The sequence below is a fragment of the Eriocheir sinensis genome, chromosome 50, assembly GCF_024679095.1.
Source record: "Eriocheir sinensis breed Jianghai 21 chromosome 50, ASM2467909v1, whole genome shotgun sequence".
Lineage (NCBI taxonomy): Eukaryota > Metazoa > Arthropoda > Malacostraca > Decapoda > Varunidae > Eriocheir > Eriocheir sinensis.
This window is the reverse complement of record NC_066558.1, coordinates 7,470,979-7,541,583: the sequence shown is the minus strand read 5'-3', so window position 1 is coordinate 7,541,583 and position 70,605 is coordinate 7,470,979. Positions and strand designations below refer to the sequence as shown.

General features: G+C 42.9%; 3 protein-coding genes and 4 long non-coding RNA genes across 8 annotated transcripts; 3 read left to right on the top strand and 4 right to left on the bottom strand.

Annotated features, from left to right (window-relative positions):
- Positions 1-1,499: 1,499 nt before the first annotated feature.
- On the bottom strand, positions 1,500-6,048 carry LOC126982006 (glutamate receptor ionotropic, kainate 5-like). The gene is made up of 5 exons (XM_050833731.1): positions 5,959-6,048; positions 3,969-4,069; positions 3,513-3,600; positions 2,235-2,393; positions 1,500-2,132 (listed from the first exon to the last, which is right to left on the bottom strand). The coding sequence occupies exons 1-5, from the start codon at positions 6,004-6,006 to the stop codon at positions 2,040-2,042; spliced, it is 489 nt and encodes a 162-aa protein (XP_050689688.1). The 5' UTR covers positions 6,007-6,048; the 3' UTR covers positions 1,500-2,039.
- A 15,001-nt stretch (positions 6,049-21,049) lies between these two features.
- LOC126982365 (tetratricopeptide repeat protein 5-like) lies at positions 21,050-43,139 on the top strand. Its single transcript, XM_050834382.1, has 12 exons — positions 21,050-21,169; positions 24,586-24,733; positions 25,485-25,618; positions 26,142-26,274; positions 26,938-27,149; positions 29,909-30,001; positions 33,974-34,123; positions 34,273-34,326; positions 35,566-35,751; positions 36,171-36,287; positions 36,587-36,787; positions 37,951-43,139. Exons 3-12 carry the CDS (start codon positions 25,595-25,597, stop codon positions 38,068-38,070), a joined length of 1,290 nt encoding a protein of 429 aa, XP_050690339.1. The 5' UTR covers positions 21,050-21,169; positions 24,586-24,733; positions 25,485-25,594; the 3' UTR covers positions 38,071-43,139.
- LOC126982370 (uncharacterized) lies at positions 29,034-32,903 on the bottom strand. The gene is made up of 2 exons (XR_007735150.1): positions 32,684-32,903; positions 29,034-29,462 (listed from the first exon to the last, which is right to left on the bottom strand). It is a non-coding gene; the product is annotated as an uncharacterized LOC126982370 (long non-coding RNA).
- LOC126982367 (uncharacterized) lies at positions 36,841-37,599 on the top strand. Its single transcript, XR_007735148.1, has 2 exons — positions 36,841-36,907; positions 37,501-37,599. It is a non-coding gene; the product is annotated as an uncharacterized LOC126982367 (long non-coding RNA).
- A 1,695-nt stretch (positions 43,140-44,834) lies between the features above and the next one.
- Positions 44,835-46,957, bottom strand: LOC126982366 (uncharacterized). 2 transcript variants are annotated; one of them, XR_007735147.1, is made up of 2 exons: positions 46,829-46,957; positions 44,835-46,698 (listed from the first exon to the last, which is right to left on the bottom strand). It is a non-coding gene; the product is annotated as an uncharacterized LOC126982366 (long non-coding RNA). The 2 variants fall into 2 exon arrangements; XR_007735146.1 differs by having other exon boundaries at positions 46,764-46,890.
- A 3,710-nt stretch (positions 46,958-50,667) lies between these two features.
- Positions 50,668-57,033, top strand: LOC126982369 (uncharacterized). Its single transcript, XR_007735149.1, has 3 exons — positions 50,668-50,816; positions 50,916-55,489; positions 55,589-57,033. It is a non-coding gene; the product is annotated as an uncharacterized LOC126982369 (long non-coding RNA).
- A 3-nt stretch (positions 57,034-57,036) lies between these two features.
- On the bottom strand, positions 57,037-70,577 carry LOC126982362 (autophagy-related protein 13-like). The gene is made up of 10 exons (XM_050834373.1): positions 70,530-70,577; positions 68,977-69,056; positions 66,900-67,668; positions 66,214-66,432; positions 65,382-65,511; positions 64,069-64,261; positions 63,618-63,731; positions 62,259-62,460; positions 57,876-58,007; positions 57,037-57,315 (listed from the first exon to the last, which is right to left on the bottom strand). Exons 3-10 carry the CDS (start codon positions 67,050-67,052, stop codon positions 57,097-57,099), a joined length of 1,362 nt encoding a protein of 453 aa, XP_050690330.1. The 5' UTR covers positions 67,053-67,668; positions 68,977-69,056; positions 70,530-70,577; the 3' UTR covers positions 57,037-57,096.
- Between the last annotated feature and the right edge of the window lie 28 nt (positions 70,578-70,605).

Sequence of the window (70,605 nt, the reverse complement as noted above, 5' to 3'; positions counted from 1 at the left end):
CTTAGCCTGCTTGAGCGCTGTGGCGCTACTGCACACTGCATCTGGGTGCCCTCACATGTTGGGCTGCCCCATAATGAAAAGGCAGACATACTTGCTCGTGCTGCCTCTGATGATGGTAGGCGGTGGCTAAGTGGTTAGCGTGCTGGGCTCACATTCACCTCGCCATGGACAACGTTGGTTCGAATCCCCACGCTACTACCTGGGATTTCTCAGTCACCGCCGAGTGGCCTAAGACTACCCACATGCTGTCCAGAAGACCACCCCTCAACCGTCCAGTGAATCAAGAATGAGTTCCGGGGGGCAGCATGAGCCAAGCATAACTGGCGCCACTATAAAAGTTGCCTGCGCCATGACGGGCTTGGGCCGACCATCTGGCCCCTGAAGAAAGCCTACCGGCACTAAAAGGCGGAGATGTAAAAAAAAAAGTACACCCACGTGTTGAGTACACCTATAATTATGTTAAGAGTAGATTTAAATCTCTTGTTAGTGAGACTGTCACCAATCAGCTTGCCTTGAGATGTCAGGAAGGTAGTCCCTCCAGCATTCACTATGCCCAGCAGGTATCAAGTATCTGCACCCACACTTATGGTAGGCTTAGTGCATCCTATGATCTGGTGGTGATGCGGCTGGGGGTGGGCTACAGATATTACTGGGAGGTCGGTGGGGCTGACCCTGTACCTTGCAGCTTGTGTGCCAGGCCAGAGGGTCACACGCTCAAACACTATGTCCTGCAATGTCCTGCTATTAGTGCCTACCGCCCACAGGGCCACTGGGACCTGCCTGAGCTGGTGGGCTGGTTCATTAACAATAATGTTCTTTCAACTGTGCTCAGTGAGTATCCTGCATTTGCCCCTAAATTGTATTTCATATGTTCAGTCCCTTATGACTGTTCGCTTGACTAAATCAAGGCCTTTATTTTGTTAGCACTTGTCTCTTACCATTGTGTCTTTTTAGTTTCATGGTGCTACCTCCACATGTATTACTAGTTGTATAATCACATTATGTACTGCCTGGGGGTTGGGATGGCGTGTCCCTCCCTTCTCCTTTGTTGTTTACTTGCAACAATAAACTATCAATCAATCCTCGTAGCGGCGGGACATGGCGGAGACAACGGCTCTGCTTGGGCGCGGCTTCTGCTGCGCGCGTTTCATTAATTAAGTCAACAGGTAGTCTCCAGCCCATGTTGTAGTGTTATTACCTACACACAGTTTGCAGCAGTGCGCCTTTTCTTGGGTTCCTTTACTGTCTCCCGTTTTACTTTCAGCATTTCTCTTCGTAATGGCAGGAGCAGAGCACTCGCCGGACGCGTCCTTCCCTCGCCCCGAACACCGGCGGCGGACTCGCGCTTCGAAGTTTCATTATTTTTACTGATTGTAGTAATGGATTTGTTTCCTCCAGATAACGTTTCTTAGCGAGTCTGCTCGGCAACACTAAGCTGTGTGCGTCGCATCGCCAACGTATAGAGTCAACAAGTTAGAAGAAAAAAGAAAAAGAAAAAAAGAATGGTGCATGTAAATAAAGCCGCCTAATGCATACTGCAAGGTTGGAAGCAAGGAGACTACAGTACAGTCGCCTTGGTTGGAAGGTGCAGGTAGTTTATTATGGCAGGTTTCCAACAAGTGTAGATCTTTTGAAGCTTGTACTGTGGTACTCGCCAAGGAGATAAAGTCTCTATATAATATAGTCTCCTTGACACTCACTGTGGGCCAGCAGGGTTGACCAGGTCCACAGCGATGCCCGCCGTGCCGCGGCCAGCCACCCCGCCGCCTCGGCCTCGGCGGCGCCTGAACCGTCGGCTGCAGCGTCCCGGGGAACATCGGCAGCCAGTGGTGCGCCGCGGGTGGGGCTGTCAATAGAAATCAGTTACGATAAGGACCGGCAACAGTGTCCTCATGCCTACTGTTTCACAAGACTAGCTGATAGTTTTTTTGTTTCTCTTCGCCTGGCTTCCTGTTAAAGCTTTCTATTTTCCGGTGAGTTTTGTATGTTGTTTCGCTTGTACAACTTGGCTGGTGGCTGGATCAAACACCAGCCCGGCGTTACCTTGGCGGGGCGGGGCGGCCGACGCACCGCAGGACGATCACGCCCGCCGCGAACACGAAGAGGGCGGCGAGCAGCACCAGCAGCCACACCTGGCGGAGGAACCTGTCACTCAGCCGTGCCTGGAGGCAACTACCACCCCCGTGTGTTTCCTCGTTATTTCAGTGTGCATGGCCCGTGTCGGCGCCACTCACCCCGGCGGTGTAGGGCTTGATGAAGCCTGCCACGTCGGGCTCGACGCCTGGCCGGGCATACACGGCGGTCATCTCGTCCAGGATGATGTACGTACTGGGGTCCAGGGCAGCCACCCTCTCAGACGTCAGAGTTATGAACGAGGCGAGAAAGTCAAATTTCTGAAATGTATATATATATATATAATATATATATATATATATATATATATATATATATATATATATATATATATATATATATATATATATATATATATATATATATATATATATATATATATATATATATATATATATATATATATATATATATATATAAGAACGCAGGAGTCTACAAGAGGCCGGTAGGCCTGTACGAGGCAGCTCCTTTGACCCTAAGCTCCCGTGTACCTAACCCCACCTAATATCGCTGTCCATGAATTTATCTAGTCTATTTTTTAATGTGACAATTGTATTGGCACTCACCACATGACTGCTAAGCCTATTCCACTCATCCACCACCCTGTTAGTAAACCAATTTTTGCCTATGTTCCTGTTGAATCTGAATTTATCCAGTTTAAACCCATTACTTCGCGTCCTACCCGGTTCTCTTACCAACAAAACCTTATGAATGTCTCCCTTATTAAAGCCCTTCATCCATTTATAAACCTCGATCATGTCTCCACGCACCCTTCGCCTTTCTAGAGAATGCAAGTTTAACTGTTTGAGTCTTTCCTCGTATGGCAAGTTTCTCGACCCCTGAATCATCTTAGTCATCCTCCTCTTCACCGATTCTAACATTTTGATATCCATTCTATAGTAAGGTGACCAGAACTGAGCCGTATAGTCAAGGTGAGGTCTAACTAATGCTAAATATAGTTTGAGGAAGACTTCGGGGCTTCTGTTGCTTATATATATATATATATATATATATATATATATATATATATATATATATATATATATATATATATATATATATATATATATATATATATATATATATATATATATATATATATATATATATATATATATATATATATATATATATATATATATATATATTGCAAAGCCGTAAATATTTTTAGTTTTACTATCTGATAAATTTTCTCGCAAACACGAAAGCAGCTTCTGTTCCTCTGTTTGTCGTAATAAAGAGAAAACTCTAATTATGCTTTCTTCTCGCGAGTGCCCTTTCAGCAAGTCTTCGCTTCACCTCCATGCGTATATCTTCCCCCAAAGGCTGTTTTCACGTAGGGAACAAGAAAAGAGGAAACGGAACAAGACCATATTTACGTTTCTCTGCACCTGGCCGAGGGTGCCCGTCCAGGACCCGTTGGGCTGGGGGTAGCCGTAGGCCATCGACGCTCTGGTGTAGCTGAAGCTGCCAAGAAAAAATTATAAAAAGGTTGAACGGGAAGTGAGTGAATGTAAAAGTGATATAGCCCCCCCCCCCCCCCTCCACACACACACACACACAGAGGTGAGGTTTGAAGGCGGAAGATATAGATAGATAGATAGATGGATGGACTGTTAGATAGACTTCGCTGACTAGAAAGCATAATGAAAAGAGTTAATTAAATATATAAAGAAATAAAAAAAAGTCTATACTCAGTGTATAGGAACACGAGAGATAGAGAAGAAAAGCAGAATGAAAAAAAAAAAACTAGAAATGATGAACTAGAGAAGCGATAACACACACACACACACACACACACACACACACACACACACACACACACACACTCATACCATCGTCCAATGTGCTCGGATATTATTCCCAGGACAATCACCAAGGGCCCGCTGAATGTGTAGTTCCCAGGCGTCCCACGGATGGTCACGGCGTTGCCAAACTGGAGGAGGGCAATACAGAGGTCAGGGTGGTGGGGCAGCGCAGGAAGTGAAGTACAAGTTATTGAACACACGATTTATATATATGTATATATATATATATATATATATATATATATATATATATATATATATATATATATATATATATATATATATATATATTTATATATATATATATACACACACACACACACACACACACACACACACACACACAGGAAAAGAAGCAGCTCAAGGTCAACAACAAAAGAAAAGTGTTGAAAAAAAAGCCCGCAACTAAAAAAAAAAGATAAGAAAAAAAAGTGTTGAAAAAAGCCCGCAATTAAAAAAAAGATAAAACTAAAGAGTGGCCAAAATGAGAGCTCAATTTCGGGTGGAGGTGTGTGTTGATACTCTTCCGCACTTCCGCTACTGTACCCAAAACTATTAAAGCGCGCCTCAAAAAACTAGTCCGCAACTCAAAAATAAAACAAAATACTACAAGGCAATAATACATCAGAGCTTCATATATATATATATATATATATATATATATATATATATATATATATATATATTTATATATATATATATATATATATATATATATATATATATATATATATATATATATATATATATAAAGATATATATATATATATATTTATATATATATATATATATATATATATATATATATATATAAGAACATAAGAAAATAAGAACGCAGGAGTCTACAAGAGGCCGGTAGGCCTTTACGAGGCAGCTCCTTTGACCCTAAGCTCCCGTGTATCTAACCTCACCTAGTATCGCTGTCCATGAAATTATCTAGTCTATTTTTGAATGTGACAATTGTATTAGCACTCACCACGTGACTGCTAAGCCTATTCCACTCATCCACCACCCTGTTTGTAAACCAATTTTTGCCTGTGTCCCTGTTGAATCTGAATTATATATATATATATATATATATATATATATATATATATATATATATATATATATATATATATATATATATATATAAATATATATATATATATATATATATATATATATATATATATATATATATATATATATTCACCTTGAAATAATCATGAAATCAATTAAAACAAAAACTGTCTTCAGTCTTCACAGTTCACAAGTGACAAATCAGTTTAAATCACAAGTTCACTCTAGACTCTAAAGTCTAGAGTCTACTAGTCCTCCTTCTCCTCCTCTTCCTTCTCCTCCTCCTTGTGCTGCTGCTGCCCCTCCTTGTAGCCCAGGAGGTGCATGTTGTCCCTCACAAACACCAGCTGCTCAAAGTTAATGTTGCTGAGGCTGGACCTCTTCGCTATATATTGACGCTACTATCCCCAGACACACTCCTGCTCCTGTCGCTATCACCTCTTTTCACGTATCCGTCCATGTCTATTTGCAAACACTAAACAATCGCAGTGAATCACTAGAAGTCAAAAGATTCTGAAAAGAAAAAGAAACTTGACGCAGTGATCAGCTGGCAGCACACAGCCCGCCAAAACGCGCGAAAGTAATGCCGCGGACTGTTTGTCGTCTTCGTTTTTTTATCTTTGAAAGTCTCAGGTGCGGAAGTCTGGACCCAAAATTTCGCCTGTCCGCACCTGTTACTTCCGCACCTTTGAAAACTTTCCGCATTTCCGGGCTTCCGCACCTCGTTTGGCGGTCCGCAGGTGCGGAGGAGCGGCGGTCCGGACCGAGGTGCGGAAGTGCCCAGGTATGCCAATAACGAATGCAAAAACAAACAAACATCAATAAATAGGAATTTTAACGCTAACTTCAATTTTCTATCGTTATTTGTGTAGGTACGAGAGTTTGAGGCTTAAAAGTAATAAAGACGAAGTGGTGAATACGATAATCTGGCAACGCTGCGCCCAACATAACTTACATATTCTACTACACCGGACAAACACTCTCGGGAGCCGGCAGTCTGCATTTTGTCGGCCCAGTGCACGCTCCACGCCCCCAGTGAAGAATGGCTGGCCTGTGTCGGCGCTGATAATTAAAATAACCCAAGGGCGTGTTTCTCGTGGCATTATCGTCGCGCGCCGCCATCCAGCTCCGAGCCAGCCGTGGTCAGCGTTGTCAGATTATCGTATTCACCACATTGTATTTATCATTCTTAAGCCTCAAACTCTCGTACCTACACAAATAACGATAGAAAATTAAAGTTAGCGTTAAAACTGTTCTCTATTGAAATTTGTTTGTCTTTGCTATAGTTATCGGTCAGAATCTACGAAAATGCAATATGATGAGTACGATAGGTTGGCAACGCTGGCCGTGGTGCTCTTCCGGGTGTGCTGTGGCCTAACGCTGATTGGTGGCTGGTATTTACCGCAGATTAGTGCTCTTCAGGCAGGGCTGGGGACACCTGCTGGCCGCCTGCGCGCGACGAATCCCCGCTCGGTATTCAAAGGTCAAATAATAATGATGATAATAATAATAATGATAATAATAAAAATAATAATAATAATAATAATAATAATAATAATAATAATAATAATAATGATAATAATGATAATAATGATAATGATATTTACATCGGCATTATTATTATTATTATTATTATTATTATTATTATTATTATTATTATATCATAAAAAATAAAATTAATAGCTATAATTATAATTATAGTTATTATTATTATAATTGTCAAAATTCTTCCCCTATTTCTTCTTCTTCTTCTTCTTCTTCTTTTATTCATATAATGTTCTTATTTTCCTTTATGGTTTTCTAATTCTTGTTTTATTAAAATAACTTGATTGTAACATTATTATTATTATTATTATTATTATTATTATTATTATTATTATTATTATTATTATTATTATTATTATTATTATTATTATTATTATTATTATTATTATTATTATTATTATTATTATTATTATTATTATTATTATTATTATTATTATTGTTGTTGTTGTTATGATTGTTATCACTTCAGTTACAACTATGGTGATATGTAGGGCTATAATATTGTTTTCTTAAGTAGTTTTTAGTAATAACAAAAATTGTAATAATTGTAATATTATTAATTTAATATTATAATCATCATTATGATTCTGATAATTATCATACTAATTATATCACCGGGTTACAAAAAAAAAATTGAAAGTTGTCTAAGCTTTTTCAACTGATTTAGGACAAATTTGCACCGCTGAATCCGAAAATGACACCCGTTTCTCTCGATCAGGTCAGGTTTTTGTGCTAGTTGATTTCGAAAAAATCCGATCTTATAACTAAATCGACTACATTTTTGTAACATTTTCGGTTGATTTTTATTAATATTTCTCATTCGAAATAGGTTTTTAAGATAAAAAAAAATCGTTTTCTAACACAATTTATTAATTAAATGTTACAAAAATTGATAAGTGTACATTGAATAGTAGACACTGTTAAAGGTAAGTACATGTAAATTGGATATTAGGTCATCATTGTTAAAAATTCAGGACATGAACTTCCGTTTCTTTGAACTCCTAGAATGCTCAGCGGCAGGGATGGCCCGAAGGGAATGCAGTTGGGGGGGGGTAAGGTAAACTATGACCAACTCAGTCATTTTATGACCAACTCCAAACTGGCGAGCGAATCGAGCCATTCAGCGGGGGGGTTTTTAAAACTCACCTTTTAGGCATTCAGATGTTATTTTATTTAAGAGTACATTTTGGTCTCAGATGACCAAAATTATTATACTCTTAAATGTAAATGAAAAGCATCTGAGACTCATAAATGTCCCTACTTAGGCCTTAAAAATGCCCCTAAAAAAGATGAGTTTTAAAAATGATGTGCATGGAAGGATTTGGAGGATCACCCAAACATAGCCAGCGCTAACCCCTGCAGGAGGCTGGTTCAAGAGTGATGATACTGAGCCAGTATACAGTTCCGAATAACGCAGTCGGGCCATCCATGCTCCCTGATCCCTCCCCGCCTGTGGCCATTCCTGCCTAAAAAATAAAAAAATAAAAAATAAATAAAAAAAAAAAAAAAAATTGACCAACTCACTAGGACTTTTTGACCAACTCCGACCAAACATTGGGGGGGGGGTGACCCCCCCCACCCACCCCCGCTCGGGCCATCCCTGCTCAGCGGTAGGGATGTCTCTCTTCAGAGTCCAACAGTAATCAGCCATCATGACTGCATCCCAGCGTCCCTGAAACCTGGTCTCCATCTCTTTCACGTCCTGATGGAATCTCTCCCCCTGCTGGCCGTTCATTAATCCCAGAATCTCAGGAAACCGATCCATATGTGAGAATAAGTAATGCATTTTTATGTTCATGGTGCATCCGAGGTTTCTGAAAGCAGTCAGCATATTGATGACATGTTCTGCCTAGTTCCTGGCCTTCTTGTTGCCAATAAAGTTCTTCACGACAAGAACAAAAACCTTCCACGCTTCCAGTTCCACTTTGTTCACTGAGTTATCAAACTCTGGATCTCTGATGAGCTGTCGGAGTTGTGGACCGTCAAAGATGCCAGCTTTCAACTTCTCCATGGTCAATCCTGGAAAAGCGTGGCACAAGTAAGTGAAGCAGCCACCATCCTTGTCCAGAGCTTTGGTGAACTGTTTGATCAAACCGAGCTTGATGTGCAGCGGTGGGAAGAGTATCCTGCATGTCTCTGTCCACCAGAGGGTTGTTTATGACGTTCCTTTCTCTGCAAGGCACCAGTTCCTCCCGTACAGGCCAGTCCTTCTTTGTGTAATGCTGAGCTTTGTCCCTACTATCCCACATGCACAGAAAGCACGGATACTTGGTGAACCCGGACTGTTGTCCCAACAAAATGTTCCCCATCCTCAGGTCAACACAAATCAACCACTCATGTTGATCATGACGAATCTTCTCCAGCACATACTTCACCGCTTCATACTTCTCCTTCAGTGTAGTCGGTTGAGCGAGGGGTACAGAGGCAAACTAGTTGCCGTTGTGCAGCAGAACACATTTCAGCGATCGCTTGCTGCTGTCAATGAACAGTCTCTAATCTCCGGGTTGGTACTGTGGCACTCCAAGCTTGTGCAGAAGTTGCGCAATATCTGTCCAGTACACCAAGTCCTTCTCTTCAGAGGAAAAACGGAGGTACTCCTGATGTCTGTTGCGGTAGAAGGTGATGCGAGCACTGTCAGAGAGGAATTTTCTTTCCTTCAATCTGGATGCCAACAGTTCGGCAGAGGACTTTGACAAGCCCAGATCGCGAACTAGATCATTTAGCTCCTTTTGGGAATAAGGATGTGGAGCATCAGCAAGAACCACTTCTTCATTTTCTTCAACACTGGAGGAATCTTCGTCACTAATGTCAGGAAGTTCTCCAAAGACAGGTGCTGGAATTTCATCACAATGAGCTACAGGACGACGTGCTGATTCAAGATCAGGATGCTTGAGGCTGCTCCGGTTCTTTCTGTTGATTCCAGTCAAATCAATAACGCAGAAGTAGCAGTCAGTGCCATGGTTTGTCGGCTCCCTGCAAACCATGGGAGTTCCAAACTTAAGACAACTCTTCTTGCCTTTGGTCCAACGACGCAGATACTCGGTGCACGTCTTGCATACCATGTGTGGCGCTCAAGCTTTATCCTGGTCACCAAGTTTCATACCAAAATAAGCATGGCAAGCACGTTTTATGAAACTTGTGACTGGATTCCTGTTCGGAACAACGGTGTATTCGCCGCAGATGTAACAAAATACATCGGGCTTATGTTTGCAAGATCTTCTGGCCGAATCCATTTCATTCACCTGCAAAAGAAAAATACCAGTTAGGCAAAAATTGGCGCATGTAAACTCTTCAGAATTCGTTTATTTAAAGAAGTAAGAAAGAATTTTGCCTCATATACATAGAAAATACCCGTACGGGTAAAAAAAAAACCTAAAAAATATCATGTGGCGATAGATACAAAAACCCAAAAGTTGACCTGATTGAGCAAAACCAATGTGATTTTTTGGATTCAGCACATCAAAATTGTCCTAAATCAGCTAAACAAACTTAGACGATAAATTTGTTGTTGGCCAGTGAATTATTATAATTATTATCCTGGCGAGACTCACCATTGTTATGCAGCGTGCTGTAGTGTTTCCACGAGAAACTGGCGGGTGGGGTAGTGGCGGGTGCAGGGTCAGCCCCGCCCCGCACCTTGCCACACACTCTCAACACCTCTCGCTTCCTCTCATATGTCAGCTATTTGCTACCTTTAAATGAATTCAATTAAATAATTAGATAATCCAATAAGGTCATATAGTGTTAAGAATGTTTCGTTTGTAGGATAATAACAAAAATTTTGTATTAATGCCACGACACTTTTTTTTTACAACAAAAGAGCCGCCTCAAGGGCAACAAAAATTATATATATATATATATATATATATATATATATATATATATATATATATATATATATATATATATATATATATATATATATATATATTTTTTTTTTTTTTTACAACAAAGGAGGCAGTTCAAGGCACACACAAAAAGAAAGCAATAATAATAAAAAAGCCCGCTACTCTGCTCCTAAAAAGAAACAAAAGAGGTGGCCGAAAGCAAGACCAAATACGGGAGGAGAGATGTCCTGATACCCTCCTCTTGAAAGAGTTCAAGTCGTAGGCAGGAGTAAATACAGATGAAGGAAAATTGTTCCAGAGTTTACCAGCGTGAAGGATGAAAGAGTGAAGATGCTGGTTAACTCTTGTATGAGAGATTTGGACAGTATAGGGGTGAGCAAGAGTAGAAAATCGAGTGCATCGGGGCCGCGGGAGGGGGGAGTCATGCAGTTAGCAAGTTCAGAAGAGCAGTAAGTATGAAAATATCGGTAGAAGATAGAAAGAGATGCAACATAGCGGCGGAATTTAAGAGGTAAGAGACTGTCAGTAAGAGGAGAGGAGTTGATGAGACGAAGAGTCTTAGACTCCACTCTGTCCAGAATAGCTGTGTGGGTGGAGCCCCCCACATGAGATGCATACTCCATACGAGGGCGGACAAGGCCCCTGTATATGGACAGCAACTGTGCAGGGGAGAAGAACTGCCGGAGACGGTACAGAACGCCCAGCCTCGAGGAAGCTGATTTAGTAAGAGATGAGATATGAAGTTTCCAGTTGAGATTTTGAGTTAAGGATAGACCGAGGATGTTTAGTGTTGAGGAAGGTGATAGCTGGGTGTTGTCAAAGAATAGGGGATAGTTGTTTGGAAGATTGTGTCGAGTGGATAGGTGGAGAAACTGTGTTTTTGAGGCGTTGAAGGACACCAGGTTCTTCTTGCCCCAATCGGAAATAATAGTAAGGTCTGAGGCTAAGCGTTCTGCAGCCTCCAGCCTTGAGTCGTTAAGTTCCTGTAGGGTGGGTCTTCTATTAAAAGAAGTTGAGTAATGCAGAGTGGAATCATCGGCGTAGGAATGGATAGGACAGTTCGTTTTGGAAAGAAAATCATCAATGAACAACAGAAAAAGAGTGGGAGATAGGACAGAACCCTGTGGGACACCACTGTTAATAGATTTAGGGGAAGAACAGTGACCGTCTACCACGGCAGAAATAGAACGGTCAGAAAGGAAACTGGAGATAAAGGTACAGAGAGAAGGATAGAAACCGTAGGAGGGTAGTTTGGAAAGCAAAGATTTGTGCCAGACCCTATCAAAAGCTTTTGATATGTCCAGCGCAATAGCAAAAGTTTCACCGAAACGGCTAAAAGAGGATGACCAAGAGTCAGTTAAGAAGGCTAGGAGATCACCAGTAGAACGCCCCTTGCGGAACCCATACTGGCGATCAGATAGAAGGTCAGAAGTGGAAAGGTGCTTTTGAATCTTCCGGTGAAGGATTGATTCAAAAGCTTTAGATAAACAAGAAAGTAAAGCTATAGGACGGTAGTTTGAGGGATTGGAGCGGTCACCCTTCTTAGGCACAGGCTGTATGAAGGCATACTTCCAGCAAGAAGGAAAGGTAGATGTTGACAGGCAGAGGCGAAAGAGTTTGACCAGGCAGGGTGACAGCACGGAGGCACAGTTTTTAAGGACAATAGGAGGCACTCCATCAGGTCCATAAGCCTTCTGAGGATTGAGGCCAGAGAGGGCATAGAAAACATCATTTTGAAGAATCCTTATAACAGGCATAAAGGAGTCAGAGGGGGGATGAGTAGGAGGAATATGCCCAGAATCGTCCAGAGTGGAGTTTTTAGAAAAAGTTTGAGAGAAGAGTTCAGCCGAGATAGATAAGACGGCAATGTTGCCGTCAGGACTGTTGCCGTATATAATATATATATATATATATATATATATATATATATATATATATATATATATATATATATATATATATATATATATATATATATATATATATATATATATATATATATATATATATATATATATATATATATATATATATATATATATATATATATATATATATATATATATATATATATATATATATATATATATATATATATATATATATATATATATATATATATATATATATATATATATATATATATATATATATATCGTCAGTCACAACAGAAAATAGACAAGAGTAGCCAAAAGAGAGGTCAATTTCGTATGGAGAGGTGTCTCGATATACTCTTCTTAAAAGAGGACAAGTCGTAGGCAGGAGGAAATACAGATGAAGGAAGGCAGTTTCAGAGTTTACCAGTGTAAGGGATGATAGTGAAGATGCTGGTTAACTCTTGCATAAGGAGTTTGAACAGTATAGGGATGGGCTAGAATGGACAGTCGAGTGCAGCGGGGCCGCGGGAGAGGGGGAGGCATGCAGTTAGCAAGTTCAGAAGAGCAGTCAGCATGAAAATATCGATAGAAGATAGAAAGAGAGGCAACATGGCGGCGGAATTTAAGAGGTAGAAAACTATCAGTAAGAGGAGGAGAGCTGATGAGACAAAGAGCCTTAGACTCCACTCTGTCTAGAAGAGCTGTGTGAGTGGAGCCCCTCACACATGAGATGCATACTCCATACGAGGGCGGACAAGGCCCCTATAAATGGAAAGCATCTGTGCGTGGGAGAAGAACTGGCGGAGACGATTCAGAACGCCCAACCTCGAGGAAGCTGATTTAGTTAGAGAAGAGATGTGAAGTTTCCAGTTGCGATTTTGAGCTAAGGATAGACCAAGGATGTTTAGTGTTGAAGAAGGTGACAGCTGAGTGCTATCGAAGTATAGGGGATAGGTGTTTGGAATATTGTGTCGAGTTGATAGGTGGAGAAATTGAGTTTTTGAGGCATAGAAGGACACAAGGTTCCTTTTACCCTAATCGGAAATGATAGCAAGGTCAGAGGTTAAGCGTTCTGCAGCCACCAGTCTGGAGTCATGTAATTCCTGTTGGGATGGTCTTCTATTGAAAGAAGTTGAATAATGCAGAGTGGAATCGTCAGCGTATGAGTGGATAGGACAGTTTGTTATAGAGAAAAGATCATTGATGAATATCAGGAAGAGAGTGGGTGATAGGACATAGATCTGTGGAACACCACTGTTAATAGGTTTAGGGGAAGAACAGTGACCGTCTACCACAGCAGAGATAGAACGGCCGGAAAGGAAACTGGAGATAAAGGAACAGAGAGAGGGATAGAATCCAAAAGAGGGCAGTTTAGAAAGACCGCTGTATTCCAAAGTTTTCAAGTGTCGTGGTATTTATAAGAAATCTTTGTTTTTTTTTTTTTTATTCTAAAAACGAAACATTCTTAACTCTATATGACCTTATTGGATTATCCAATTATTTAATTAAATTCATTTAAAGGTAGCAAATAGCTGACATATGAGAGGAAGCGAGAGGTGTTGAGAGTGTGTGGCAAGGTGCTGGGCGGGGCTGACCCCGCACCCGCCACTACCCCACCCGCCAGTTTCTAGTGGAAATACTATATAGTAAGGTGTGTGAAGCTTCGAAACACTGACAGACTCACGCCTCACCCTACCACTGCCATGACAACACCCATCAATAGGAAATATATCGTATACACAGTGTACTACATCCCCCATGATAAAAGTTATCCATATCATAATTACTCCGATTCTGATATTCAAGGCGTCAAGGAATGTTTCAGTTGATATTCTGGTGTAATAAGGCGAGTCATTCTTAAGTCATTTTAGGCTCCGGCTTTGGAAAATGTTGAGCCTACCTTCCATTATGACTTCCGACACGGCGGTGTTACTCGCGGCTTTACGATTATAACGCAGTGGTCGAGGTGGACGCGTGGCATTTATGCATAAAACATTATTAATCATATTAGCGGAAATACATTAATATACCAAGAGAGAGAGAGAGAGAGAGAGAGAGAGAGAGAGAGAGAGAGAGAGAGAGAGAGAGAGAGAGAGAGAGAGAGAGAGAGAGAGAGATTTACATAGACTTTCATAGAAAATCAGACCACACAGACCGCAAGGTCCAGACTAGGTGATCTGTCCTTAAAAATAAGTTATTCTACATTGATCAAATGGCTCCAAAACTTTGCATTTCACTCTAGTGAACATTAAGTTGAAGGAAGTGTCGGTCGAGCTTGTTTTTAAAGGAGTCAATCGTGTTACACTGGACCACTGACGGTGGGAGCTTATTCCATTCTCGCACGACAACGTTGGTGAAGAAAAATTTGGTGCAGTCTGAATTTACTTGTCTACATTTGAGTTTTGTGCCATTGTTCCTCGTGCGCAAAGTGTCATCGATCATAAACAATTTTGATTTGGCCACATTCGTGAATCCATTAAGTATTTTAAAACATTCGATCAGTTTTCCTCGGAGGAGACGTTTCTCAAGAGAGAACATGTTAACCCGAGAACGGAGACACATCTCAATTGAGACTTGCCCGAGGAGAGGCGACAAGACTCAATTGAGCGCGATTTTTGAACGCGTACAGAAACCGCGACAGTAGGTCTAGATGGCTGAAAATTCGACTGGATCATGTAATATATGGGAACACTCAGTAGGACTACCCACTATCGCCCCAGCACCCCCCCCCCCTCTCCCCCAGCCGCCAGCAGACCCCTCATCCTACTACACCGGGCGCATATTTCCCATTTGCCTATCCAAAAGCCTACCCCGCTCTCCCAGGCCCGAGGGTCCTCCCCAACGCGTGACGTCATAAACCTCGCCAATAGGCGCACCTAACATCAATGTAGCCGATCCAGGATTCAGTACGTTTCCTAACTAGTAGAAGGTAATGTTATAATTGTATTTCGTAAAGAATCCTTATAATCCTTGGGTAGGCGGTGGCCGAACTGGTAGCGTACTGGACCCACATTCGCCGCGTGATGGACGACGCGGGTTCGAATCCTCACGCTACCACTCGGATTTTTTGGTCTCCGCCGAGTGGCTTAAAACTACCCACATGCTGTCCTGAAGACCACCCATCAACCCGGACTCTAGAGGAAGCCGTCCAAGCGAATCAAGAACGAGTTCCGGGGGGCAGCATGAGCCAATGCAAGATGGCGCCACTATAAACACTCGCCTGCGCCAGAACGGGCTGGGCCGACCATCAGGCCCCACCTGGAAGAAGCCTTTGGCCGACCATCAGGCCCCACCGGGAAGATGCCTACCGGCGCAATAGGCAACAACGTAAAAATATAAAAATAAATAAAAAAAATAACAAAAATTATAGGTATTTTTTTTTCTTGAACAGAACATTGAATAAACAACAGAACAATAATGTGAAAATGCGTATAGCTACCGTTGCCAGGTCATCGTACTCTGAGCACAGTATTTACCGGTTTCTGACGCCTAACTATTGCCAAGAAACATATCAGGATCTAACTCTTTTAACGATAACTATAAATTAGTTTCGTGATTGGAGCCCAGAAGACAGTTTAGGGGTAGGAAGTCGGGAAATATAATCAGCTGAGTACGACAATCTGGCACCGTTGAGGCTGTATTCTATAGCCCGCAGGCCCGAGCCAGCCAATACGCCATTTTGCGGGTGTCAGATACCACAAATAGCATATTTTTACTGCGCAAAGCAGGTGATGTCACTTATTGTGACTAAGTGAGCTTTCATATTTATCTATTTGTGTATATTTCATGGTGGCAAAACTTTCATTTCTAGTTTCATTTTTACTAGTGGCACGAATATGTGACTGTTTTTCACAATAGAATTTCACTCAAACAAGTGAATCAGACACCACAGAAATATTACCAGTGCGTGTATGAATGAATACAAAGATAAGCACATACTTTGATTTAACTCTAGGATGTCTCGTGGATCATTAATAAATAAAAACAAAATATCTGGATAGGCCACTCTTTAGCCCGTTACCGGCTATGGCTGCCAAAAAAGTCCCTCCGCCAAGTTTGTACCCCCCATTTGGTGATTGTCAGGTGCGCCTATCACAGCGATACTACACGCTCTCTCTCTCTCTCTCTCTCTCTCTCTCTCTCTCTCTCTCTCTCTCTCTCTCTCTCTCTCTCTCTCTCTCTCTCTCTCTCTCTCTCTCTCTCTCTCTCTCTCTCTCTCTCTCTCTCTCTTTTTTCCAGGCTAAAAAACTGAAGACATCCTCTGACGGGCCCGCCGGCCCGTGCCCTCCCCTGGGAGGACAAATCAACAACAACAACAAGGCCCATTAGTCTAACTTCAATTGTAGGTAAGCTACTTGAGAGCATAATTAGAGGCAAATATTATGAGTTACCTTGAAAGCCACTCACTAATTGGGGACTCACAACATGGCTTCCGTAATTAAAGATCCTGCCTATCAAACCTATTAACCTTTTATAACGACCTATTCACGGTTTATGACGTAACCAAATCACTGGACGTAGTCTATCTTGATTTCCTGAAAGCGTTTGATAAAGTCCCACATCATAAATTACTTTACAAATTAAAGCAAATAGGTATTGACGGTCAAGTACACCAATGGATCGCGAATTGGTTGAGCAACAAACAACAAAGAGTGGTGATTGACGGATTTAACTCAGAGTGGGCGCCGGTCACTAGTGGCGTCCCTCAGGGCTCGGTTCTTGGCCCAGTGCTCTTCATTATTTACATCAACGATGTGGATGTTGGACTCAATAATCGCATTAGTAAATTTGCAGACGACGCAAAGATTGGTAACTCGGTTCACACTGACAAAGACAGGCAAAGCCTCCAAGAGGATTTGCACACAATTTCAGCTTGGTCGGTTAGATGGGAGATGCTCTTTAACGTAGACAAGTGCCAGGTCCTTCAAGTTGGAACAAGGAATAAGAAGTTCGATTACGAAATGCGCGGCGTTAAACTCAAAAGCGTTAAGGACTTGGGGGTCAAAATCGCGTTAAATCTCAAATTCTCACAGCAATGAATCGATGCAGCAAATAAAGCGAACAGAATGTTGGGCTTCATTAAAAGAAACTTTTTATTCAAGAATAAAGATGTAATACTTCACTCTATAATAGTTTAGTCAGACCCCACTTGGAATATGCGGTTCAGTTTTGGTTTCCCCACCATGCAAAGGACATTGCTAAATTAGGTGTTCAGCGTCGGGCAACGAAAATGATCCCTTCCTTGCGCAACAAATCCTACGAAGAAAGGCTTTCCACCCTTAACATATTCTCTCTTGAGAAACGTCGTCTCCGAGGAAAACTGATCGAATGTTTTAAAATACTTAATGGTTTCACGAATGTAGACAGATCAACATTGTTTATGATCGATGACACTTTGCGTACGAGGAACAATGGCATAAAACTCAAATGTAGACAAGTAAATTCAGATTGCACCAAATTTTTCTCCACCATTATTGTAATGCGAGAATGGAATAAGCTTCCACCTTCAGTGGTCCAGTGTAACACGATTGACTCCTTTAAAAATAACCTCGACCGTCACTTCCTTCAACTTAATACTATTGACTAGAGTTGAAATGCAACGTTTTGGAGCCTTCTGAGTAATGTAAATCACTTAGGTTTAAGGACAGACCACCTAGTCTGGACCATGGGGTCTATGCCTATCTATGTAAAAAAAAATTCTCTCTCTCTCTCTCTCTCTCTCTCTCTCTCTCTCTCTCCACATGGTGGATTGAAAGTTAAATTCATCCAATGCAGAGCAAAGCGAGACCTTTATTTATATGACAGAGTTATCTATTATATTGTGTTGTTATAAGGAATATGAATTTACTTATTCATAAAGGGCATATTATATCTCTCTTTACATGTTGGATTGTGGATTTTCCCATCACCATTTTTCCCCCCATCTTTTTTTGTGTATATGGATTTTTTATTGTAATTGTTTTATTTCATTCACCAAAAAAAAAATATATATATATATATATATATATATATATTCAATTGTAAGAAAAAGAGTTTTTTCTTACTAAATTCTCCTGCAACCTACTTAACCGAGGAAGTCATTGACGCCACTTACAGTTAATGAGCGCCGCCGCATACTCAGCATCATAGGGAAAAAAAGTTATTAATTTTAGAAGGAATATAAACATGTGGCATTGGTATATAAACAGGGAAGCAGCAAAGTGTGTAATAAAGCCAGAATGGAGGGGATTCCTTTTGCCAGTTTTTACCACTATTGCAGTTTGTACACTAATTATGTTGCTTATGCCTTTCAGAAACTGCTTTAAATTTCCTAATTATTCTTAATCTGGAGTGCTTTAGGGGCCACTTAAGCTGTGGGATCACGGCCTCCTGAGCCACGTCAGCGGTAAATGTTAGTGGAAGTTGTTAGTTTTGTTGTCACCAGGGAAGGGATTAGATCCTGTCGAGCTGATCGGACTTTTGCAGAAAGGCGTGTGTACACTTGATGGCTTTGGAAGCAGTGTTAGGGCTGAGGGTGTTGTTCTGGAATGTTTGGGACCTTCAGAGCCCCGTCAGTGTTTGTTTTATGTCTTCTCCAAGGAGCAAACAGAGACAGACAGAGAGAGAGAGAGAGAGAGAGAGAGAGAGAGAGAGAGAGAGAGAGAGAGAGAGAGAGAGACATGAGACAGATGAGACAGATCGAGACATGAGACAAAGAGAGAGAGAGAGAGAGAGAGAGAGAGAGAGAGAGAGAGAGAGAGAGAGAGAGAGAGAGAGAGAGAGAGAGAGAGAGATCTGGATATGGATGAATAATGCGCAGGGCGCCCGTACAGGTGCATAACACACATATTTGTGTTGGCTGTTGCGGGGACGAGGGAGCCCAGTGTGCAGGGGAAGGAAGGGAATCAAGTGTAATAATTGTTAGTGATGATGTGTTGTGGTGGCAAGTGAGTGTGCATTTGTTTTCTGAATGAGTCTATTGTACCGCAGTCTAAAATATGATGAGGGGGGCTGTTCCAGTCACGTATGGTGCGTGGAAAGTATGAGTGCTTGTATGCGTCAGTGATAGTGTGATATGTTTGGTATTTATGGATGCGTGTGTTACGAGTACGTTGGCTGTTTGCGCTGTGTAAGTATGTATGACATGAGAGAGAGAGAGAGAGAGAGAGAGAGAGAGAGAGAGAGAGAGAGAGAGAGAGAGAGAGAGAGAGAGAGCAACATCCGTAAAGTAAAGCTGCCTCGGCCAATTACAATTCTTAACAGCCAGTTTGATCTTAAGGAAGGGATAATGACCACGGTGTGAGGCCAGAGAGGGCATAGAAAACATCATTCTGAAGAATCTTAATAACAGGCATAAAGGAGTCAGAATGTAGTGACACAACTAACCATAACTCCCTCTGTCAGTGGGGGTACCTCTTTGGCCGACTGGTAAAGGAGTGGCACTCTCGTTACGCTGGTCGCGGGTTCGATCCCCGGGGCCGGCAAACCTTTCCTTGTCTGGATTAATTTCTCGTGTGTTTTCGTTACACGCGGTGGTCGTGTGGGAGTACAGTAAAAATGTGAATTCTGGCATTTCAAGAGGAGAGCTGAGTATGAGGAATATGCCCAGAATCGTCCAGAGTGGAGTTGTTACAGAAAGTTTGAGCGAAGAGTTCAGCCTCAAAGATAGATGAGACGGCGGTGCTGCCGTCAGGGTTAAGGAGAGGAGGGAAAGATGAAGAAGTGAAATTGGAGGAGATATTTTTGCCTAAGTGCCAGAAGTCTGGAAGAATTAGAGAAAGCAAGTTTTTGACATTTGCTATGAATGAAAGAGATTTTAGTAAGTCGAAGAATAGATTTGGCACGATTCCGGGCGGAAATGTACAGATCATGGTTAGCGGGAGTTCGAAGGCTCTGGTACCTTTTGTGAGCTGCCTCTCTATCTTTGATAGCACGAGAACAAGCGTGATTAAACCAAGGCTCTTTAGCATGATGAGTAGAGAAAGAACGTGGAATGTATGCCTCCATTCCAGAGACAATCACCTCCTATTCGATGCGCTGGACACACACAGAGGGGTCTCTCTCCTGAAAGCAGTAATCATTTCACGGCTTCACTCAGCACAAAGCTGCACAATCTGGATCTGGATCTGGATAATAATGCGCAGGGCACCTGTATGGTGCATAACACGCATATTTGTTGGCTGTTGGGGGACGGGGGAGCCGAGTGTGCAGGGGAGGGAAGTGAATCAAGTGTAATTGTTAGTGTTGGTGTGTTGTGGTGACAAGTGAGTGTGTATTTGTTACATATGGAGATAGGGGACGAGCAGTTTAGGTAGTATGTAAGTCTGTGTTTGTACCCCACATTTGGTGATGTGTGTTATTAAGCAGAAGAGAGCATATAGAGAGAGCGTGAACCTTTTATTATTATTATTTTCTTTTTGGGGGTATTTCGCTGGGGATATACCCCAAGGGAGGAAGGCGGTGCATGCCGCGCAACCCCCCAGACGGCTGGAAGAGAGATGCCCAATTCTTTCAAGGAGGAGGCCCAACAACGGGGCTGAGGGTGTCGGAAAGAGCCCACCTTTCCACTCCCATGGCACCGGGCAAGTCTCGAACCCATACGCTCAAGCACCCCTCCGGAGCGCAAGGCGCAGACTACCACGGGACCACGGGAGCCCCCCAAGAGCGTGAACCTACGAAGCGATACATGAAAAAGTAGCATGTTCCTCCTTTCTTCGCTGTGTACTTTTCCAACAATAGGCCATCAATAAATCAATCAAGAAAAGAAAACAAATCAAGTGTTGTGCAAAGTACCCCCGTTGTAAAGGCGTATCTTGGGTGCTGCTGGTGCTGCTGCTGACGCTGCTGCTGCTGCATGTAAACACGGCGTGGATACAAAGCATTGCGGAGCCTTGGCGGGGCACGTCCACATGTTTAGGTGAGTCAGGCCTCGGAGAGTGTCCCTGTGGACGCAAATATCGAGTGAGTGAGGGAAAATAATGGTAAACTAGCGGATATGAGGCCGTAGACTGGTGTACACGCCCTGCCTCCGCCCACACAGTCTCGGGTTTACTTACTTTACTCTATATAATTTTGGGCGTAGTGTAGAGCAGTGTTTATTTGTCACTGTCTTTTTTTTGTTAATTTATTTACCATTCAATTTTATCAGGTTTCCCCAAGTGAATCAGTCTAAGGTAGTCACTTGAAGATGTCATTTCGGGAGGAGGCAAAAAATAAAAAACAATAATAAAGTTACATGCGAGTTTGAATGATGCGGCTAATGTTGAAGAACGTCATAAAGGAGGCTGTACTGGTGTGTGGGGCCATAGACACACACGCCCTGCCTCCACCCACACACTGCCTTTGGGTTTACTGTATATAATTTTGGCCACTTGTCAGTCAGTTCATCTTTTTCCCATTTATTTGTTGCCATTCAGTCAATTTTATCAGAGTTTTCCCCAAGTGAATCAGTCTAAGGTAGTAATTCGAGGATGTCATTTTGGAAGGAGGCAAAAAAAAGAAATAAATAAAGTAAAATAAAGTTACATGCGAGCTTGAATGACATGTCTAATGCTGAAGAAGGGCAAAAAGGAGGCTGTACTGGGGTGTGTGGGGCCATAGACACGCACACCCTGCCTCCACCCACACACTGCCTTTGGGTTTACTGTATATAATTTTGGGCGCTTGTCAGTCAGTTCATCTTTTTCCCATTTATTTGTTGCCATTCAGTCAATTTTATCAGAGTCTTCCCCAAGTGAATCAGTCTAAGGTAGTCACTTGAGGATGTCATTTTGGGAGGAGGCTAAAAATAAGAACTAATAATAAAGTTATATACATGCGAGCTTGAATGATGTGGCTAATGTTGAAGAAGGGTTAAAGGAGGCTGTACTGGGGTGTGTGGGGCCATAGACTCACAAACACGCCCTGCCTCCGCCCACTCACTGCCTTTGGGTTTAATGTATATATAATTTTGGCCACTTGTCAGTCAGTTCATCTTTTTCCCATTTATTTGTTGCCATTCAGTCAATTTTATCAGAGTTTTCCCCAAGTGAATCAGTCTAAGGTAGTCATTCGAGGATGTCATTTCAGGAGGAGGCAAAAAATAAAAAATAATAATAAAGTTACGTGCGAGCTTGAATGACATGTCTAATGCTGAAGAAGGGCAAAAAGGAGGCTGTACTGGGGTGTGTGGGGCCATAGACACACACATGCCCTGCCTCCGCCCACACAGTCACTCCTTTTGGGTTTACCTTATATAATTTTGGGCGCTTGTCAGTCAGTTTGTCTTTTTTTCCATTTATTTGTTGCCATTCAGTGAATTTTATCAGTCTTCCCGATGTGAATCAGTCTAAGGTAGTCAATCGAGGATGTCATTTCGGGAGGAGGCCAAAAAAAAAAATAAATAAATAAATAAAGTTACATGTGAGTTTGAATGATGTGGCTAATGTTGAAGAAGGGGAAAAAGGAGGTCAAAAGAAGAAGTGTAGGCCAGTTTTTTTCTTTTTTTCTTTTTACATATGGCCTATAGTGCCGGTAGGATATTCTTTAGGGGCCTGATGGTTGTCCCGAGCCCATCATGGCACAGACAATTGTTTATAGTGGTGCCATTATTCTTGGCTCATGCTGCCCCCCGGAGTTCATTCTTGATTTCACTTGGACAGCTTCTTCTAGAGTCCGGGTTGATGGGTGGTCTTCAGGACAGCATGTGGGTAGTCTTAGGCAACTCGACGGTGACTGAAAAATCCCAGGTGGTAGCGGCGGACTCGAACCCGCATCTTTCACAACACAGTGAATGTGTGGCTGGCATGCTAACCACTCAGCCACCACCTCCCCAGTGTTTACTCAGCAGTCAGTTTCTCTTTTTTTCATTTATTGTGCACCTTCATATTATGCTTAACCTGATAGCTGCGGGGATCATGTTTCTTAATGGTCCCTCTGAGCGAGAAAAATGAGAAAAAAATCATCACTCACACAAACCATTTCATAATATATATCAACGCATTTGTGATCAGTTTATGCATCATCTATTTTGGGGGGTTTATATCATGGCCCAAATTTGGCCCGTCGCTGCTACTGGGTTAAAGGGCATTTAGTTTAACCCTTTAACCATAATATGAAAGTATAGGGTATTTTGAGGTGGCAGAGCTAAACTACACAATTACCAAAAAGCCAAAAAGCACCCAGAACCTGTTAGGTAAGGCAGGAGAAGTTGGTTAATTTCATCGCCGCAGGAAGAGAGTGTCAAGCTAACCATTAACCTGTCTGCTGCGATTGACACGGATTTGGCCTTCACTGGTACAGGTAACTCTTGATTTACGCGAGTATTGTGTCCTTGAAGAGGTCGCGTAAATCAAAAACAACATAAATCAAACAAGAGGTAGGTTGCTATCGAAAAATAAATATTCAATTCATTCAGTGGAGAGAGAGAGAGAGAGAGAGAGAGAGAGAGAGAGAGAGAGAGAATATCCATATCGCCAAGATATCCACTCAGTCTCAGCCTCACTCTTGTGAGGAAGAAATGAGGGACACCATGAGCGACTGGCTAGTATTGGTACCGGTACCGAGCAGTCTGGTATTGGTACCGGTACCGAGCAGTCTGATACCGGTACCGTACCGTATAGCTGGTACCATTAGTACCGGTAGCTGCCCACCCCTATTGTTGAGCAGCGTGGCAGCATGGGTACTGTATTGTTGTTCAAGTGGCGTGCGAGAAGAACTGAGCTCAGCTGTGTGGCCAACCATGTGAGTCCAGTTGCGTGAGACATCTGGTGGCCACTCCATAAAATATCGCGTATAAGTGAAAAAACGTGTAAATTAAACATTTATTTGGATTTTGGACCCCGCGTTATTTCAAAAGCGCGTAAACCAAACTCACGTAAATCGAGAGCTACCTGTAACATACACTCCCAGGTCTTTCTCTGATAGTGGAGTGTTTCCCATGTGGTATTGGTATGCTGGATATCCCTTCACTGGTAGCCTGGTAACATACACTCTCAGGTCTTTATCTGCCTCTGTGGTGGATAGTGGAGTGTTTCCCATGTGGTATTGGTGTGCTGGATATCCCTTCACTGGTAGCCTGGTAACATACACTCCCAGGTCTTTATCTGCCTCTGTGGTGGATAGTGGAGTGTTTCCCATGTGGTATTGGTGTGCTGGATATCCCTTCACTGGTAGCCTGGTAACATACACTCCCAGGTCTTTATCTGCCTCTGTGGTGGATAGTGGAGTGTTTCCCATGTGGTATTGGTATGCTGGATTTCCCCTCCCAAGGTGCAGGACTTTACATTTTTCTTCATTGAATTGTAGCAGCCACTTTTTGTTCCATTCCTGTAGCTTGGTGATGTCTTTTTGTAGGAAATCCGCAGACAGGGGGTTAATTTCTGCAGTCACATGCAAGAGAAGGTGAAGCTGAAGCACTGCTGAGGAGAGGGCCAACCAGAGCTGTGAGTTAGCCATCGAGGAACTGGAAGCGTGGTGCCATCAGTACTGCGTCACTCCCTTGGTAAGTGTAAGAAGCTTGGAGTGGGTTGAGGTCATGCTGGTTGGGCTTAAGGCTTGGCGTGCTGCAGGAAAGGGAGGGATGTGTGTGTGTGTGTGTGTGTGTGTGTGTGTGTGTGTGTGGTGTGTGTCAGTGTGCAGAGGCAACTGGTAAAGGTAGAGATGATCGGTAAGGGGGTGTTATTGAGTGTGTTAACCCGGCAGCAGCAACAGGCCAAATTTGTGGCTTTACCATGTAGCAGCGACGGGCCAAATTTGTGCCATAATATAAACCCCCCAAAATAGATGCTACATAATCTGATCACAAATGCTTTGATATATATTATGAAATGGTTTGTGTGAGGGGTGATTTTTTCTCATTTTTCTCGCTTAGAGGGACCATTAAGAAACATGATCCCCGCTGCTACCGGGTTAAAGAAGTGTGGCAGGGTGACCGGGGATGAATGAGTGTGTTAGTGTGACAAGGGAACCAGGAGTGACTGAGTGTGTTAAAAAGTGTGATGGACCTTTTTACTACTGCTAGAACTATTAGTATTTCCATCATCACTCTGACACTACTAAAACTTTAGGGGAAACTGTAAAAAACTTGTCATATTCTTAGTTTTCATATTACAAACTGACTAGTAACTATTTTTTTCTACTTTTGGGAAATCTAAAAAAAAGTGTCATTTCCTTAGTTTTCAATTAATAAACTGCCTAAGTATTTTTTTCTACTTTTGGGGGAAATCTAAAAAAAAGGTCTCTTCTTTTTATAGGTGAGCGTGCCGTCAGGAGGAGGAGGAGGAGGTGGAGGGGGGAGGAGGCTGCAAGAGGAGGAAGAAAGGTGGTGGGTTAGCAGGAAGGGTGGGAGAGACAGCAACCCACCATGGCAGCCCTCGACCAGATAAGGGTGAGTAGGGGTGAAAGGGTGTGTTGGCAAGTGTGCAAAGGAGGGTGAATATGCCTGTCTGGGAGGGTGTGTTAGTGTGTGTTGGCATTAGGGTGAGTTTCCTGGGTGTTCATACTCTCCCCTCCCTTCCCTTGGCTGCAGGAGATGTAGAATTTGTATAAGGGAATAATTAGGGTGTAGTGTGTTTGGGAGTGTATCGGTAGGGTGTATGTCGTTAGGGTGAATTTACAGGCCTTCTATGCTCTACCCTTCCCTTGATTGCAGGAAAGGGTGCGGAGTCTGTACAAGGGAAGAAGGTGTGGCAGGGTGAATTTGTCTGTTTGGAAGTGTGTGTTGGTGTTAGGGTGACTTTACAGGGTGTTCATACTCTCCCTTCCCTTCCCTTGATTGCAGGAAAGGGTGCGGAGTCTGTACAAGGGAAGAAGGTGTGGCAGGGTGAATTTGTCTGTTTGGAAGTGTGTGTTGGTGTTTAGGGTGACTTTACAGGGTGTTCATACTCTCCCTTCCCTTCCCTTGCTTGCAGGAGAGGGTGGAGAGTTTGTACAAGTTCCGCGATGAGTACTTCAAGATGCACGACATTTCCGAGGCTGCGCAGAAGGCCGAGCGTGTCCAGAAGGAGATTGATGAGACGGTGAAGCTGATCGAGAGCGTGAGGGGTAGGTTGTCCGTGTTGTTTTTGTTGTCATTTTTGCTGGTGTTGATGAAAGGCTTGAAATAATGATGTTAGTAGAGTGTTAAGGGTAAGAAATCTGTGCACCTTTAAGTAGAGTTTCCTTTGTCGTTCTATGGTGTGAGTGTTCTGAAATTCACTTTAATTTTCTCCCTATAAAATAAAAACTAAGAAAACGACATTTTTTTAGATTTCCCCCAAAAGTAGAAAAAAATAGTTAGTCAGTTTATTATATGAAAACGAAGGAATTGACACTTTTTAGATTTCCCAGAAGTAAAAAAAACAGTTTGTAACATGAAAACTAAGGAAATGACACTTTTTTTAGATTTCCCAAAAGTAGAAAAAAATAGTTGGTCAGTTTGTAATATGAAAACTAAGGAAATGACACTTTTTTTAGATTTCCCAAAAGTAGAAAAAAATAGTCAGTTTATTATATGAAAACGAAGGAAATGACACTTTTATTTATATTTCCCAAAAGTAGAAAAAACAGTTAGTCAGTTTGTAACATGAAAACTAAGAATATGACAAGTTTTTTACAGTTTTCCCAAAAGTAGAAAAAAATGACTTCTGCAGTTAATTTACAGCGTTCATATACTCCATCAAACCCTAATCACTAACCCCCTTCCCCCCCTCCTTCCCCCACCCCCAGACCAGGTGCCAGCAGAGGGGCGCGGGGAGATGTACCTACTGCAGGGGCGGGCACTCAACGCATCATCCGAGCACAGTGCCGCGGCGGAGGAGGCGCTGGGGAGGGCCACGCGTTTCAACCTCCCGGACGCGTGGAATGAGCTTGGGGAGTGCCAGTACAAGAAGGGGGACTTTAGCAGTGCCTTGACCTGCTTTGAGAAGGCTCTGAGGCTGGTGAGTAGGGGAGGAGAAGGGGAAGGGTGCAAGGGAAAAGAAGGGGATAGGGGGTAGCTGGGATAGGTAGAGAATAAGGGGGCTTTTTTTATTATTATTTTTTTATTTTTTTTACAACAAAGGAGACAGCTCAAGGGCACAAAAAAAGGAAACAATAATAATAATAATAATAAAAGCCTGCTACTCGCTGCTCCTAAAAAAGAATCAAAAGAGGTGGCCAAAAGTGAGGTCAATTTTGGGAGGAGAGGTGTCCTGATACCCTCCTCTTGAAAAATGGGAAAAGGATTGTGTAGGGGAAAAGAGGGGTAAAGAATGGGTGAAGGAAATGGAAAAGGTGTAAGAGAAAAGAAGGGGAAAGGGGGACTGGGATAAGGAAAAGGGGACAGCTGGGATAGTTTAGGGGAAAGGGGAAGGAATGATGGGAAGGGAAAAAGAAAGGTTAAGGATTGTGGGGTTCTTGAAAAGGTCTGGACTTCCGAAGATCTCAAAGATTCTCACCAATAAAAAAAAAGATGTATAAAATAAATATCTGGAATTTGAAATAACAGACTCGCAGCCCCTTCTTGTCCCTATCTTGACCGGTCACACTCTCATAGGAGAAGCAAAGACCAGCTGTATCCTACTCTTAAGTTTATTTAACACAACAAGGAAAACTCTGCTGGAAATGAGGAATAATTAATCAATCCCGGCACACAGCTACCTGGCTAACTGGCTTAAAATACCTTAGGCTAGGGCAATACTATCACCAGTAGATGGCGCACCGGAAGCCCCCCGCGGATGCCACGTGGTCCTCACGCCCACAATGAAGCCCTCCTGCAGCCTCTCGTAACCTCCCAAGGTGCTCCACACAGCAAACACGCCTCTCGTAACCTCCCAGGGCTTTCCTTGCCAGAAGTACACAGTCGAGGTGACTTGTGGATAGTTGCAGGGGTAGGAAGACCACCATGATGAAAACGTGGAGCGGGAGGTAGAGAGAAGCACGTCTGACGCAAGCGAGGTCACACCCAGGAAGAGCTGCCCAGACGTTCGTGCCCTCACTTGCCTGGTGGTCAAGATGCCAGCATGTGCCACAACTGACATCTCTTGCTCTGGATAACACTTAATCTAATGCCCTTACAGCTATGGGTTATTATTTATTAATAACCTAACACCATGCACTAAGTAATAGTGGGTCATGCATCCACAAATATTTCAGCACTGGCAGCAATAACGCTGATAAGTATTTGATAAGCCTCACCCACGAAAGGTCTGGGTCTGGGTCTGGGAGCAAGGAATTATTTTCTGCCTTCTAGATAAAATGTCGGGGACCTCCACGGAATTTTCCGCTCTCAGCTATTCTTGCTGGGGAATTCATGACACGGATGGGTAGAAGAAAGGACAAAGAAGGAAGGGTGCTGGGGGATTGAAAAGGGGAGAGGGGGCAGCTTGGATAGGTTAGGGAGAGGATAAGTGTTTCCTGTATTGTTTTACACTTCTTTAACCTGTCTGCTATAATTGTCATGGATATGGACTTCACTGGTAGCCTGGTAACATATACTCCCATGTCTTATTCTGCCTCTGTGGTGGATAGTGGAGTGTTTCCCATGTGTATTGGTATGCTGGATATCCCTTCTCTGGTAGCCTGGTAACATACACTCCCAGGTCTTTCTCTGCCTCTGTGGTGGATAGTGGAGTGTTTCCCATGTGGTATTGGTGTGCTGGATATCCCTTCACTGGTAGCCTGGTAACATACACTCCCAGGTCTTTCTCTGCCTCTGTGGTGGATAGTGGAGTGTTTCCCATGTGGTATTGGTATGCTGGATATCCCTTCACTGGTAGCCTTGTAACATACACTCCCAGGTCTTTCTCTGCCTCTGTGGTGGATAGTGGAGTGTTTCCCATGTGTATTGGTATGCTGGATATCCCTTCACTGGTAGCCTGGTAACATACACTCCCAGGTCTTTCTCTGCCTCTGTGGTGGATAGTGGAGTGTTTCCCATGTGGTATTGGTGTGCTGGATATCCCTTCACTGGTAGCCTGGTAACATACACTCACAGGTCTTTCTCTGCCTCTGTGGTGGATAGTGGAGTGTTTCCCATGTGGTATTGGTGTGCTGGATATCCCTTCACTGGTAGCCTAGTAACATACACTCCCAGGTCTTTCTCTGCCTCTGTGGTGGATAGTGGAGTGTTTCCCATGTGGTATTGGTATGCTGGATATCCCTTCACTGGTAGCCTGGTAACATACACTCCCAGGTCTTTCTCTGCCTCTGTGGTGGATAGTGGAGTGTTTCCCATGTGGTATTGGTGTGCTGGATATCCCTTCACTGGTAGCCTAGTAACATACACTCCCATGTCTTATTCTGCCTCTGTGGTGGATAGTGGAGTGTTTCCCATGTGTATTGGTATGCTGGATATCCCTTCACTGGTAGCCTGGTAACATACACTCCCAGGTCTTTCTCTGCCTCTGTGGTGGATAGTGGAGTGTTTCCCATGTGGTATTGGTGTGCTGGATATCCCTTCACTGGTAGCCTAGTAACATACACTCCCAGGTCTTTCTCTGCCTCTGTGGTGGATAGTGGAGTGTTTCCCATGTGGTATTGGTGTGCTGGATATCCCCTCCCAAGGTGCAGGACTTTACATTTTTCTTCATTGAATTGTAGCAGCCACTTTTTGTTCCATTCCTGTAGCTTGGTGATGTCTTCTGGTAGGAAATCCACAGTCAAGGAATTAAGACCAAAAAAATGTATCATACTACCTTTGTTTCTCTGTTTCTTTCAGGCCGAGAAGAAGGTGTATTTCCGCAACATGTCGATGCTAATGCGGAGTCTGCCGTGGAAGTCGCCCAAGGAACGGGAGGAGAACGTGAGCAAGGTATGAACGCTAACCTTGCTCTCTCGTGTCTGAATGTGTGTTGTTTGGTGATGGAGATGGTGGTGTGGACGACAGAAGTATGAGATCAAACACCTTATTTAATCTTATACATACACCGTATTTATTCAACTTTATTAATCCAGTCTTATTTATTCAATCCTTCTGTTCAACTCTTAAATCAACCTTACTTATTGAACTCTCTTTAAGGGGCTATTACACTGGGCAAATTTTCCGTGGATCTTCAGTCATACCACGATTTCCGCTGGTGTGGTTCTCATTTGTTTCTTGTTATTGCTGCTGATGATGATGTTGAGTAATACCGTCGTCCTTCGGTGAAATCTACCATAGCTTTGGAAGATCGTGAACACATCAGAAAACTACGGAAATACGAGAACCACGCCAGCAGAAATCGTGGTTTGACTGAAGATCCACAGAAAATTTGCCCAGTGTAACAGCCCCTTTATCCAACCTTATTTATCCAGCTCATAACTCCATACTCCTCTGTAACACAAAATCAGAACCTAACCAGAAATGAGAACACTGTAATAGGTAAGACTTGATGATTATATATAAGACAGAAGTAAGCATTTGAGAACAAGGTATCTCTTTTTGATTAATAGTACAGTGAGTGTTGACCAGAATCAGTAATACAGCAACTTAACCTGCCCGCTGCAATTGGCATGGATTTAGCTTTCACTGGTAGCCTGGTAACATACACTCCCAGGTCTTTCTCTGCCTCTGTGGTGGATAGTGGAGTGTTTCCCATGTGGTATTGGTATGCTGGATATCCCTTCACTGGTAACCTGGTAACATACACTCCCAGGTCTTTCTCTGCCTCTGTGGTGGATAGTGGAGTGTTTCCCATGTAGTATTGGTATGCTGGATATCCCTTCACTGGTAGCCTGGTAACATACACTCCCAGGTCTTTCTCTGCCTCTGTGGTGGATAGTGGAGTGTTTCCCATGTGGTATTGGTGTGCTGGATATCCCTTCACTGGTAGCCTGGTAACATACACTCCCAGATCTTTCTCTGCCTCTGTGGTGGATAGTGGAGTGTTTCCCATGTGGTATTGGTGTGCTGGATATCCCTTCACTGGTAGCCTGGTAACATACACTCCCAGGCCTTTCTCTGCCTCTGTGGTGGATAGTGGAGTGTTTCCCATGTGGTATTGGTGTGCTGGATATCCCTTCACTGGTAGCCTGGTAACATACACTCCAGGGTCTTTCTCTGCCTCTATGGTGGATAGTGGAGTGTTTCCCATGTGGTATTGGTGTGCTGGATAGCCCTTCACTGGTAGCCTGGTAACATACACTCCCAGGTCTTTCTCTGCCTCTGTGGTGGATAGTGGAGTGTTTCCCATGTGGTATTGGTGTGCTGGATATCCCTTCACTGGTAGCCTGGTAACATACACTCCCAGGTCTTTCTCTGCCTCTGTGGTGGATAGTGGAGTGTTTCCCATGTGGTATTGGTGTGCTGGATATCCCTTCACTGGTAGCCTGGTAACATACACTCCCGGGTCTTTCTCTGCCTCTATGGTGGATAGTGGAGTGTTTCCCATGTGGTATTGGTGTGCTGGATAGCCCTTCACTGGTAGCCTGGTAACATACACTCCCAGGTCTTTCTCTGCCTCTGTGGTGGATAGTGGAGTGTTTCCCATGTGGTATTGGTGTGCTGGATATCCCTTCACTGGTAGCCTGGTAACATACACTCCCAGGTCTTTCTCTGCCTCTGTGGTGGATAGTGGAGTGTTTCCCATGTGGTATTGGTATGCTGGATATCCCTTCACTGGTAGCCTGGTAACATAAACACACACGTCTTTCTCAACCTCTTTGGTGTATAGTGGAGTGTTTCCCATGTGGAATTGGTATGCTGGATATCCCTTCACTGGTAACCTTTTAACACACTCCCAGGTCTTTCTCTGCCTCTGTGGTGGATAGTGGAGTGTTTCCCATGTGGTATTGGTATGCTGGATATCCCATCACTGGTAGCCTGGTAACATACTCTCCCAGGTCTTTCTCTGCCTCTGTGGTGGATAGTGGAGTGTTTCCCATGTGGTATTGGTATGCTGGATATCCCTTCACTGGTAGCCTGGTAACATACTCTCCCAGGTCTTTCTCTGCCTCTGTGGTGGATAGTGGAGTGTTTCCCATGTGGTATTGGTATGCTGGATATCCCTTCACTGGTAGCCTGGTAACATACACTCCCAGGTCTTTCTCTGCCTCTGTGGTGGGTAGTGGAGTGTTTCCCATGTGGTATTGGTATGCTGGATATCCCTTCACTGGTAGCCTGGTAACATACACTCCCGGGTCTTTCTCTGCCTCTATGGTGGATAGTGGAGTGTTTCCCATGTGGTATTGGTGTGCTGGATAGCCCTTCACTGGTAGCCTGGTAACATACACTCCCAGGTCTTTCTCTACCTCTGTGGTGGATAGTGGAGTGTTTCCCATGTGGTATTGGTGTGCTGGATATCCCTTCACTGGTAGCCTGGTAACATACACTCCCAGGTCTTTCTCTGCCTCTGTGGTGGATAGTGGAGTGTTTCCCATGTGGTATTGGTATGCTGGATATCCCTTCACTGGTAGCCTGGTAACATACACTCCCAGGTCTTTCTCTGCCTCTGTGGTGGATAGTGGAGTGTTTACCATGTGGTTGTGGTATGCTGGATATCCCTTCACTGGTAACCTGGTAACATACACTCCCAGGTCTTTCTCTGCCTCTGTGGTGGATAGTGGAGTGTTTCCCATGTGGTATTGGTATGCTGGATATCCCTTCACTGGTAGCCTGGTAACATACTCTCCCAGGTCTTTCTCTGCCTCTGTGGTGGATAGTGGAGTGTTTCCCATGTGGTATTGGTATGCTGGATATCCCTTCACTGGTAGCCTGGTAACATACTCTCCCAGGTCTTTCTCTGCCTCTGTGGTGGATAGTGGAGTGTTTCCCATGTGGTATTGGTATGCTGGATATCCCTTCACTGGTAGCCTGGTAACATACACTCCCAGGTCTTTCTCTGCCTCTGTGGTGGATAGTGGAGTGTTTCCCATGTGGTATTGGTATGCTGGATATCCTCTCCCAAGGTGCAGGACTTTACATTTTTCTTCATTGCATTGTAGCAGCCACTTTTTGTTCCACTCCTGTAGCTTGGTGATGTCTTCTGGTAGGAAATCTGCAGTCAAGGGGTTAAATATTTTGGGCATGAAATCTGCAACACAGCAACACTACACTACACAACACAACTTGGCATAACAATAACCAACACACTGACCAATGCCAATGACAAGTTTTTTCTACTTTGGGGAAATCTAAAAAAAACTTCCATTTTCTTAGTTTGCACATTACAAACTGCCTAAGTATTTTTTTTTCTACATCGGGTAAATCTAAAAACACTGCCATTTTCTTAGTTTACACATTACAAACTGCCTAAGTATTTTTTTTATACATTGGGTAAACTTAAAAACACTGCCATTTTCTTAGTTTACACATTACAAACTGTCTAAGTATTTTTTTTATACATTGGGTAAATCTAAAACACTGCCATTTTCTTAGTTTGCTCATTACAAACTGCCTAAGTATTTTTTTCTACTTTGGGTAAATCTAAAACACTGCCATTTTTTTAATTTGCACATTACAAACTGCCTAAGTATTTTTTTCTGCAATGGGTAAATCTAAAAACACTTACATTTTCTTAGTTTGCTCATTACAAACTGCCTAAGTATTTTTTTCTGCAATGGGTAAATCTAAAAACACTTACAATTTCTTAGTTTGCTCATTACAAACTGCCTAGTATTTTTTTCTGCAATGGGTAAATCTAAAACACTTCCATTTTCTTAGTGTGCATGTTACAAACTGCCTACGTATTTTTTCCTACTTTGGGTAAATCCTTGTGTTCCTTTATGAGTAACACAAGGAACACACATAAACAGAACATATTGCAACACTTCAAGGGGCTACAGAATCACACCCTCACCTCCTCAGGGCCTGGAGTACGCACGTAAGGCCCTCCAGCAGGACATGGGCGATGGACACTCCTGGCTGGTGCTCGGAAACGCCTACCTCGCCGCCTTCTTCACCGTCGAGGCCAAGATGGAGTCACTGAAGCACTGCAAGGCGGCATATAGCAAGGCGGTGGGTGGAGGGGAAGGGGGAGGCTGGGGCAGGGGTGGTTGAGAGGCATTGGGATGTGGATAAGTTTGTTTTTGTTTCATTTTCTTATTGTTTAGGACACACCAGAGGCAGAATGAGAATGTGAACAAGTGCGTGCTCCTCTCTTCCAGACCAATGACCCCCTCGCTGTGGTTCTGCCTGAGCTCCACTTCAGCAAGTTTCATGTGAGTCTGAAGTGAATGTTTGTATGTAATAGATATATCACATCCTGTTGTTGTCATTGTTTATTTTCAGTATTCCTTCATTCTCCTGTAATGTATTAGGCCATATTTTCTCTTTCTTTTCTCAGTCTCATGTTTCTGTTAAAAATTTATAAATCAATTATCTCCTGTGCTTCTATTATAAGAAAGTAATCAAACCAGCTTCTCTTCCCTTTAAATAATGATATAAATAATACAATAAATGGTCTATTTTCTGCATGGCTCAGCAGCATTTTGGTTGAAAATTTACCATGTACAAAAGTGGAGGAATACAATACATAATAGCGTGTGGGAGGGTGGGGTGCTGTGTGCGTGTGTGTGTGTGTGTGTGTGTGTGAAAGGGACAGGTATGGACAGGTGTTAAAAGGGAAAGTGAACAAGTGTGTGTGTGTGTGTGTGTGTGTATTTACCTAGTTGCGAAATACAAGAAAAGAGCTGTACTAGGCTCGTGCTGTCCCATCTCCATAACGCTCATTATCCGGTTTGGCTTTAAATTCATGAATCGTTTTTGCACACACAGTCTCCTCGTCAAGTCCATTCCGTGTTGTTACGCTTCTGTATGGAAAACTGTATTTCTTGATGTCTCTCCTACAGTCGCTCTTCTTCAGTTTCTTACCATTGCCTCTTGTCACACTTCTGTCACATACCACTAGGTCTTCCCTGTCCAATTTCTCCAATCCCTCTTGTATCCAGTACAATGCTATTAGGTCCCCTCTCTCTCTTCTGCTCTCCAGTGTTGTTAGTCCCAATTTCTCCAGTCTTTCTTCATAAGTATGTTCTCTCAGAGTTTCTGGTAATTTAGTCGCTGCTCTTTGTATTCTTTCCAACTTTCTAATTTCTTTCTTCAATCTAGGTGACCACACTAATGCTGCATATTCCAGTCTTGGACGTATCATCGATGTTATTAGTTTCTTCACCATTTCTTCATCTAAATATGTAAATGCTGCTTTTATGTTTCTAAGAAGATTGTATGTTTCCCCAGTTATCCCGTCTATATGGCGTGGTATATGGTGTGTGTGTGTGTGTGTGTGAAAGGGACAGGTGTTAAAAGGGAAAGTGAACAAGTGTGTGTGTGTGTGTGTGTGTGTGTGTGTGTGTGTGTGTGTGTGTGTTTGTTTTTGTGTGAAAAATTTTCTTTGGTGTGGTGTATGTGTTCCTAATAAAATAAGATCGACAAACTAGCTCCCCTGCCCCCTCCTTCAGGTCCAGTGGTACGAGGAGGACTACACGGGCGCCCTCAAGAGCCTCCTGCGGGCCTACGAGCTGGAGCCGACCTGGGAGGAGTGCAAGAGCAAGTTCGACGAGTGCCACCGCTTCCTGCAGAAACTGGCGGTCATGGTGCGGAACAAGGGCCAGCTGAACCAACGGCGCCTCAACGCTCTCATGGCGGTACGCTGGAGGGAGGGGAGGAGGAAGAAGCAGAGGAGGGTAGATAAGGTGGGGAAGAGAGGGAGGGAGAGGGAGAGGGTTAAGGAGAAGGGAATGGAAAGGGAGGATGAGGGAGAGAGATATGGAGGGAGAGGAAGGAGAGAGAGAGAAGGAGAACAAGGAGAGGTATACAAGGGAGAGAGGAAGAGGAAAAGGAAGGAGGGAGAGGGAGAGGGTTAAGGATGAGGAGAAGGGAATGGAAAGGGAGGATGAGGGAGAGAGATATGGAGAGAGAGAGAGAGAGAAGAAGTTAGAAGGGCAGTAGAAAGTCACTCACTCACTCACTCACTCACTCAGCTCAACCAATCAACCATACACTCACTCACTCACTCACTCAGCCATTCAACCAATCACCCACTCACTCTACCTCTCCACCACAGGACATTCAACCTAACCAACTTGGCCCATACGAGAAGGGCGGGTCGAGCCTTACAGGGAGTGCCAAGCTGGACCTCACACCCCTGGCACTGCTGGCGGAGGGGAGCAACCAGGACAAGGTGTGTGTGTGTGCATGTGTGTGTGTGTGTGTGTGTGTGTGTGTGTGTAATATATCGGTCAGTCTTACATTTTTACACAATGATATTTTACCTTTTCTTCTTCTCTTTTCCTTCTCCTCTTTCTCTCTCTTTCCTCCTCTTTCACCCTCTTTTTCTCTCCTCTTTCTCTCATCTTCCCATTCTTTCCTCTTCTTTCACCTTCTCTTTCTCCCTTCTATATCCTTTTCCTTCTTTCTCCTCTCCCTCCTTGTCTCTCTTCTTCTCTCCTCCTCCTTCTCTTCTTCCTCTTTATTCCTCAGGTTGTGTTGGGGAAGGTGGTTTGTACAGTCATCCCCGAGAGTGGCATCCCGTTTTCTATGTGCCTGGTGGACCGGGACGGATCGTGCATTGCCGTCACTGTCTACAACTGGGCCAGCTGGTGTGGGGTCAAAATCGGGGACTCGGTGGCTGTGCTTGCGCCTGTTTTGAAGAGCCACAGCATCAGCGTTCCCGGCCATGAGGTGAGTGTGAAATGACCTTGTTTGAGACTTATAAAAGCTAACCCAAGGAACCATTAACCTGTCCGCTGTGATTGGCACGGATTTGGCCTTCACTGGTAGCCTGGTAACATACACTCCCAGGTCTTTCTCTGCCTCTGTGATGGATAGTGGAGTGTTTCCCATGTGGTATTGGTATGCTGGATATCCCTTCACTGGTAGCCTGGTAACATACACTCCCAGGTCTTTCTCTGCCTCTGTGGTGGATAGTGGAGTGTTTCCCATGTGGTATTGGTATGCTGGCTATCCCTTCACTGGTAGCCTGGTAACATACACTCCCAGGTCTTTCTCTGCCTCTGTGGTGGATAGTGGAGTGTTTCCCATGTGGTATTGGTATGCTGGATATCCTTCACTGGTAGCCTGGTAACATACACTCCCAGGTCTTTCTCTGCCTCTGTGGTGGATAGTGGAGTGTTTCCCATGTGGTATTGGTATGCTGGATATCCCTTCACTGGTAGCCTGGTAACATACACTCCCAGGTCTTTCTCTGCCTCTGTGGTGGATAGTGGAGTGTTTCCCATGTGGTATTGGTATGCTGGCTATCCCTTCACTGGTAGCCTGGTAACATACACTCCCAGGTCTTTCTCTGCCTCTGTGGTGGATAGTGGAGTGTTTCCCATGTGGTATTGGTATGCTGGATATCCCTTCACTTGTAGCCTGGTAACATACACTCCCAGGTCTTTCTCTGCCTCTGTGGTGGATAGTGGAGTGTTTCCCATGTGGTATTGGTATGCTGGATATCCCTTCACTGGTAGCCTGGTAACATACACTCCCAGGTCTTTCTCTGCCTCTGTGGTGGATAGTGGAGTGTTTCCCATGTGGTATTGGTATGCTGGATATCCCCTCCCAAGGTGCAGGACTTTACATTTTTCTTCATTGGATTGTAGCAGCCACTTTTTGTTCCACTCCTGTAGCTTGGTGATGTCTTCTGGTAGGAAATCCACAGTCAGGGGTTAAGCAAAAGTTGACAGCCATTGTTAACTTAGGTATTGTTTCTGTCCCCACATTTTTTTATTCTCCTTACCACACCTCTGAAGTGTAGTCAATAAGTTAGTAGTCTATTGATGATTCTCAACCCTGGATTCTCGGACATTTCAATAATAGTAATGATGATAATTCCTCGCCAGACGCTGTCCTTCCGTTCGCTGCGTGTGGCCGTTCCGCTCATGCTGGTGGTCAACAAACGACCCATCACAGCCTCACAGATTGCCACGTCACAGATCGTCTCACAGCAGAAGCCAGAGTAGGGAGAGCAGGAGCAGGGAGGAGCAGAAAAGATGAGCAGAAGAGGAAAGAACAGAAGACGAGGAAAAAGGAGGATTGATACCATGACAAGGGGAGGGTGACTTGAGAGCTCTGGGTTGCGGGCTGTGTTGTGTTGGCGGTAGGTTGTGTTAGAGGCAGGTGTTGGGGTGTGGCCGAGAGCGAGTGAGAGAGAAAAGAAGGGGTCGTGATGCGGCATATTGTCCCATCACTTAAGAGGTTTATTTACATCATCTTGTTCTTTTGTCTTATCGTTCAGACATGTTCACTTTTTCAGCTTCTTAGTGTGTCATGTGTGTGTGTATTTACCTAGTTGTGACATATGGGAAAAGAGCTACATTCGCATGGTCCCGTCTCCATATCCTCTCTTATGCAACTTTTCCTTAAAATCATGAATGTTTCTTGCACAAACCACCTCCTCCTTCAGTCCATTCCACAGCTCAATGCTTCTGTTTGGGAAGGTAAACTTTTTCACATCTCTCCTGCATGTGGTCGCCCTCAACTTCTTTCCATGTCCTCTCGTTTCTCTCTCGTTCCACACACACAGGTCCTCTCTGTCCAAATGTTCCACTCTGCTCGCCACCCTGTACACCGCTTTCAGGTCTCCTCTTTCTCTTCTCTCCAGGGTTGTGAGCCCCATGCTATTGAGTCTCTCCTCATAAGTCCAATCTCGAAGTTCTGGTACCATCTTAGTTGCCACTCTCTGCACTCTTTCCAGCTTTCTTATGTTCTTCTTTTCGTCAGGAGACCAGACCACTGCTGCATACTCCAACCTTGGCCTTATCATTGTAACTATTATTTTCTTCATCTCTTGTCCAAATACACAAATGCCGTCCTTATGTTCTTCAGCAAATTCATAGTTTGTCCCGTTATCCTGTTGACGTGTTTGTCCGGTGACATGTTCTCTGAGATAGTCACTCCCAAATCTTTTTCCTCCACTCCTCTGCATATTATCTCACTTCCCATCTTATAATCATATTCACATCTTCTGCCACTCCTACCAAACTCTATCTTTTTTTACATTTCCCAAGGTTGAACTCCATCTGCCATGTACCACTCCACTCCCATATTCTATCCAGGTTCCTTTGCAATGCCTCACAGTCCTTCACATTTTTCACTCGTCTCAATAGTTTTGCATCATCTGCAAACAAACTCACATAGCTGGTCACTCCGTCCACCATATCATTTATATAAACAACAAACCTTGTGGGACCCCACTCCTTACTGGGCACCAGTTGGAAACCTTGTCTCTGATTATCGTCCTCATTTCCCTGTTAGTTAGGAAGTCCTCCAGCCACTTAATCAGTCCATCACCCACTCCACCCCTATTTTTAATTTTCCAAATTAGTCTTCTGTTCGGTACTTTGTCAGATGCCTTCATCAAATCCAGGTACACTCCATCCCCCCAGCCTTCTCTCTCCTGTTTCAAATCTGTCACCCTTGAGTAGTAACACAAGTTGGTGACACAAGATCTCCCTCTCCTGAATCCAAACTGCAATCTGAGATAACATTTTCACTTTCTGAGAAATCCGACCACCTGTTTTTAACCAGTCTCTCACATATCTTTGCAACCACACTAGTGAGTCATACCAGTCTGTAATTTAATGGGTTCTCTCTCTTGCCTCCCTTAAAAATCAGTACTATGTTTGCTCTCTTCCAATCTTGTGGTACCCTTCCTTCACTCAGGGAGGCGCTCATTATGGAGTGCAGTTTCTCTGCAAGTTGCTCACTACATTCTTTCAAGATCACCCTGATACTTCATCCGGCCCTGTCGCCTTTCTCACATCCAGCTTGTTCAAGCTTTCCTTGACCTCCTGCACCGTTACCTGTATCTCCTGCATAACCCTTCCTCTTTCCTGGCCCGGTGGTTGTACGAATTCGTCTTCCTTTGTGAAAACTCTGTGAAAGCTGTTGTTCATCACTTCTGCCATCTCTGCTGGGTCTTCATATGTGGTTTCATTCATTTTCAGTTTATCGATTGTTTCTCTGTTCTTTGATTTGCCGTTCACATATCAATTGAATAGTTTGGGTTGGTCTTTGCACTTGTTGATTATATCTTTTCCATATTTCCTTTTTTCTTCTCTTCTAATCTTTGTATATTCATTCCTTGCTTGTTTGAAATTGTTCCACGCATTGATTTTTCTTCGTCTCCTCCATCCCTTCCAGGCTTCCTCTTTTCTCTTTCTAGCTGCCTCGCATCTCATGTTAAACCAATCCTTTTTACCAACATCCTTTTTGGTTACCTTGGGGACATATCTATTTTTGGCTTCCTTGTATAGCTTTACAAACTCCTCCCACTTATCCCGTGTACTCTTGGCTTTGTACAGCCCACTCCAATTTGCATTTTCAAAAAAGGTTCTCATGCTAACGAAGTCTGCCTTACAGTAGTTGCTTCTCCCAATTTTGTGATCCTCTTTTCGGTCAATCACTCTTTTCTGATACTTCAAATTCCACAACCGCATGGTCACTCTTCGCTATTGGACAATCTACTTCAAGATTTTCTATTATTTCCGGCTCCTTACTAAATGCCAGGTCTAGTCTTGATGCCTCACCTTCTTTCCCGAATCTGGTTTGTTCCTTGATCCACCGAGTCAGCACATCTTCCATTGCCAGTTGCAGGAGTCTTCCTCCCCACGACTCATCTGTTCCCTGCGTCTGCCAATCCTCCCATTCCACCTCCTTGCAATTGAAATCACCCATTATAATTATTCTCTCACTCCCTCAACATTCCATCCAGGCAACTCACTGTGTCTTGTATCGTTTGTTCATATTCTCACAGCTCCCATGCACTTGTTCTTCGGGGCACATACCCTACTACATACTGCCTCCTTCTTCCTTCAGCACCCACAATTTTTACTTTCAACACCTCCGCCAAGCCTTCGCCCTCAATCACCTCCTCCACCCTAATGCCTTATGCCTGTATGTGCGTGTATGTGTGAGAGGAGGAGGAAAACGGAAGAATACAGTGTGATATTGTGTCGTTAAATCATGTAAGCCGTACAGAAGAATGTGGTTCGATTTTTGCCACTCACGGCCGTCGCATATTCAGACCAAGGTTTTATTATGCGTGTGAGTGTGTGTAAGGAAGGGAGGTGAAGGAAAGAAGAATACAGTGTGATATTCCGTGACGCTAAATCATGTAAGCTGAACAGAAGAATGTGGTTCGATTTTCGCCACTCACGGCATATTCAGACCAAGGCTTTATTATGCATGTGAGTGTGTGTAAGGAAGGGTGGTGAAGGAAAGAAGAATACAGTGTGATATTCCGTGACGCTAAATCATGTAAGCTGAACAGAAGAATGTGGTTCGATTTTCGCCACTCACGGCATATTCAGACCAAGGCTTTATTATGCGTGTGAGTGTGTGTAAGGAAGGGTGGTGAAGGAAAGAAGAATACAGTGTGATATTCCGTGACGCTAAATCATGTAAGCCGTACAGAAGAATGTAGTTTGATTTTCGCCACTCACGGCTGTCGAATATCCAAACCAAGGCTTTCTTTTTGTCTGGTTTTCTCAACATCCCTAATTGTAAGACTTAAGTTTAACCCGCACACAAAAAGAGGAAGGAAAAACGTATCCGGTTAAGGTTCGAGTAACTACTTAACGCTAATTTTAGGCTCGTAGGATAGTCTTTCGCTAACGCCTGATTTTCCAAGCGTCATATTAGGCTGCGCAAGAATACTGTGGGTGATTTGACCTTTTTTGACCTGTTTTACTAGGCACGTCTTTTTGTTTTGTTTTGTTTTGCTTGTTTTTGTTTTGTTTTTGTTTTTACATCAGAGGACACGGCTCAAGGGCAATAAAAAGAGTACAAAAAAAAAAAAAAGGCCGCTACTCACCGCTCCTACAAAAGATAAAAGTAAAGAGTAGCCAAAAGAGAGGTCGACTTTGGGTGGAGTCGGTTTCGTTGATTTTTGTATATATCCAAGATTGTAATGTGTCGGCAATAATGTGGGTGATGTGTCTTTTTCACCCGTTTCTCAAGGCACGGTTAACCTTAGACAGCAGCAGTATTTGAAGTGCACCTCCCCCTTTAAATGAATCGGTCCACAGTCACTGCCAACCCTGAGAGCGTAGCATAAGTATGGTTACGCCGCATAATAGATGTTTTAACTATCGTCTGTATATAGATTCTACTGCAGTCTGAAAGTGTTATATTTCTGCCATACAAAACTGACTAACTGAATTTTGGACTGTCTATATATACAGTAAACCCTCGAGGTGTTTTAACTATCGTCAATATATAGATTCTGCCACAGTCTGAAAGTGTTGTTATATTTCTGCCATACAAAACTGACTGGCTGAATTTTGGACCGTTTATATATACAGTAAACCCTCGAGGTGTTTTAACTATCGTCAATATATAGATTCTACCGCAGTCTGGAAATGTTGTTATATTTCTGCCATACAAAACTGACTGGCTGAATTTTGGACTGTTTATATATACAGTAAACCCTCGAGGTGTTTTAACTATCGTCAATATATAGATTCTACCGCAGTCTGGAAGTGTTGTTATATTTCTGCCATACAAAACTGACTGGCTGAATTTTGGACTGTCTATATATACAGTAAACCCTCGATATAACGGACTAATTGGGGGGAACTTAGTCCATTAATGCCGAAAGTCCATTATAAGCGGCGGAAATTTAAAAATACGTACAATAATAACAACATACCTAATAAACATAGGTATAGGTCCACTGCTTAGTTGGTTGTGTTGATTTTCTATATTACTCTTTACGACCGAGACTTGTGATGTGTCGGCTCAACTCCATGTGAAAATCCAACACTTCTTAACCCAGTAGCAGCGAAGGGCCAAATTTGTGGCTTTACCGTGTAGTAGCGACAGGCCAAATTTGTGCCATGATATAAACCCCCCAAAATAGATGTTACATAATCTGATCACAAATGCTTTGATATGCATTATGAAATGGTTTGTGCGAGGGGTGATTTTTTCTCATTTTTCTCGCTTGGAGGGAACATTAAGAAACATGATCCTTGCTGCTACCGGGTTAAACACCATCCTCAAAAATGGAATAAAAAAGCCAAACTACCCACATAACTTAACCCTATAACACCTGGATTATTTTCTACAATCACCTAACTACTGGTAAACAAGAGCGTACAAATGCCAGATACGTACCATTAATCCATCCTCTGTGAATGGAATGAATTTTGCCTTCACTGGTAGCCTGGTAACATACACTCCCAGGTCTTTCTCTGCCTCTGTGGTGGATAGTGGAGTGTTTCCCATGTGGTATTGGTATGCTGGATATCCCTTCACTGGTAGCCTGGTAACATACATTCATAGGTCTTTCTCTGCCTCTGTGGTGGATAGTGGAGTGTTTCCCATGTGGTATTGGTGTGCTGGATATCCCTTCACTGGTAGCCTGGTAACATACACTCCCAGGTCTTTCTCTGCCTCTGTGGTGGATAGTGGAGTGTTTCCCATGTGGTATTGGTATGCTGGATATCCCTTCACTGGTAGCCTGGTAACATACACTCCCAGGTCTTTCTCTGCCTCTGTGGTGGATAGTGGAGTGTTTCCCATGTGGTATTGGTGTGCTGGATATCCCTTCACTGGCAGCCTGGTAACATGCACTCCCAGGTCTTTCTCTGCCTCTGTGGTGGATAGTGGAGTGTTTCCCATGTTGTATTGGTGTGCTGGGTATCCCTTCACTGGTAGCCTGGTAACATGCACTCCCAGGTCTTTCTCTGCCTCTGTGGTGGATAGTGGAGTGTTTCCCATGTGGTGTTGGTGTGCTGGATATCCCTTCACTGGTAGCCTGGTAACATGCACTCCCAGGTCTTTCTCTGCCTCTGTGGTGGATAGTGGAGTGTTTCCCATGTGGTACTGGTATGCTGGATATCCCTTCACTGGTAGCCTGGTAACATACACTCCCAGGTCTTTCTCTGCCTCTGTGGTGGATAGTGGAGTGTTTCCCATGTGGTACTGGTATGCTGGATATCCCTTCACTGGTAGCCTGGTAACATACACTCCCAGGTCTTTCTCTGCCTCTGTGGTGGATAGTGGAGTGTTTCCCATGTGGTACTGGTATGCTGGATATCCCTTCACTGGTAGCCTGGTAACATGCACTCCCAGGTCTTTCTCTGCCTCTGTGGTGGATAGTGGAGTGTTTCCCATGTGGTATTGGTGTGCTGGATATCCCCTCTCAAGGTGCAGGACTTTACATTTGAAATTGAATTGTTGCAGCCACCTTTTGTTCCATTCCTGTTGCTTGGTGATGTCTTCTTGTAGGAAATCCACAGCCAAGGGGTTAAACAAGAGCGTTGCGTCACACTTGTCAAATATTCCAAACCCTCCTTCTTCTCTTCCTTCATTCTATCATTCCTTCCTTCCTTCCTTCCTTCTTTCATTATTCTTGTTTTAGTTGTATTTGTTCTGCGCTTCATGATTTCCACCCACTACTCGCCTATTTTGAGCGTAATTGAATGGTCACGGCAGGCGACATAGGGTTAATAGATACTGATATGACGTTTAGAAAATCTGGCGTGTTAATACTCAAGATTTTTATATGGCGGTGGTAATCTTAAGGGCCCTAATAATGTGATTGTAACTTTAGGCGGAAACTAATATTAGAGGAAGGGCTTCACGCTTGATCTCATAGGCGTCAACTTTTTTTTTTTTTTTTTTTTTGGTGGCTTGTTTACGCGATTAACGGTACTGAACGGACTTTTTATTATTATTTTTTATTTTACTCTTTATTTTTTATTACATGGAGAATAGGAACGTTTAATAGGTGTCGACTTTTTGGGGGGGTTGTTTACGCGATTAACGGTAGTGAATGGACTTTTTATTATTTTTTTTTATTTTACTCTTTATTTTTTATTACATGGTGGCACAGAATAGGAACGTTTAATAGCTGTCGACTTTTGGGGGTTTCTTTATGTGATGAACGGCACTGAACGGATGTCTAGCTCTGGAATACGACTTACTTTTTATTGGTTTTTTATTCTTATATGTTTTATTTCACTATTTTATTATCACACGGAGGCACAGACTTGACCACCTACATAAGAGCATAAGGAGTCTGCAAGAGGCCTGTCCAAAAAAAGCCACATATGCAGAATACAAATTGAGGCTCATAAAATAGTGTGCTTTTTGTCTGGTCTAGGTAACATCAGACTCTCGGAAAAGTACCTTGACACACACACACACACACACACACACACAAAATAAACACAGTGTACCAGCATCAGTTCAAATTTCCTGTTTTTTGTCTGCTCTAGGTAACATCAGACTCTCGGAAAAGTACCTTGACACACACACACACACAGTAAACAAACACACCATACCAGCATTAGTTTAAATTTCATGCAGCCCCTCTGGTAACAACATGGTGCCAAAGTCTCCTATATTATGGCTCTGGTTTCACAGCATATACAGAGAACTTCCTATTTTTATGTTAATTTTCGGTTTGTTTTTAGCTCAAGGGACCAACACATACACACACAAAAGCTTCATTCCTATCCAGCCACACGAAGGACTCTCCCTGTGTTTGTGTTTTGTTTGGGAAGGCGGGAGCACATGCGAGGGTCAGTCAGTCAGGTATCTTAGTGTAGCCATTTGTGGTGGAGTGTGTGATATTTTTGACGGTGTAAGGAAGGTGCGGAAAATGAAGGAAGGAATTGAACCCAGAAAGAATTGATGAAAGGAATGAAGGAAGGAATTGAACCCAGAAAGAAGTGATGAGAGGAATGAAGGAAGGAATTGAACCCAGAAAGAAGTGATGAAAGGAATGAAGGAAGGAATCAAAGGCAGAAAAAAGGTGATGAAAAAAAGGGTGAAGAAGATTTGAAGGCAGGAAAAAAATGATGAAAAAGGGTGAAGAAGAATTGAAGGCAGAAAAAAAATGATGAAAAAAGGGTGAAGAAGAATTGAAGGCAGAAAAAAAATGATGAAAAAAGGGTGAAGAAGATTTGAAGGCAGGAAAAAAATGATGAAAAAGGGTGAATTGTTATGGATGGCAGAAAGTGATGAAAAAAAGGGTGAAGAAGAATTGAAGGCAGGAAAAAAATGATGAAAAAAGGGTGAAGAAGATTTGAAGGCAGGAAAAAAAGGGTGAAGAAGATTTGAAGGCAGGAAAAAAAGGGTGAAGAAGATTTGAAGGCAGGAAAAAAAGTGATGAAAAAAAGGGTGAAGAAGAATTGAAGGCAGGAAAAAAAGGGTGAAGAAGATTTGAAGGCAGAAAAAAAGTGATGAAAAAAGGGTGAAGGCAAAAACAAGGTGATGAAAAAAAGGGTGAATCATTGATGGCATAAAAAAAGTGATGAAAAAAAGGGTGAATCATTGAAGGCAAGGCAAGGAGAAGCAGTTACCCTTCCCTTAAAATCTATTGCATACCCGTTCACACTCATCAATACTCTTCAAAACTTCACATTATTATTCTTGGGAAACTGTATGTGTTGCTGCCTTCATGTATACCTGTTGACTCTGCCCGCCCTTGAAAAAAAATGGATGTTCTTGGTCATGTCCCCGCTGCTCTGACATGCACTGCAGCAACCCACCATCCAGGCCATCGCCCACACCGGAATGATAGAACAAAGGAATATCTGGGACTTCTAATTCAGCTGCAAGATAAAATATGGGACCTTCATAACACTAGACACCAGAACTTGAGTGACTTCTAATACACCTGAAAGATAAAATACGGGACCTTCACAACACTAGACACCAGAACTTGAGTGACTTCTAATACAGCTGCAAGATGAAATATGGGACCTTCACAACACTAGACAGCAGAACTTGAGTGACTTCTAATACAGCTGCAAGATGAAATATGGGACCTTCACAACACTAGACAGCAGAACTTGAGTGACTTCTAATACAGCTGCAAGATAAAATATGGGACCTTCACAACACTAGACACCAGAACTTGAGTGACTTCTAATACAGCTGCAAGATGAAATATGGGACCTTCACAACACTAGACAGCAGAACTTGAGTGACTTCTAATACAGCTGCAAGATTAAATATGGGACCTTCACAACACTAGACAGCAGAACTTGAGTGACTTCTAATACAGCTGCAAGATGAAATATGGGACCTTCACAACACTAGACACCAGAACTTGAGTGACTTTTAATACAGCTGCAAGATAAAATACAGGACCTTCGCAACACTACAGACACTAGAACTTGAGTGTGTGAAACGATATCAGTGGTTGCTATCGAGAAAATGCATCCGAGTGAACTATTGTTGCTATTATGTGATCTTCTTGGCCTTGGCTTCTCTTGCAGGGTCAGGAGTGGTTCGGAATCTGTGGTTGAGGGTAAAGGAGCAGGTGGAGGCAAAGGAAGGAAATGAGCATGGTAGGAGGAGAGTAAAGAGATCAAAGAGGAAGAAGATTAGAAGGGGAGAGGAAGAGGAGGAAAATAGAGATCAAAGAGGAAGAAGAGGAGGAGGAGGAAGATAGATAGGTAGATGAGGAGAAGGGGAAAGGAAGAGGAGGAAAATAAAGAGATCAAAGAGGAAGAAGACAAAGAAAAAGGGGGAAGAAAGAGGAGCAGGAAGAAGGAGAAGGAGAGAAGTAGAGGAGGAGGAAGGTAGATAGGTAGATGAGAAGGGGAAAGGAAAAGGAGGAAAATAAAGAGATCAAAGTGGAAGAAGACAAAGAAAAGGGGGAAGGAAGAGAAGGAGAGAAGTAGAGGAGGAGGAGGAAGATAGATAGGTAGATAAGAAGAAGGGTAGAGGAGGAGGAGGGACGTAGCAGCTTACCACAATCCCGTCACTAATTTCTCCATTCATCTTACACATTATAATCAAGGAAAATGACACACGAGGAGGTACAATAGACATCATTTAATATTTCACAATCTCAAAGTATATATATATCGACAAAAGTTAAAGATTCTCACAGTGCAAACCGATGAGTTCCAACACTGAAAAACTCACCATCGTCACTGAGTCATGTTAAAATACACTTCTTTTTTTAACCTCACGAGCCGAACGTGAAGCGGAAAATGGCTACCGAGTTATCGATTGTATCTCACACTGAAGGTAGAGAGTGAACACCCTTGACGGCGACCTCCTCTAATGTAGGGAAGGACACCGACTCAACAGACAGCATCACCCTGCACCCAAAGCAGCGAATAAGCACTACACATCGCGCCCATTCCGGAACGATAGAACAAAGCAATATCTGGGACTTCTAATAAAGCTGCAAGATAAAATACAGGACCTTCACGACACTACAGACACTTGAACTTGAGTGTGCGAAACGATATCAGTGGTTGCTATCGAGAAAATTAATCCGAGTGAACTATTGTTGCTATTACGTGATCTACTTGGCTGTTATGAATACCTGCTACTCCCTCTGTGCTAGGTGAAGAACAGGACTGACTGACTGATAACACTACAGGAATCTATTTGGTATGTTTTCTTACAGTGTTAGGCTCTCTGAAGCTGCCTCGTCTGCTGTTTTCATTCCAACGCATTCGTAAATAAACCATGTAATTTTTCGGTGATTTCCAGAGTTTTTCCTATAGTTTGTGTGTTCTAAAATCTGCCATAATGTTCCTGCCTACGTCATAAGGCGCGAGAGAGAGAGAATGACAGTCCGTTGCAGTTTTTTCTATAGTTTATGTGTTCTAAAATCTTCCATAATGTTCCCACCTACATCATAAGGCAAGAGAGAGAATGACAGTCCGTTGCAGTTTTTCCTATAGTTTATGTGTTCTAAAATCTTCCATAACGTTCCCGCCTACATCATAAGGCGAGAGAGAAAATGACAGTCCGTTGCAGTTTCCCAAAAAGCAGAAAAAACGACGGAGTTTGTTTACGAAGGCGATGATATTTTCCCCAAGATTGTATTGCTAAATCTATTCCAGGCTGGTTTGTTTATTCCAAGAGCTGGGTTTGTGGTTTTATGTTCAAACTCGACAAGAAACATCCGGTTACTTGAGAAAAATGGAATGAGTTGACTATAATGTGCTTTTTATTCCATTCCATTATATATATCACTGACTTTCTGCCTCATATTTCTGCTTATTTATATACGAGGCGTTGGAAGGAGAAAGGAGTGTGAGGGAGAGCCATTTCTTTCTACCTTGTACTGGGAGAGGCAGACTACATATCGCAGGAAGGATATATCACTGACTTTCTGCCTGTTTATATGTGAGGTGTCGGAAGGAGAAGGAGCGTGAGGGAGAGCCATTTCTTTCTAGTATATCCTGGGAAAGGCAGACTACATATCCTAGGAAGAACAAGATACCAGCTGCGAGGGAAAAGTAACCTTGTATATTGTGTACTGAAGCTTGCTACTTGTTCTTGTTCTTCCTGAAATGTGAAGTCTGCCTTTCCCTAAGCTAAAAAAAACATGTACTTTATCCCAGGAAGAACATGATACCAGCTGCAAGGGGAAAGTAACCTTGTATAATGTGTACCGAGGCTTGCTTTTCACTTCTACTTGTGTCTTGTTCTTCCTGAAATGTAAAGTCTGCCTTTCCCTAAGCTAAAAAAAACATGTACTTTATCCCAGGAAGAACATGATACCACGTCCAAGGGAAAATTGACCCTCAGTACACCACACACAAGGTCATTTTTCTCTTGCATCTCATTCTTGTTCGTCCTGGAATTTGTAGCCTAGAAAGAATGGCTCTGTTCACACCTTCTCGTCTCCTCCCATATGTTTTCAAGCCTATAACCTGGCCATGGAACACAGGAATCAACCACAGTAGTTTATATAGATGTTCTCAAGCCGATAACTCTCTCATCACCTTACGTCACACAGAAAGCAGAACCACAGTAGTTTATATACGTTCTCAAGCTTACAACTCTCTCCTGGCCCATGTCACACTGCAATTAGAACCACAGTAGTTTATACAGATGTTCTCAAGCCTATAACTCTCTCCTCACCTTACATCACACAGAAAGCAGAACCACAGTATTAATATATGTTCTCAAGCTTACAACTCTCTCCTCAGCTTTTGACACAAAGGAATCACAGTAGCTTTTATATATGTTTTCAAGCTTACAACTCACTCCAGGCCATTATGTCACACTGCGATCAGAAACACAGTAGTTTATATAAGTTCTCAAGCTTACAACTCTCCTCAGCTTTTGACACAAAGGAATTAGAATCACAGTAGCTTTTATATATGTTTTCAAGCTTACAACTCACTCCAGGCCCTTATGTCACACTGCAATCAGAAACACAGTAGTTTATATATATGTTTTCAAGCATATAACTCCCTCCTCCTTACGTCATACAGGAATCGGAACCACAGTAGTGAGTGCAGACAGGACGAAAAGCAGCGTGAGTGTTGACCATTGTGCTTCATACATTACAACTATCAAAATGACGACCACTTCTGCCTTGGCGTTCAGAATCCTCGGTCGCAAATATGAGTTCTTGGCTCCTCTAATTCAAGGGTTAGTAATTAAGGGATTAAAAAAATATATATCAAAAGCCTTAAATACATTATAAGTACAATAAATAGGGTAATTTGGGGTATATTTTGACTTGGTGTGGTTGACGACGGCACGCTGGGAGACATGCCCTGATATGTGACTAACTAAAGCCTTGCCGGAACTGTTATGTGGGTGTGGTGTTCTGATGCTTCTGTTGTATCTTTGCACTTGTTTGTTTACAATGCGTTGTGTTATAAGGTATGTGAGTGTCCGAGTGTACAGATGTATGTATTAACCCGTCCGCTGCGATTGGCACAGATTTCGCCTTCACTGGTAGCCTGGTAACATACACTCCCAGGTCTTTCTCTGCCTCTGTGGTGGATAGTGGAGTGTTTCCCATGTGGTATTGGTGTGCTGGATATCCCTTCACTGGTAGCCTGGTAACATACACTCCCAGGTCTTTCTCTGCCTCTGTGGTGGATAGTGCAGTGTTTCCCATGTGGTATTGGTATGCTGGGTATCCCCTCCCAAGGTGCATGACTTTACATTTTCCTTCAGTGAATTGTAGCAGCCACTTTTTGTTCCATTCCTGTAACTTGGTGATGTATTCTTGTGGGAAATCCACAGTCACGGGGTTGATGAACAGATGAAACTAATACATTTTCTTGAAACTGAACCACCAACTTAATGGGCAAATAAAACTTAAATATTCTCGAGACTAAACCACTAAAATTTTACGGGCAGAGAATACAATAATAAATTCCCGGGGCCTGTCTGTAGCATCACTGCACTTGTTAGTTTATGATGTGTTATAAGGTGTGTGAGTGCCCAAGTACAGGTGTGTTAAGGTGTTCCAATTGTGAGATTGAAATGGAAATTTGAAACGACAGTAGAGCCCCATTTAGTGCAAGAATTAGGTGGATGAATGCGGTCGCGCTAACTGAATTTGCGCTAATTGAATAAAGTAACCAATATGAAAAAAGTTATTTGGTGCACACATGTGTCTGACTTTTGGGTTTGATAATTACTCAAAATACGCAGTCATCAGTTATGGAGCCGTGATGGTGACTCTTGCGGCTCAAGGTGTCGGCGGCGGCAGCAAGTGGGTGTGACAAGAGTTCAGCCCCAGCAAAGGTTCGGCGGGCAGGGTGTGGGCGTGTGTGGGCGTCGTGCCCAGCCAGGCCGACATCACACTCGTTATTATCGAGTGTGTTACGGTGACGGTGGCCACTCAGTCAATAGTGACGCCTTGCCTCATCCGCCCCGCGGGGCCAACACGGCGAAGCTCACGCCCGTGGTGACGCCCCGAGGATGGCGGCGGAGGCGGTGCCGGGACAGTGACAGTGGCTGCTGCGGCGCCACACGGGCGGCGAGCTGTGCACCGCCCCCAGCAGGAGGCGGGCCAGGGGGGGCAGGACGACGTTAGAGAGCATGAGAGACTGGGACCGTGTGGGAAGTGGTGGCGGGGGCTGTGTTGTGGTGTGGGGCAGGCCACCCAGGCCACCGCGCATCATGGTGGCTTGGCGCAATTTTCTAAATTCAGTCGTGGTGGCTGCTCGCGCTAACTGAGGCTTTCGCGCTAATTAGTTTTTTTCTTGGTAGATGGTGGCTCGCGCTAACTGATCTCGCGCTAAGTGGGGCTCTACTGTACCTCCAAACTTCACAGGCTGATAGAACTAATAAATCTTCTTGAAACCTGAACCACCAACTTAACCCGGTAGCAGCGACAGGCCAAATTTGTGGCTTTACCGTATAGCAGCGACGGGCCAAATTTGTGCCATGATTTAAACCCCCAAAAATTGATGATACATAAACTGATCACAAATGTTTTGATATATATTATGAAACTGTTTGTGTGAGTGATGATTTTTTCTCATTTTTCTCGCTTAGAGGAGCCTTTTAGAAACATGATCCCCACTGCTACTGGGTTAATGGGCAAATAAGACTACTAAATCCTTGAACCTGAACCACTAAACTTTTATGGGCAGTGAAAACAATAAATTCCCTTGACACTGCACTATGTAATCAAACTTCACGAACGAATCACCAGCTTGAGGTGTGACCCATGTTTCTGGAACCCACGACAAACAAGTTCCCAGTGAGTTGATGACGTGACAAGTTCTCGATAACACTCAGACTGCACGAGGAACAGATGAATGAAAATTTTGGATGAATAGGTATTTGTGAGGTCAAACGAAGGCTTGCTGGCAGGCGTAAAACGATGGGTGACTCTCTCTCTCTTGCCATCATCTCAACTAACAGGACACACACACACACACACATACACACGAAACTGCTTATCACTGAGTTGCGTTAGTTTCGACATGCCTTCCTGCCTGCTTGTGTGTGTGTCTAGGAGTGAGAGAGAGGCACACAAGGGAGGGAGTCAACTTAATGAAATGGAAGGTAATGCTCACTAGACTCTGGGTCCTCCGAGACTTGGGGAACTGAGGCACAAATAACGTTAGCAAAAATTGACATGCAAGATGAGAAATATACGATGCTGTGTGTGTGTCTAGGAGAGAGAGAGGCACACAAGGGAGGGAGTCAACTTAACGAGATGGAACGTAATGCTCACTAGACTCTTGGTCCTCCGAAACTTGGGGAACTGAGGCACAAAAAACGTAGGCGGAAATTGACGTGCAAGATGAGAGGTGTGTATGTGTGTGTGTGTGTGTGGGTGTGTTTTGATTACTATATGTGGACAGATGGTTCAAGAGGCAACTTGTGCACTGAATCCGGAAATAATTCTCCCTAACACTAAAGGTTATACTAATTGAAATAAAGTGCGTGATAAAAAAAGTAAATTATGAACACCAAAACTTCAATCCTACATAAATTAAGTGGACAGAAAATGCAATAAGTAACAAGTGAGATGAGATGAAAAATTAAAACTAGACAATCTTTTCATAATTTAGGACAGGTAATATAAATTGTAAGAAGAAGAAATTAGATGAAAACCTAACACAATATTATTTCTAGGTTATTTGGGACAAAATACAATGAATAAAAAGACGAGATGAGATGAAAAACTAAAACTAGACAATCTTTTCATAATTTAGGACAGGTAATATAAACTGTACGAAGAAATGAGACGAAAACTTAACACTATATTATCACAAAATGAGATGAAAAAACAAAACTATATCATCTTGTAGTTACTTGGGGCAGAACATGTAAATCGTAAAAACAAGAGATGATTTGAAGAACGAAAATTATATTATCTCTTGGTTATTCGCGACGGAAAATACAATGAATAAAAAGAAGATGAAAAACTAAAACTATATCATTTCGTAGTTACTTGGGGCAGAACATATAAATCGTAAAAAGAAGAGATGATTTGAAGAAGAGATGATTTGGAGAACTAAAATTATATTATCTCTTGGTTATTCGCGACGGAAAATACAATGAATAAAAAGAAGATGAAAAACTAAAACTATATCATTTTGTAGTTATTTGGGGCAGAACATATAAATCGTAAAAAGAAGAGATGATTTGAAGAAATGATTTGGAGTACTAAAATTATATTATCTCGGTTATTCGCGACAGAAAATACAATGAATAAAAAGAAGATGAAAAACTAAAACTATATCATCTCGTAATTACTTGGTGCAGAACATATAAATCGTAAAAACAAGAGATGATTTGAAGAACGAAAATTATATTATCTCTTGGTTATTCGCGACAGAAAATACAATGAATAAAAAGATAAAGAAAAACTAAAACTATATCATCTCGTAGTTATTTGGGACAAAATATAAATCATAAAAAGGAGCGATGATATGAAGGACTAAAATTATATTATCTTTTGGTTATTCGCGACAGAAAACACAATGAAAAAGAAAAAAAAGAAATGAGGTGAAAAAATAAAACTACATCATCTCGTAGTTATTTGGAACAGAAAATATAAATCGTAAGAAGAGATGATATGAAGAACTCAAACTATATCATCTCTTGGTTATTCGTGACGGAAAATACAAATGCTAAAAAGAAGAGATGAAAACTATAGTCAAAGCATTCAGATAGTCCATCGAGGCATTGGATTCTGCGGGTCCTTTCCTCCTAACACCTGTCCCTTCCTCTCATCTGTTACCTATAGGAAACATATGAGAGGAAAAAATAGGTGTTGTGGCTGTGTGGCAGAGCAGAGGGGAGGAATAGACCCACAAAGTCAGTGCCTCAGCGGACTATTTGAAATGGTGTGACTTTAACACCATAATTATCTTTTTGTTATTTGGGACAGAAAACGATGAAATAAAAGGAAGCAAAACGAGATAAAAAAAACTAATCCTGCATATCATTTGGTTATCTGAACTGGAGAGGAAAAAATAATTATATAACAGAAAACGATGAAATAAAAGGAAGCAAAACGAGATAAAAAAAACTAAACCTGCATATCATTTGGTTATTTGAACTGGAGAGGAAAAAATAATTATGACAGAAAACAAAATAAAACGAAGCGAAATAAGACGAGAAACTAGACCTACATGTATTATCTTTTGCTTACTTGAACTGGAGAGGAAATAAAAGATAGAAAATGGAAAAATGAAGAAAACGCAGCAAAATGAGATAAAAAAAACTATGCTGTACCTACATTATCATTTTCGTTATTTGAAGTCAAGAGAAAAAAAATCATCACAGAAAACCTAATTCCAAATAAAACGCAGCAAAATGAGATAAAAAAAATCTAAACCTATATTATTTTTGTCGTTTGAACTTGAGAAAAAAAAAACATGACAAAAAACGCAATTCCAAATAAAACGCAGCAAAACAAGAAAAAAAAACCTAAACCTACATCATCATTTGGTTATTTGAACTGGAGAAAAAAATTATTACGACAGAAAAAACAAAACAAAGAATAAAACAAAGCGAAATAAGACGAGAGACTAGACCTATATGTATTATCTTTTGCTAACTTGAACTGGAGGAAAAAAAGATAGAAAACAGAAAAACAAATAAAATGCGGCAAAATGAGATATAAAAAACCCTAAACCTATATTATCTTTTTGTCATGAACTGGGGAAAAAAAAAGTCATGATAGAAAACAAAAAACAAATAAAACGTGACAAAATGAGATAAAAAAACCTAAACCCATATTATTCTTTCGTCATTTGAACTCGAAAAAAAAAGTCATGATAGAAAACAAAAAACAAATAAAACGCGACAAAATGAGATAAAAAAACCTAAACCCATATTATTTTTTCGTCATTTGAACTCGAAAAAAAAAAAAATCATGATAGAAAACAAAAAACAAATAAAACGTGACAAAATGAGATAAAAAAACCTAAACCCACATTATTTTTTCGTCATTTGAACTCGAAAAAAAAAATCATGATAGAAAACGTAATTCCAAATAAAACACAGCAAGACAAGATAAACAAAAAAAATAAAAAAATAAACCTACTTATTTGGTTATTTGAACTGAAAAAAAAAATCATGACGGAAAACCTAATTCCAAACAAAACAAAAACGAGATAAAAAAATTCTTAGGCCTAAACCTACAGAAAACGTAATTCCAAACAGTAAACCGCAGCAAAACGAGATAAAATAAACCCTAAACCTGTCATCATTTAGTTATTTGAACTCGAGAAAAAAAAAATGTAACACTTCTGAACACATCATAAACCTAACACACAAAATATACATTAGAACACAAAAATACATTGACCAAAAGGACACAAATATATACATCCGCAAATCTCTATATACACTGGGCCTTTAGAGAGGACAGGGAGAGTATGTATAAGGGAACATGGCTACACTTAGTACTAACGCCCAACCTGATATCTGGCTTGGCTGGGTGACTTGATCCTGACTCAAGCTGTGGCAAGTTGGGGTTTTACTCTTGATCAAGCTGTGGCAAGTTGGGTTTTATTCTTGATCAAGCTGTGGCAAGTTGGGGTTTTACTCTTGATCAAGCTGTGGCAAGTTGAGTTTGGCTTTATTCTTGATCAAGCTGAGGCAAGTTAGGGTTGGTAAAGTGATCTGAGGCTGTCATTTCGGAGGCAAATTTTAATTCCTTTGAAACTAAACCACGAAGCTTCCTGATTCCTTTAAAACTGAACCCCGAAACTTCCAAATTCATCTGAAACCCTCCTCTTTAAATATTCACACTGCCAGAAACAAAACAAGAGGAAAAACAGCAATTTGATCCACTTTTTTAAACCCACTTATAAAATCTTACCACTTAAACCACTTACAGCCACTTGCTAAACCCCAACTTGACCTCTTAGCACTTAAACCTCATCCTCTTCAGATATCCACACTGCCAGAAACAAGAGAGCTGCACTTCCATCCACTTTTTAAACCACTTGCTAAACTCAAACTTGACCTCTTAGCACTTAACCCCATCCTCTTCAGATATCCTCACTGCCAGAAACAAGAGAACAGCACTTCCATCCACTTTTTAAACCCAGACTCTTCAATATTACCACTTAACCACTCTCACTGCCATTAAGACAAAGCATAAACACACCACTGCCTTCACTAACCTACCACTCCTTTACCAACCCATTATTTCCTTTACTTTTCTTTACTTTCATCCACTTATTAAACCCAGACTCTTCAATCTTACCACTCTCGCTGCCATTAACAAGACGCGTAAACACACCACTGCCTTTACCAACCCATTATTTCCTTTACTGAGAGCTTCCCGGGCTTTCCTCAGAGTGCAGGGAGCGGACCAACTCATTATAGTCGTCCACGTACCCCTCAAAGGTTAGTAACTGCTCGGCAAGGTCGCTTATCTCGTCCTCTGGGGTGTCGGCGAACATGCGTAGCTGTGGGGCACTCTGGCACTCACGGTAAAAGGTGCCAAGGTCGTTCCCTGCGTCCTGCGTCCCAGCGAAGGGGGTTTTCTGTGGGGTGAGGCAGAGAAAAGGAAAGTTTCATTTGGTCGGTGCAACATCTGTGGTCATATGCCGGAGAGAGACAGAAGGGGAAGGAATTATAGGTGAAGGGAACAGATACCAGGGGACGGGACACAACCCCTGATTAATACCTGGTACCCATTCACTGCTGGGTGGACAGGGGTGTAGGGTATCAGAAAAGCCGCCCAAATTTTTCCACTCCACCCGGGAATCGAACCCGGGCTCTCTTGGTTGTGAACCGAGTGTGCTAACCACTGCACCACAAAGCCCCCGGTGAGGCAGAGAGCGAGTCAGTATTTGGTGCATGTAAAAATAAGATAAGAAGGCATCCAGTGAGTCTCGTTTGCTCTTCAGTTGATATTGGTGACTGTGAGGTAAGATTTTGCCGTTACAATACAGACATAAGCTAAGAAGACAAGATAGACAAGAAAAAGTCGCACCAATCCCCATTTTGCTTGAATTTCTTTGGTATGTGCTTGGCTCACGTCAAATAGAGCGTCCACTTTAATAATAATGAACAGAAAGAAAGGAAAAATTGAAGTTCTCACCAGCTCCACCATAACAAAATCTGCCTCCTCCTTGAGCTGCGCCGAGGCTGTGGATTTGTGCGATGTGTCCGAGCCTGTCATGGCCACTTTCTCTCCTCCCTCCGCTGGGGCGACACCTCCACTCGGCTTCTCCTGTGGGTGGAAGGTGGAGAGTGTGGGTGATATAGGGACTTTGGGCCAGTTTTTTACGGTCCAATGGGAAGGAAGGAAGAAAAAGGATGATGATTATTGGGGAGTTCTGTTCTTGGCACCGCAATGCAGGTAAGAAAAAGGAAGACAGGGAGGAAAGAGAGAGAGAGAGAGAATGGACTATGGGAAGGGAATGAATGAGAATAAGGGAGACAGGGAGGAAAAAGGGAAAGAATGGTTTATAGGAAGGGAATGAATGAGAATAAGGGAGACAGGGAGGAAAAAGGGAGAGAAAGAATGGACTATAGGAAGGGAATGAATGAGAAAGGGAGACAGGGAGGAAAAAGGGAGAGAAAGAATGGACTATGGGAAGGGAATGAATGAGAATAAGGGAGACAGGGAGGAAATAGGGAGAGAAAGAATGGACTATGGGAAGGGAATGAATGAGGAAATAGGGAGAGAAAGAATGGACTATAGGAAGGGAATGAATGAGAATAAGGGAGACAGGGAGGAAAAAGGGAGAGAAAGAATGGACTATAGGAAGGGAATGAATGAGAATAAGGGAGACAGGGAGGAAAAAGGGAAAGAATGGTTTATAGGAAGGGAATGAATGAGAATAAGGGAGACAGGGAGGAAAAAGGGAGAGAAAGAATGGACTATAGGAAGGGAATGAATGAGAAAAAGGGAAACAGGGAGCAAATAGGGAGAGAAAGAATGGACTATGGGAAGGGAATGAATGAGAATAAGGGAGACAGGGAGGAAAAAGGGAGAGAAAGAATGGACTATGGGAAGGGAATGAATGAGAATAAGGGAGACAGGTAGGAAAAAGGAGAGAAAGAATGGACTATGGGAAGGGAATGAATGAGAATAAGGGAGACAGGGAGGAAAAGGAGAGAAAGAATGGACTATGGGAAGGGAATGAATGAGAATAAGGGAGACAGGGAGGAAAAAGGGAGAGAAAGAATGGACTATGGGAAGGGAATGAATGAGAATAAGGGAGACAGGGAGGAAAAAGGGAGAGAAAGAATGGACTATGGGAAGGGAATGAATGAGAATAAGGGAGACAGGGAGGAAAAAGGGAGAGAAAGAATGGACTATGGGAAGGGAATGAATGAGGAAATAGGGAGAGAAAGAATGGACTATGGGAAGGGAATGAATGAGAATAAGGGATTCAGGGAGTTAATAGGGTGAGAAAGAATGGACTATTGGAAGGGAATGAATGAGAATAAGGGAGACAGGGAGGAAAAAGGGAGAGAAAGAATGGACTATAGGAAGGGAATGAATGAGAATAAGGGAGACAGGAAGGAAATAGGGAAAGAATGGACTATAGGAAGGGAATGAATGAGAATAAGGGAGACAGGAAGGAAATAGGGAGAGAAAGAATGGACTATGGGAAGGGAATGAATGAGAATAAGGGAGACAGGAATGAAATCGGGAGAGAAAGTATGGACTATGGAAGGAATGAATGAGAATAAGGGAGACAGGAGGAAATAGGGAAAGAATGGACTATGGGAAGGGAATGAATGAGAATAAGGGAGACAGGGAGGAAATAGGGAAAGAATGGACTATGGGAAGGGAATGAATGAGAATAAGGGAGACAGGAAGGAAATAGGGAGAGAAAGAATGGACTATGGGAAGGGAATGAATGAGAATAAGGGAGACAGGGAGGAAATAGGGAAAGAATGGACTATGGGAAGGGAATGAATGAGAATAAGGGAGACAGGGAGGAAATAGGGACAGAAAGGACTATGGGAAGGGAATGAATGAGAATAAGGGAGACAGGAAGGAAATAGGGAGAGAAAGAATGGACTATGGGAAGGTAATGAATGATAATAAGGGAGACAGGAAGGAAATAGGGAGAGAAAGAATGGACTATGGGAAGGGAATGAATGAGAATAAGGGAGACAGGAAGGAAATAGGGAGAGAAAGAATGGACTATGGGAAGGGAATGAATGAGGAAATAGGGAGAGAAAGAATGGACTATAGGAAGGGAATGAATGAGAATAAGGGAGACAGGGAGGAAATAGGGAAAGAATGGACTATGGGAAGGGAATGAATGAGAATAAGGGAGACAGGAAGGAAATAGGGAGAGAAAGAATGGACTATGGGAAGGGAATGAATGAGAATAAGGGAGACAGGAAGGAAATAGGGAAAGAATGGACTAAGTGAAGGGAATGAATGAGAATAAGGAGACAGGGAGGAAATAGGGAAAGAATGGACTATGGGAAGGGAATGAATGAGAATAAGGGAGACAGGAAGGAAATAGGGAGAGAAAGAATGGACTATAGGAAGGGAATGAATGAGAATAAGGGAGACAGGAAGGAAATAGGGAGAGAAAGAATGGACTATGGGAAGGGAATGAATGAGAATAAGGGAGACAGGGAGGAAATAGGGAAAGAATGGACTATGGGAAGGGAATGAATGAGAATAAGGGAGACAGGAAGGAAATAGGGAGAGAAAGAATGGACTATGGGAAGGGAATGAATGAGAATAAGGGAGACAGGAAGGAAATAGGGAGAGAAAGAATGGACTATGGGAAGGGAATGAATGAGAATAAGGGAGACAGGAAGGAAATAGGGAGAGAAAGAATGGACTATGGGAAGGGAATGAATGAGAATAAGGGAGACAGGAAGGAAATAGGGAGAGAAAGAATGGACTATGGGAAGGGAATGAATGAGAATAAGGGAGACAGGAAGGAAATAGGGAAAGAATGGACTATGGGAAGGGAATGAATGAGAATAAGGGAGACAGGAAGGAAATAGGGAGAGAAAGAATGGACTATGGGAAGGGAATGAATGAGAATAAGGGAGACAGGAAGGAAATAGGGAAAGAATGGACTATGGGAAGGGAATGAATGAGAATGAGGGAGACAGGGAGGAAATAGGGAAAGAATGGACTATGGGAAGGGAATGAATGAGGAAAAGGAAGACAGGGAGGAAATACACAGAGAAAGAATGGACTATGGGAAGGGAATGAATGAGGAAAAGGAAAATGGGGAGGAAATAGGGAAAAAGAAATGAAGACAGGAAGAGGAATACAAAAAGGGCGGCACCAGTAAAGGACTGAAACGAACTTTGAAAAAAAGTTACCATATTTCGCAGCGTATAACACGCTACAGCGTATAACGCGCACCCCAAACTTTAAGACAACAATTTTGGGGAAAAAAAAAGTTCTTAAAATGCTCAGAAATATGTACGGTTAAAGAACACTGGCGATGTACAGTTTCCCGAAATGTATATATTTTTGGCGTAACCTGTACTGCTTGAATTGACAAGTGTCCTTGAGTAAAGCAATGAAAATGGCGGCCGTGCTGGTGTTGTGAGAAATACATCCTCGTACAAACTGATGATGCACAGCTTCTGATATCATAATTAGCCTATTATTCTCACCATCACTCGTAGGTTATGACAGACAACTAGGCAAGACGCAATTTAGCCCGTTCTGGTGACACGCGGCATGCAGCTGTTTGCTGTATGGGTGTGGTTGTAAAGGAGGTGGTGGGGGGAGCAAGGACAGTCCACTCTGACATGGACCAATCAGAATAAAGTTATAATGGAGTGTGGAATAGTGTTGGAACATGTAGCTTGTACTGCTCGAATTGGCAACAGTGCACCTTAGTCATACAAAACAATGCAAATGGCGGCTGGGTCGTGTCGGCCCTCGACGGAGAAGCGGGATCACAACAAGGCATGGGCGATCCCCCACTGATTTAATTTTTGTATAGTAGTTATTTGATCGCCCTGTATTCTATGGTAACATATTATAAGACAGCTATGGACTATGAAAGATCATAAACAATAATAAAGGTAAGTTTGCAGTTGTCATTGGACAAGACAAGAAAAAAACCGTTATAACACCCCAAAGAAGAAAAAAATCAATAAAAATTTGTACCTTCGGCATATAACGCGCAGGGGTAAACTTTCAGGCATTTTTTATGTGAAAAAGGTGCGCGTTATACGCCACGAAATACGGTACATATTTTTCTTCTTTTTCATCATCGTCGTCATCCTCAGGGTTTAGATGACTTAGATGATGATGAAAAAAAAAGAGAAATGAGAAGATGGGAAGAATAAGGAGATTGGAAGCTTAACAAGAACAGTAACACTAGATTTGAAGTCGTAAATGAGAGGAAATAAGAAAAATAATGTGGTTCCATAGTACACCAAACACAATAAACTTACACATCACTCAACGAAACAAACGACACAAACAAATAACACACAAGTAAGTTACAAGTCCATTACGAGCGCTGACCTGAGACTGTGGCGCGGCGGCTGTGGTGGCGGTGGTGGTGGCGGCCTCTCTATCCCCCTTGACTTCCATGGTGGAGGTGAGGAGGTTGGAGAATGGGATGTCGGGCAGGAAGAAGTCGTCAGGTTTGGGTGGCTTGGCGTCAACAAAGGCCACAGACACCTTGCGCTCAGGCTGCTGGGTGTGTCCTCGGCAGCTGCTCTCACTGTGAAGGGGCGTAGGGTGTTTGTTAAGGGTGTTTGCTATGGGTGCTGGAGTAGGGGGAAGGGGCTCATTTAGGTATTAATTTATCAAAACACCTCTCCTCCTGAAATTGACCTCACCTTTAGCCACCCTTGTAAACTTTTTGATTGGGGCAGTGACTAGCAGGCTTTTTTTCTCTTCTTTTTTGTTTTGTTTCTGCCCTTGAGCTGCTTTTTTCTTTTTTTGCCCTTGAGCTGCTTTTTTTTCTTTTTTTTTTCCCTTGAGCTGCTATTTTTTTTTCCCTTGAGCTGCTTCCTTTACAGTAAAAAGAAAAAAAGGAGTGAAACTGCTCCCCCCCTCAAAAAAAAATAAGCCACTTAACCCAGTAGCTGCGAGGATCATGTTTCTTAATGGTCCCTCTAAGCAAGAAAAATGAGACAAAATCATCACTCAAACAAACCATTTCATAATATATATCAAAGCATTTGTGATCGGTTTATGCATCATCTATTTTGGGGGTTTATATCATGGCACAAGTTTGTCCCGTCGCTGGTACACGGTAAAGCCACAAGTTTGGACCGTCGCTGCTGCACGGTAAAGCCACAAATTTGGACCCTCGCTGCTGCACGGTAAAGCCACAAATTTGGACCATCGCTGCTGCACGGTAAAGCCACAAATCTGGACCATCGCTGCTGCACGGTAAAGCCACAAATTTGGACCGTCGCTGCTACACGGTAAAGCCACAAATTTGGACCGTCGCTGCTACACGGTAAAGCCACAAATTTGGACCGTCGCTGCTACACAGTAAAGCCACAAGTTTGGACTGTCGCTGCTACCAGGTTAAGGGAGGCAGTAGCTGAGTGGTCAGTGTGTGGCCATGGTGTTGTGAAGGCCCAGGGTTCAAGTCCCGCCCACCACTATCAGCTGACAGTGTTTAGTTATCATCAACTGGCTCTAAGACTACCCACATGCTGTTCTGAAGACCACCTATCAACCTGGACTCTAGACAATCTCTCTAAAGAGGCTAAAAGATGAGCTCTGGGGGACAGCATGAGCCAAGCAAGATGGCGCCACTATAAACACTTGCTGTGCCACTCCAGGCTGAGGCCGACCACCAGGCCCAACCAAGAAAGCCTACCAGGGCCATAGGTAGACTTAGTAAAAAATCTAGCCACTCACCTGCTTGTTCTGGAGCGTGGGGTGGAGGGGTGGTCAGGGGGGGAGGTGGTGAAGAGCCGTCCAGCGTCCTGACTCTCATCGGAGGTCTGTGTCGCCTCAGAGCTGTCCGTCCCTCTGAGCAAGAAGAAACGTTTAAGGAATTATTTTTGTACCTCCATTAATCATTTGCTTTCAACTTTGCACTTCAATAAAGGCGATAACATTAGACTGGCAAGGTTTGTTTTTGAGGTATTAATTCACAGACACACAATCACACACACAGTTAGTAAATATATCAACAAAGATGCTACAAGAAGAGGAGGAGGAGGAAGAAAAAGTAGTAGTAGAAAGAGAGAAACGAAGAAAACAGGAGAAATAGAAAGAACGAAAGAAGAAAGAACACACCCACATAGTTTCTCGACAAAGACGTTACAAGAATTTCCACGTCATACAAACACACACACACACACACCTGTCGCCCCCTCTTCTGCAGTGCCGGGGCGAGATCTCGGGCTTAAAATGATCGCTCTTCACCATGATGGGGTCGTGAACAGGGCTGCGAACAGGGGGCGCGAGGGTGATCTGGGTACGATACGCCACGCTCAGCAGCAAGGTGGACTCCGGGGTGGTGACCTGACCCAGCCTGGCGTGGACGTAATTTTCCCCTGCGAGGATGAGACGGTTTGGGGTCAGTTTGTGGGACGAGAGAACTTGGGTCAGGAGTAAAAAATGATAGAAGAGGAAGTAGAAAAATGAGAAGAAGAAGAAGAGGAAGAACATGGGAGTAAGAATGAAAGGAAGAAGAATGAGAAGAGGAAGAGAAGAGAAGAACATGGTAATAAGAATGAAAGGAAGAAGAATGAGAAGAGGAAGAACATGGGAATAAGAATGAAAGGAAGAAGAATGAGAAGAGGAAGAGAAGAGAAGAACATGGGAATAAGAATGAAAGGAAGAAGAATGAGAAGAGGAAGAGAAGAGAAGAACATGGGAATAAGAATGAAAGGAAGAAGAATGAGAAGAGGAAGAGAAGAGAAGAACATGGGAATAAGAATGAAAGGAAGAAGAATGAGAAGAGGAAGAGAAGAACATGGGAATAAGAATGAAAGGAAGAAGAATGAGAAGAAGGAAAGAGAAGAGAAAGAACATGGGAATAAGAATGAAAGGAAGAAGAATGAGAAGAGGAAGAGAAGAACATGGGAATAAGAATGAAAGGAAGAAGAATGAGAAGAAGGAAAGAGAAGAGAAGAACATGGAAGTAAGAATGAAAGGAAGAAGAGAAACTAAGAAGAATGAGAAGAAGGAAAGAGAAGAGAAGAACATGGAAATAAGAATGAAAGGAAGAAGAGAAACTAGAAGAATGAGAAGAAGAAGAAGAAGAGAAAGAACATGGAAGTAAGAATGAAGGAAATAATAATAAAAGGAAACAACAACAAACAGCAACAACAACAACTAGAAAGAATGAGAAGAAGAAGAAAAAGGAGAACAAGAAAATGACCAATAAAAGAAAGAAGAAGAAGAGGAGGAAGAGAGAGAGGAACAGGACAAACTAGAAGAAGAAAAAGAAGAAAATAGAAGAAGAAGAAGAAGAAGAAGAAGAAGAAGAAGAGAGGAACAAGGACAAACTGGAAGAAGAGAAAGAAGAAAAAAATAGAAGAAGAAGAAGAAGAAGACATTAACAAAAGAAAGAATGAGAAGAAAAAAATTAAAAAGAAAAACTGAAATATCTTGACAAACATTATTATCATCCCTACACACACACACACACACACACACACACACACACACCAAGGATCTCAAACTCCGGGTCGCCAAGATAGACTCGGTAGCAGATGACGAAGGAGTCCGGGCCCTGTCGGAACGCAAGCTTGTAGGCGGGCGTGATGCGCGTTACCGAAAGGAGGGACTTGAGCAGCACCTGGTGGGAGAGAGATGGAGGAAAGGGTTCAAATACCTCTCTGATGCCTTGCTCGGTAGATGGAGTTTGCCACGTGAGGAGAGGAGAGAAGAGGGAAAATAGGAATAAAGAATGAGAGAAAGGGAAAGAAAGGAAAAGAAAGGAAAAGAAAGAAAGAAGGCAAAGGAAAGGGTTCAAATACCTCTCTAATGCCTTCCTCAGTAGATGGATTTTGCCACATAAGGAGAGGAAAGGAAGGAGGCAAAAAAAAGGAAAGACAAGGAATGGAAAAAGAAAGAAGAGAAACAGCATAAGAAAAAGGAGAAAAAACAGGAAAGAAAGAAAAAGAATGAAAGAGGAAAAAAAGAAGAAAGAAAGAACATAAGGAAAAGTAGGAAAGAAGGAAAAAGAAAAAAAAAAATTATGAAAGAGAAACAGGGAAGAAAAAACGCAGGAAAATCGGAGAAAAAGAAAGAACGAAAAAAGAAAAAAAGAACGAAAGAAAAAGAAGAGAAGAGAAAACGCAAGAAAAAAAACAAAAATAATGAAAAAAATACAAGAGAAACAGGAAAGAAAAAAACACAGGAAAATCGAAGTAAAAGAAAGAACAAAAGAAGAAAAGGAGGGGAGAAAACGCAAGAAAACAAAACAAAAAATAGAAAGAAAAACAGAAAAAAAGAGAAAAACACACACACACACAAACACACATACACACACACTCACCGTCATCCTGTTATATATCGTCGGGTTGATGCGCGCCGGGGACGTATCACACGCGTCCAGCACCGTCAGCGTCCACAGCTCAAGGACGAGGGTGTCATTGGTTGGTGTGCGCAGCAGTATCTCAACCACCAGCGGCTTGCCCTTCTCCGGGAGGTGGCCGCCCAGACTCTTCTTCGCCTCGTGCTGTATCTCTCCGATGTCCTCAATGCCAAGGTTGAACTAAAGGGGGGGAGAGGGAGGGGGAGAGGGTCATTATAGGAGTGGTGGTGGTGGAGGTGACACTGTGCATGGGAGGCAGGAAGAGAAATACGATAAAATAAAATAAAATAAAAATAAAAAGAAGAAAGGAATAAAGGAAGATGGGAAGGAAGGAAAAAAAGAAAGGAAGACAAGAAGAGGAACACCAAAATAAAGAACAGAAGAAAAAAAGGAGGAAAGGAAAAGAAAATGAAGAAAGACGAAGAGAAAAGATAAAAAAAAAAGGAAAAAAGAAAAAGAAAATAGAATGAAAGAAAAAGAAAGACAAAGAAAAAAGAACAAAAGAAAAAAGAAAAAAGAAAATAGAGAGAATGAAAGAAAAAGAAAGAAACACAAAATTAAAGAAAATGAAAAAAAAAAAAAAAAAAAAAAGAAAGACAAAATTAAAGAAAATTAAAAAAAAAAAAAAAAAAAACGCGAAAACCTACCCAGTCCGAACCCTGCACCGGCGACTTTGACCTCGTGTGCGCCTTCTCCCCAAGCCGGCTCTGGATCACCACCTGGACCACCTTCTGCGTCAGTATCTTGGTGAGGCGGCCCAGCTCTCGGCGGTCCTCGGGGCTCAGCGGACGACCCGACATCTTCAGGGCACGTTTTCCCCTTACGATTTTACGCTCAGAACGTTCTCGAGTGTCTGAGTGAGTGGGGTGAACGTAGGGTGGGGTGACGCACTGGGGACATGGTGGCGGGTACAGGGGTGCGAAGGGGAGCAAGGGGAGAGTATGCGGTGTTTCTTTGAGTCTGGTGGTAGTGGTGGTGGTGGTAGGTGAAGTTAGCAATGTTATGTTATTTTTTTAGGTGGTGTCGTAAGCGCTGGTAGGGTCTCTTCAGGGGCCTGTTATGTTATATTAATTCTGGTGTTGGTGTTGATGGTGTGGGGGTAAGGGATGAGGGGGGGATAGACAGGGTAGTTTTATGTCGCTTGTGGTGTTGGTAAGGAGAGGGAGGGAGGAGGGAGGGGAAATTTGGGCAAGGTGGTTATTCTATTCTGGTTCTTACACTTGACGAGACTTTCAATTAACAGGACATGAAACAGCCATTGGTCAACCCTCCAAAGTCCGAGGCACTCAAGGCATCACTTCTCCGATGGGCCTTTCCTTTAACTTTGACCTTTATTTTTATGTCTCAACAGCTAGCCTTTGTTCAAGATATGACTCCCCGCCTTCACTGCTTCTCAAGGCCGGTCGCTCCCACTACCTGGAAAGAGAAAGGAGAATGGCTGCAAGAAATGGTATGATGGATGTTATAATGATTACCAGTAAGTATTCATAAGTAAAAGCTTTGCACTACCTAAATTGTCCACTGTTCTCAGGTAATTTTGAGGAGTATTTGTACTGGACCTAATCTTTGTGGCGTGATGATAATGCTGGTCTAAAGTAATAAGCACAAGTGGAGTCTGGGGGGTGGAGGGGGGCAGCATAAGCCAACCAAGATGGAAAGTTGGAAAGTTTCGTTTAGTCGGCGCAACATCTGTGGTCATATGCCGGAGAGAGACAGAAGGGGAAGGAATTATAGAAGGGAACAGATCCCAGAAGACGGGACACAACCCCCGATTAACACCTGGTACCCATTCACTGCTAGGTGGACAGGGGCGTAGGGTATCTGAAAAGCCGCCCAAATTTTTCCACTCGAACCCGGGCTCCCTCGGTTGTGAGCCGAGTGTGCTAACCACTGCACCACGAAGCCCCTCCAAGCAAGATGGTGCCACTATAAAACACTTGCCTGCCCCACTAGCACTAACCCTATCAGGAACTCCAACTGGTGCTAGAGCTTGAACATAAGAACAAAAAGTACTATTCTTCTTTTGAGCTGTTCCACTTTGTATCGCTTCTTAGGTCCTCCTTGGTACTTCTTTACACTTAACCCGGTAGCAGCGGGGATCATTTTTCTTAATAGTCCCTCTAAGCGAGAAAAATGAGACAAAATCGTCATTCAAGCAAACCATCTCATAATATATATCAACGCATTTGTGATCAGTTTATGCATCATCTATTTTGGGGGGTTTATATCATGGCACAAATTTGGCCCGTCGCTGGTACACGGTAAAGCCACAAATTTGGCCCGTCGCTGCTACTGGGTTATATACTTCACATCGCACTCTTCGTTACTTCACTGTGCACACTTATATACTTCGCCCTGCACTGAGCTCATTTCTGCACCATACCCATACTTCACACTTTTCCCTCTGTTGATCCCACACCCCACCTGAGCTTCCACCTCTCAGTTTAAGTTTAATGAAGAGCTTTTCTATTCTCTTTTTCTATTACTCCCTCGGTCCCACACGTCCTCTGCATGTATCGAAACACATGAGAAATTAATCACAACAAGGAGAGGGTATTCCCCGGCTGCCTGGGATTGAACCCGTGACCAGCGTGATGGGAGAGCCACTCTTTACCAAGTCGGCCAAAGAGTTACCCCGCTGGCTAAGTGGGTTATGGGAGGCTCGTTCATCAGGCATAGTCGCCGCACTACATAGGATAGTACAGGTGTGCTGCACTGACTTACCTGTTGATTGCCTCTCCTCACATTTTGGCTGAATGGGAATACGGCCCAAACTGTACGTGTATCCCTCTAATATTTGCTCTCTGAAACAAGAATCAACTGTTAGATTTAGCAAGGTTTGAAGATTAGTGGATGACATATAAAACAGCAGAAGAGTAGTTGGATTAAAAGGAAAGAAGATATCAGTGAGTTAATAAAACAAATATTTACCACAACATTCCCTGGCTTAGGCTGGGTTAGGTTAAAGGCTCAAGGGTAAAGTTGTAATGACCCACTTGATGCAGGAGGCCCCTAAACACTCAGTCAGTTAGGGGTGGGCCTCCTTAACCAAGTAATAGGCCGGTGGTTTCACTCTGGCTGGTTGTGGGTTTATCCCAGGAGTTAGATATGCAAGTTTCCCACTTTCCAGACTAAGATCAATTTCTCATGTTTTTCGTGACACAAAGATATCATGAATGATGGAAAGGGAATTCTGTGGGGATTATTGAGGAAAGGGCAGCCTACTAATTTCGAGACACTGCTTATTTCTGGACGAAATATGCTTTTTATTGTGGGGACAAGATTTCTTTCCAGAAATCACTAAATGACTTTTCAACGCCTGAGGTGCAGCCACCGCCGCCCGTTACCACCGGCCTGCGTAGTGGACCACCCCCACTGCTGTCCCGTCCCATCCCGTGCTGTGTATTTCCGTCGCCCCGCACCACATGCCAAAGAAATTTAAACTGACCTAACCTAACTTAACCTAGTGTAACATACCTAACAGAGGGGCCTTTGCCTCCCACCAAAACCCATAACAAGGGGACTTTGCCCCCCTCGATCCCCTCAATAGGAGGGCTTTGCCCCCCATCACCACCTCTAACAAGGGGACTTTGCCCCCTTCGAACCACCTTTTACTTTACAGAAGTCATATGTTACTGCACTGCATTCAGGGTCCAAAAAAGAATGCATCTACTTCCACAGCCTTTCTTAGTTTCTTTTTCCTGAGGACTTGTACATGTGGTGTTTGCCTCCCCAAGGCCTCACAAACATGGAGAGGGATGACTTTTGCTTCCTGGCCCTGGCAGCCTTGAGGCCAGCTGATCCTTGGGGCTTCACTTCTCGACCCTCCAGGCAGCACACGGCCAGACTAACCACACGGACACAAGTTTCAAACCCCGAGGACTTCCCCTGGTGCTGCTCGCCCTACAGACACCTCCAAAATATGATGATGAAATTGAGTTGCGGAAATATTGGGAAACGTTCCTTTATTCACGTGTTGAAGGACTGCTAGGGAATATTAAGCGGTCATTTCTCTACTATAATTCCCTCGGAGTGTAGTATTGCTATTTAGCCTTCAGCAGCGCCATTATTTAAGGGCTAATGGGGGTATTTAGGGTAATATTGTGGTGGTAAGGAAAATATTGGAAAATGGGTCTTGGCTCTCATCCACAGCCATGTTAAGCACTCATTCCTATATCTTAAGTTCATCAGTGTGTACTTAAGGTATTTATGGTCAAGAAATGCTTGTAAATAAGGCATAATGGTGTTAAATAGGGCAATGTTATGGTGGCGCTGACCTGGCGTGAAGGAGGACACGTCTGGCACCTGTTTACATCTGTGTGCCACCCTGCAGATTATCGTACTCAACACACT

What these genes read in the sequence shown, in the direction of transcription:
- LOC126982006 (XM_050833731.1), bottom strand. Translation starts at nt 6,006, where the DNA reads ATGCAGACTGCCGGCTCCCGAGAGTGTTTGTCCGGTGTAGTAGAATAT. An exon ending in TGTCCGGTGTAGTAGAATAT is followed by an intron (nt 4,070 to 5,958) that starts GTAAGTTATGTT and finishes GCCCTCCTCCAG; the next exon opens with TTTGGCAACGCCGTGACCAT. An exon ending in TCCGAGCACATTGGACGATG is followed by an intron (nt 3,601 to 3,968) that starts GTATGAGTGTGT and finishes TTTTCTTGGCAG; the next exon opens with CTTCAGCTACACCAGAGCGT.
- LOC126982365 (XM_050834382.1), top strand. Translation starts at nt 25,595, where the DNA reads ATGGCAGCCCTCGACCAGATAAGG. An exon ending in CAGCCCTCGACCAGATAAGG is followed by an intron (nt 25,619 to 26,141) that starts GTGAGTAGGGGT and finishes CCTTGCTTGCAG; the next exon opens with GAGAGGGTGGAGAGTTTGTA. An exon ending in TTGAGAAGGCTCTGAGGCTG is followed by an intron (nt 27,150 to 29,908) that starts GTGAGTAGGGGA and finishes TGTTTCTTTCAG; the next exon opens with GCCGAGAAGAAGGTGTATTT.
- LOC126982362 (XM_050834373.1), bottom strand. Translation starts at nt 67,052, where the DNA reads ATGTCGGGTCGTCCGCTGAGCCCCGAGGACCGCCGAGAGCTGGGCCGC. An exon ending in CGGTGCAGGGTTCGGACTGG is followed by an intron (nt 66,433 to 66,899) that starts GTAGGTTTTCGC and finishes CCCCCCCTTTAG; the next exon opens with TTCAACCTTGGCATTGAGGA. An exon ending in CCGCCGCGCCACAGTCTCAG is followed by an intron (nt 58,008 to 62,258) that starts GTCAGCGCTCGT and finishes TTCCACCCACAG; the next exon opens with GAGAAGCCGAGTGGAGGTGT.